Source organism: Vigna umbellata, chromosome 6, assembly GCF_029865625.1.
Source record: "Vigna umbellata cultivar VRB3 chromosome 6, Vumbellata_1.0, whole genome shotgun sequence".
In the NCBI taxonomy this organism is placed as follows: domain Eukaryota; kingdom Viridiplantae; phylum Streptophyta; class Magnoliopsida; order Fabales; family Fabaceae; genus Vigna; species Vigna umbellata.
Genome location: NC_142170.1, coordinates 19,364,226 through 19,436,102, shown reverse-complemented (window position 1 = coordinate 19,436,102; position 71,877 = coordinate 19,364,226). Strand labels below are relative to the sequence as shown.

The following is a 71,877-nucleotide window of genomic DNA, read 5'->3' as shown; positions in this document are numbered from 1 at the left end:
TGCTGCCTTGTCTGCATCAAGTTACTCTTATATTTCATTACTCAAACATTTTCTTCCAATCATGAACCAAGGCATGTTCATTACTGAAAGAGGGTTGCCATTTTGTTGCTTCATTGTTCAATCAGTTATTGTTCTCACCTTACTGTTTTGGTTGTAGATGGATCTGCAATCTCTCTTACTTACATTGCTTCAGAGAGGATCATTCCTGGGTGTGTTGGATATGCTTTAAAAGTTCTCAAACTTGTTTATTTTGATCACATTTTTTTCCTTAATGTTTTAAAATGTTCTGCATGCAGATATGGTGGTGGCATGAGCTCTGCAAAAGCTGCTTTAGAAAGTGATACTAGAGTGAGTTTTATTTTTCAGTTTTTCAGTTTTTCAAATTTTCAAATTATGTGCATTTAGCTTCTTATTCCTAACCCCCTTTTTACCCTTTGGATATTTGATATTATATGTAATGTTTTCTGCTTTTCAGGTTCTTGCTTTTGAAGCTGGCAGAAAGAAAAGAATCAGAGTCAATACCATATCCGCAGGTATTGATGGCTTACCACTTCATCAGCAAATGATTTTTTTTTTTCTGCTTTCCTTTTCTCCATGTAATGACACAAATTCTTAATGACGTGAATTGCTTGGTGAAGAAGGAAGTGTTGGTTTTTTTATTTTTTATTTTTTTGCATGTCATTGAATTCAGAACAAATTGATAGACAGGTTGACTTAAATTGTTTTCAGTTGCATGTCAATGAATTCAGTAGAAATTGATCAACATGTTGAGTTGTTTTGAATGACTAGGTCCTCTGGGAAGCCGTGCAGCAAAAGCAATTGGCTTCATTGACATGATGATTGATTATTCATTCACCAATGCACCACTTCAGAAAGAACTACATGCTGGTAATGTTTCACTCTGAGACTCTTCCTTTCTGAAATGACCCTTCTGCACCTTTTTGCCTGCAACTACTTACACATTGGAGATTTTGTAACAGAGGAGGTAGGCAACACTGCTGCATTCTTGTCATCACCTTTGGCATCAGCCATTACAGGTTCTGTTATTTATGTTGACAATGGCCTAAACGCTATGGGTGTTGGAGTTGACAGTCCAATATTCCATCAACTTGACATTCCAAAGGAGCACCATTGAAATTATAGATTGAGGTCCTTAGTTTTTCTCTGCTACAACTTAGACCCTATGGCCTAGGATTATGAAGAAAAATAAAAACCATGAGGTGTTAGTTTTCACAATTCCATAAATTTCTAAGCATTGTTTGAACTTTGTTACCTTACCACTGTTTTTCATCAATTATGATACACTTTTCATCATCCTCTGCAAAATGTATGTTCTCATTTGAAGAGTCATACCTTGAGGGATGAGGATTTGAGATTGTTTTAGTTCTTAAAAAATTGAATAGGTTGGTTGAATTTTCTAATGTCTCTTTGAAATGTTTCTAACGAAGTCCTTGTACTTTCAAATACAGTTGTATTTAAAAATTGCAATCAATTTAAATTTCTCAAATTTTGAAGGTTTAACTTCCATGTTATAAAAAAATGGTAACTTTATTACTTGAAAAATACAACAATTAAACTGTTATTTATTTATGAACATGTTGTTTAAGATTTCAAATTATTCAGCTCTTGCTTCCAACAAATAGATATATAACGAATGTATCGCACGAAGCTTAGCTAAACCCTAGGATAACAAAATTCTTATTAAGATTTTTTTTTTATTTTCTTTTAGAAGAAAAAGGTATATCATTAATCACCAAATTTAGGGATGAGAACAAGGTCAATGAGGTAGTTGATGACTCATTAATTTATGTGATTATATTTGATAATTTTATTACTTTCTTTAGAGACTTTATTAGTAATTTATGTTTTATAATTACTATTGCTTAAGTATTTGTTTGGAAGTAAAATTAATTTGCTTAAGTATATCTTTTACATCCTAATAAAATTGTATTTAAAAAAGAATATATATATATATATATATATATATATATATATATATATATATATATATATATATATATATATATATATATATATATATATATAATTGTGAAACTAACCGGTTATAAGAATTACTTGAACTAAAAGAGAACAGGATAAAAGAAGAAAAGTTTTGGGAAAGATGTATTCAAACAAAGAATTAGAATATCCATCCGAAAACTGGAACTACTCATGCAAAAGCAATAATTGCATTTAATTACTTTAATTTTTATTATTTTATTATATTATATTAATTATATTATATACATAACATAATCAATAGTCGATTAAATGATATATATTTGTATACTACTTCAAAGTTTAGTTTTTCTTATTGTGTAGAAAATAATGAGGACAAAGATGTTAATTATTAACATTTACCTGGAATTTTTTTCTTCTTTCTTCTCATTTCACTTGGAACAAATAAACATTTGTCTTTTTTTGTTGTTGTACTTTTGGTCTCATTGCTAGAAATAAACACACACCATTTTCTTATTTTTGTCTGTCTGATAGTCTATCAACAAAAACAAGCACAACATTAATGTTACTGACTTGATTCCTTTTGATGGAGGAGTTTTCTATTTGGGAGGCAAAACAAGAATATGAGAAAGAGAGATAAGAATTCAAACCAAAGGGACATATTAGGAAGAGCTTAACAGGAAAGCAAGTTTAGAAGCTAAAGCAAGAACTTAGGGGAGCTACTTTAAAAATTAGGACTCTTCAAGTATACATTTGCTTTATTTTATGTACTTTAGAAGCTACTTCTCTAGTTTGCAATAAAGAATATTTTACATATAGGCATAAAAATAAGGCTATGTGCATGCATCCACTGGGTTAAGGCTATAAGCCTTACATGCGTAAAAAGGATTGAAAGCTCATGACCAATACATTATATGATAGGTTAAAAAGTCTTGATTTGAGGTTAAGGATCCTCTTGCAGAATCAGTGACAAACAAAAGAGGAAACTTTCTTTATTCCATTTATATCATACCAGCACTTATATAACAGAAACATGGTTAATAACAAACCCACTAAGATCTTGACACGTCATACAAAAAATATTCTCTCACTCATATCCCCACTAATCAAAGCTTGAAATAAGCTAAATATCTTAGCATCTTGCGAACCCTTGTTGACATCATTAGATCAGCTACTACACTAGCCTGGTTAATAGTGTTGGTTTCTTCATTTGGGCCTTAATTGCTATCATTAACGTCCCTAGGAAAGTCACCTGTCCTAGCTGCAATTCATTCCACTCTTCCCAAGTGGTGTCTTTGGGGGCCAACCTTTCCACTGTACCAAAACTAATTTCTCAGGAGGGTTTGTAGACTTGTCTATCTTAGAATCCAGTATAGCCATAGGAGTAACTGTCGGACTACTACCATGGGTTTCTGCTGGTAAATCAACTTGATGATCAGGAAGAGGACCAAGATGAGCCTTAAGCACAAAACAATGAAAAACTGGATGAATTTTGGAATTTGAAGGCAGCTCTAACTTGTAAGCAACAGGTCCGAGTCGTTCAAGTATGCGAAAGGGATCGTAAAAACGCTTGCCCAGTTTCTCATAAGCTAAACCTCGAACAAACTTCTGGCGGTAGGGTCGTAATCGCACATATACCTAATCATCAACCTGATATTCCATTTTCTGCCGCTTACCATCTAGAACTACCTTCATTTCATCTTGTACCTTTTGGATTTTCTTTCAAAGGTCAATCAACATGTCTTGACGAGTTGAAAGTAGAGAATCAACTGCCTCCGCCGACGAGGAGCCTGCAAAGTATTGGGGAATCGAAGGAGGCTCCTTCTCATACATGACTTGAAAAGGAGACATTCCAATGGCTGAATGAATAGTGGTATTGTAACACCACTCTACTAAACCCAAATATTTTTCCCAATCATTAGGTTTGTTGTGAACCATGGAACGTAGGTACTGTTCTAATACCCTGTTTAAAACCTCTGTCTGGCCATCAGTTTCAGGGTGGAAGGAGGTGCTCATGCGCAACTTGGTACCACACAATCTGAATAGTTCTCTCCAAAATTTGCTAATGAAGATTGGATCTCGATCCGAAACCAAGCTGCGAGGGAATCCATGGTATTTAGAAACCATCTCTAAAAAGAGTTGTGCAACCCTAAACGAGGTGAAATGTGTAGGTAGCATTCCAAAATGCGCCCCTTTCGAAAAACGATCAACAACCACCAGAATGACCGTATATCCTTGGAAAAGTGGCAAATCCGTAATAAAATCCAATGACAAGTTAACCCAAGGTTCCACTGGAATAGAGAGGGGTTGTAATAACCCTGTCAGTTGCTTAGTTTCATACTTGGTTTGCAAACAAGTTGCACAGTGAGCAACAAATTGTTGAACATCCTCACGCATGCCTTTCCAATAAAAAATTGTGTTGGAGCCTCGATAAAGTTTTGGCAAACCTTGTATGCCCGCTTAGTGGAGTCTTGTGAAAGTCCTCTAACAATACTGGAATGAAGGGATTGTCACGATTGAGCCATATTTTTCCTTTGTACAACAAGAGGTCTTGGTGAATGTTGTAGTGCTCCTGAATATTCGGGTTGTTCTGTACATCCTTAAACAATTGAACAAAATCAAGACTAGTAAGAAGAGCTTTGTGAAGTTCCTCCAGAAATAAAAGACGGTAAATAGAACAAAAAATTGGTTGTCCCCAAAATCAAAAGGACGGGACAAAGCATCTGTCATTACATTAATCCTCCCTGTTTTATACTGTATTGAATAATCGAAACCCAACAACTTCGATAAATAAACTTGTTGTTCTGGTGTTTGGATAACCTGCGACATCAACTCCTTGAGGCTATGATGATCCCTGAGGATTGTAAAGGAGTGTCCAAGTAAGTATTGACGCCACTTCTTAACTGCAATTGTAATGGCATGAAGTTCCCTGACATAGGTAAAGGAACGTATAAGCTTTGGGCAAAATGATTTAGTGTGAAACGCTATTAGATGTCCCTCCTGCATCAAAACTGCCCTCATTGCTAAGTCAGATGCATCTGTCTCCAAAACGGAAGGTAAGTCAAAATTGGGTAAGGCTAAGACTGGTGCTTCAGTCATGGCTTTCTTCAAGGTGTCAAAAGCGGCTTGAGCTTCAATGGTCCACAGGAATGCATCCTTCTTTAAAAGTGCTATCAAGGGGGACACTATGGTTGCATAGCCTTTTATGAATCGCCGATAAAATCCTATCAATCCCAGAAAACCACATAATGCTTTGACCGTAGTAAGAGGTGGCCAATCCAACATTGCTTGAATTTTTTAATGTTCTGGTGCGACACCAGCTGCGGACACCACATGCCCCAAATACTCAACTTGTTGTTGAGCAAACAAACACTTAGACCCACGCAAAAAAAAACGTGCCATGTGTCAATTGTTGGAAAATCAACTCCAAGTGTTGAATATGATCCTCCAAGGATTTGCTATAAACCATAATGTCATAAAAAAACAATCAGAAATTTACGCATAAATGGTTTTAGCAATTCATTCGAGAACCATGATGCTCCCTCCAACTCGTCCAAGAGCACATTGATTGTTGGAAATTCGAAACTTGTCCTTGACGGTGATAACATTAAGGGCTCGGAAGTCAACACAAAATCTCCAACTACCATCTTTTTTCTTGACAAGCAAGATTGAGGAGGAAAAAGGGCTGACTAGGTTGTATCATGCCATCAAACACATCTCCTCAATTTGTTACTCAATTTCTACTTTCTAGAAATGGGGATATCGATACGAACGTACCGAGACTGGTGAGGAATTGGGAAGGAGGTGGATTTGGTGATCCATACTACGAGAAGGTGGTAGGGATGTTGGTTTCTGGAAAAATTGAGAGTATTTGTGTAAGAGGGTGGCTATTTGAGGAATAGGATGAGTAGGGGCGATTTGTGTGTTACGTAAAATATGGGAAGGTGTAGTAGGTAGTATACGAATGTGAAAGAATCCTGCCGCACCATGTGTGTGTAGGATACATTTAACTTTTTGAGCCGAAATGTCACTAGGCTTTGGAGGGGCATCAGCTTTGAACTCCACAAATTTCCCATCCTTAATAAACTTCACAGTGAGTTAAGAATAATTAGTAATAATGGGACCCAAATCTTTGAGCCATTGGATACCAAGGACAACATCAGCATCGCTGATGGGGAGTACGTGGAGATCCACCATAAACTTATGACCCTGCATTTTTAATTTCACCCCTGAACAGATGCTATGGCATTCAATTTCGCTACCATTTCCCACCATTACTCGCAATGTGTTAGTGGGCTGACTATCCAAGTTCAAGAAATTCGTCACTCTGTCTTGGATAAAGTTGTGAGTACTTCACTCTGGCCCAGATCGGCACCTTCCAGATGGAGAATACTTGGATCCGCCTCTAAACGCGGGGACTCACCCCGGACGTCATCATCCTAATCGACGACAACTAACAGAAAGATACGACTCTTACACTTGTGACCCGGACTGAATTTTTCATCACAGTTGTAGCACAATCCTTTCTCACGACGAGCCAACATCTCCTCGTGAGTCAACCTTTTATAATGCGGTTTAGATGGTGTGGAAACGGGTGTCAGTGGTCGAGAAGGTATTGGAAGCAGCGGTGGGCCAGATGAAGAAGAGGTGGAAAGACTATTACGGAAGTAACGACGCTGGTAATAGAGTTTGTTGTCTTGCAACTTAGCTAATGTCGTAGCATGTGTTAAAGTTTGTGGTTGCAATGCTTGAACCTCTCGGCGGATCTCGGGGTTTAACCCAGAGATAAAGTTTCTTAACAAGAAAGTTGTAGGGAGACTAACAATGCGGTTAGCAAGCTGTTCAAACTCATTCAAATAATCTTGTATGGAACCCTTCTGTGTCAACTTAAAGAGAGAACCACGAGGATCTTCATAATAAGAAGGAACAAAATGAACCTCTAAAGCTTGTAGAAACTCTTGCCACGAAGGAATCATGTTGTTCCGATGCAACCATTGGAACCAACTAATAGCTGGGCCCTCCATGTAAAAAGACGCAATCCAAAGTCGATCCACTTCCGGTGTGCGATGGTATTAAAAAAATTGGGATATCTTAAAGATCCAACCCATGGGGTCTGTTCCATCAAACCGAGAAACATCCAAACGAAGATGTGGTGTGAATGGAGTAGCATCAGAGTGAAATGAGCGGTGGTCATCAGAATGCGGAGTGGGTGTATCTCGATTGGAAAGCTGAGAAATAATGGCATCTAAACGGGTAGTAATTTCATTTTGGTTAACGGTGAGTTTGAGATCAGCTTCTTCCAAATTGGTGATGGATTTGGAACGAGTGTTATGATCTGACATGGAAAAATTATGAAAAAAGAAAAGGGAACACTCTCAACGAAAGCACAAAACTGATAGGTTAAAAAGCCTTGATTCGAGGTCATGGATCCTCCTGCAGAATTGGTGATAAAGAAAAGAGGAAACTTTCTTTATTCCATTCATACCATATCAGCACTTATATAACAGAAACATGGTTAATAACAAACCCATAAGAAACCCACTAAGATCTTGACATGTCATATAAAAATATTCTCTCACTCATACCCCCACTAATCAAAGCTTGAAATCAGCTAAATATCTTGGCATCTTGCGAACCCTTGTTGACATCATTGGATCAGCTACTGCACTGGTCTGGTTGATAGTGTTGGTTTATTTATTTGGGCCTGAATTGCTATCATTATATCACTAAAAAAAGATTTTAGTGACCTTTCGTAATGGCTAAAATGCGTAAAGTCGGTTAGAAAACTTTTAACGATTAAAAATATTTGTAGCGAAAATCATAATCGCAAATCATTAACGATAAAATTGAAAGTTGGTCGTTAAATAATTACTGAAAGTTGGTCGTTAAGTAATTACTGAAAGTTTGGTCGTTAATCTCTCATTAAAAAGTGTTTCGGTGGATACTTTTGGGGACCGAGAGACTAACCTGCTGACGTGTCTGGGCCGCTCGCTCGCTTCCAAACTCCTGCTATTGGCCGATCGGTGTTGGCACAAACCGATCGGTCTCCTTCTTGACGAGGGAGGATGTACCTGCAAAAGGTACTCCGACGCCCAAGTTAGGCGTGTGATTTGAAGAGCCTCGGCTCTTGGTTGAATATTTAGTGAATGGTTATCACTATTGAGTATTTGAGAGTCATGTAGAGTAAGTTGAACGTTTAAGTGGAACGTACCTGGCTTTTGGCCCTGGCTTTGTATTTATCATTTATCTCATGGATCCTGAGCTGATATAAGCCCAATAAAATATAAACAGAATAAGATATAAACAGATTACCTGAATATCCGGTTGGTTGTTTGTAACCACTCGGTTAATATTTTATACTATACATTATGCCCCCAAGTCCGAGTTAAGCGGTTGGCTTTAGCCGTGGTTAACTATAGGACTGATGAGTTTGAGGGAGGCTGTGTTGGCGGAATTGAAAGCGTTTTACCGCTCGACTTTCAACATTAACCGAGCGGAATTTACCGCTCGTCCTTCAATAGGAACCGAGAGGAATTTACCTCTCGGTCCTCTACGTTAACCGAGAGGGCTTTACCTCTCGACCCTCGACATTAACCGAGCGGGATGTACCGCTCGTCCTTCAACATGAACCGAGAGGGATTTACCTCTCGGCCTTCGACTTTAACCGAGCGGGATTTACCGCTCGTCCTTCAACATGAACCGAGAGGAATTTACCTCTCGGCCTTCGACTTTAACCGAGCGGGATTTACCGCTCGTCCTTCAACATGAACCGAGAGGAATTTACCTCTCGGTCTTCAACATTATCCGAGAGGGATTGACCGCTCGTCTTTCAACATTAACCGAGCGGAATTTACCGCTCGTCCTTCAATAGGAACCGAGAGGAATTTACCTCTCGGTCTTCTACGTTAACCGAGAGGGCTTTACCTCTCGACCCTCGACATTAACCGAGCGGGATGTACCGCTCGTCCTTCAACATGAACCGAGAGGAATTTACCTCTCGACCTTCCACATTTACCGAGAGGGGTTTACCTCTCGACCTTCGACATTAACCGAGAGGGATTTACCTCTCGACCTTCCACTTTAACCGAGAGGGGTTTACCTCTCGACCTTCGACTTTAACCGAGAGGGGTTTACCTCTCGACCTTCGACATTAACCGAGAGGGATTTACCTCTCGACCTTCCGCATTTACCGAGAGGGGTTTACCTCTCGACCTTCGACATTAACCGAGAGGGATTTACCTCTCGACCTTCCACATTAACCGAGAGGGATTTACCTCTCGACCTTCAACATTAACTGAGAGGGATTTACCTCTCGACCTTCCACATTTACCGAGAGGGGTTTACCTCTCGACCTTCGACATTAACCGAGAGGGATTTACCTCTCGACCTTCCACATTTACCGAGAGGGGTTTACCTCTCGACCTTCGACATTAACCGAGAGGGATTTACCTCTCGACCTTCCACTTTAACCGAGAGGGGTTTACCTCTCGACCTTCGACTTTAACCGAGAGGGGTTTACCTCTCGACCTTCGACATTAACCGAGAGGGATTTACCTCTCGACCTTCCACATTTACCGAGAGGGGTTTACCTCTCGACCTTCGACATTAACCGAGAGGGATTTACCTCTCGACCTTCCACATTAACCGAGAGGGATTTACCTCTCGACCTTCAACATTAACTGAGAGGGATTTACCTCTCGACCTTCCACATTTACCGAGAGGGGTTTACCTCTCGACCTTCGACATTAACCGAGAGGGATTTACAATCTCGACCTTCCACATTAACCGAGAGGGATTTACCTCTCGACCTTCAACATTAACTGAGAGGGATTTACCTCTCGGTCTTCAACTTTAACCTAGGACTTACCGTTCGTCTTTGAGAGGGCTTTACCTCTCTCCCGAGAGGGATTTACCGCTCGGTCTTCGACCTAGGAGTGCTTCCTAGGGAACGGGCTTTACCGTTCGGCTTTGAGAGGGTTTTACCTCTGTTTTGAGCTAGGATTGTTTCCTAGTGAACGGGATTTACCGTTCGTCTTTGAGAGGACTTTACCTCTCTTCCGAGGGGGATTTACCGCTCGGTCTTCGACCTAGGAGTGCTTCCTAGGGAACGGGCTTTACCGTTCGGCTTTGAGAGGGTTTTACCTCTGTTTTGAGCTAGGATTGTTTCCTAGTGAACGGGATTTACCGTTCGTCTTTCAGAGGACTTTACCTCTCTCCCGAGGGGGATTTACCGCTCGGTCTTCGACCTAGGAGTGCTTTCTAGGGAACGGGCTTTACCGTTCGGCTTTGAGAGGGCTTTACCTCTCTCCCGAGAGGAATTTACCGCTCGGTCTTGGACTTGATCGTTAATTATGAACTTTGCTGACAAAATTGGCAATCAGTGTTTGCAATAGGAGACTTCCCCTTCGTTAATTGAATTCCATGATACTTTAAGCATGAAGTTCGTTTATGACTAGATCTTAGTCTGCACTTGCATAGTTGATGGCGTGGATTTCGATATATATTTGTTCAAGATGTTCATTGCTGAAATTCTCATGATGATATATATTATGGTATATAACCGTATAATAAATGATTCGGTTACGAGATATTATGAATTGCACCGAATAAATAACATAGATAATAAACAAGGTATCAAAACCGTTTCAAGATTTTATAATATTGTTGTTGATAGTTATCTTTAACACAATAATTTATTTGACTATTTGAATCATGCCAGAAAATGTTTCGGTTATAATAATTAGATAACTATATTTATAGTTATGTACTATATTATATATCATATATCATATAATATATTCTGGATTATACTATATATTTAACATAAAAATAGTTGTTATAATATCTATTATCAATTAGATATTTTATGAAATATTCATATTTCAAAAAATACTTATCTTGTTGACGACGTCTCACGTGTAGTTTTTACTTTGTCGAAAGTTTCTCGTGTTGATCCGAAATAGTGATGTCGAGACCGAACGCTCGTCTTGGTTTCTTGTGGTTTCTAATAATCTTTCTGGTGCTTTGTTGTTCCTCCATGCTCCTCGTGGTCATCATTGGGTTTGACGCTCGGCCCCACGGTGGGCGCCAAAATGTTTCGGTGGATACTTTTGGGGACCGAGAGACTAACCTGCTGACGTGTCTGGGCCGCTCGCTCGCTTCCAAACTCCTGCTATTGGCCGATCGGTGTTGGCACAAACCGATCGGTCTCCTTCTTGACGAGGGAGGATGTACCTGCAAAAGGTACTCCGACGCCCAAGTTAGGCGTGTGATTTGAAGAGCCTCGGCTCTTGGTTGAATATTTAGTGAATGGTTATCACTATTGAGTATTTGAGAGTCATGTAGAGTAAGTTGAACGTTTAAGTGGAACGTACCTGGCTTTTGGCCCTGGCTTTGTATTTATCATTTATCTCATGGATCCTGAGCTGATATAAGCCCAATAAAATATAAACAGAATAAGATATAAACAGATTACCTGAATATCCGGTTGGTTGTTTGTAACCACTCGGTTAATATTTTATACTATACAAAAAGTTTGGTCGTTAATCTCATTAAAAAACGTGGTCACCTTCTACTATGGGAAATCAATTTAGAATTGAAACTTCGATGGCTAATTTAGTTGCAAAAATATAAAAATTTAATGACTTCTTTTTTTTAGCTAATGGGAAAAAATATTATTAATTTTTGAAAAAAATTGTCACTAATTTGGTTACTGTAAAACCCTATATAATTAGCAAATATAATTCTGTGTTAAATCTGTAATTAAGGTTTATCTTAGTAAAATCCTCTTCAAATCTGTTTTTAAACTCTCTGCTGTGCACTGATATCGTGCCACAACATTCTCCGAAACACGCACCACTACACACATTCAGTGCATTAAAAACGCACCAATCTGTGCATGCACGCACACCACGTGTCGCAGGAGAAGCTTCCAAAGCAGGGTTTGGTGTGCAGGTGGCAGGCTGGGAGACGCTCGCCTGTTTTGACGTGGAATCCACCAAAATTCTGAGTTTTGAGAAACTCTCTCACTCGCACGCACACTTCGTCTTCCTCAGAAAACCAAACCTTCCATCTTCTCCAACTTCTCACTAAGAACTCTCATCTTCTCTCTACCATTTCTCACTTCTTTCAACTCCAATCAGTTTTCTGAAACCACAGAAACGTTCACGGGCCAGTAAGCTTCGTTTTGATCCGAACCTCTTTTGATCCTGTAACTGGTAAGTTCCAAACCATAACCTAGATCTAGAATTTCTAGGAACACTGTTTCAGTTGCATGCAAAGAATAAAATCTGAGTTTCTGAGTTCTCTTTGGTTAAACCTAGTGGAGAAGCGTAAGGAAGAGCGTAGCGGGTAGAAAGCCCTAGTTGGACAGAAGCAAGTTATACTGTTAGAAGTTCACTGCAATTCGGGTAAGGGAAGCTTATATGTTTAATTTGTACTCGTTTGTTGTGAAATCTGGATTGCATGTGTGAAAAATATGAAGTTGAGCTGTTATGAATGGTTACTGATATCGGATATGAATTCTGGTTTGGATGGATCTGTCATGAACGAACACTGCTTGTATGAATTATATTTGATGTTGAATTTGATTTAAATGCAAGTTGATTTGATTATGTATGAATGGAGTATGGTTATTATGTGGATGGAATGATTAAAATGTCGAAATCTGTATGATGAGAATGTTTGAGGTGAATTAAATCTGGAAACGAAAGTATAAAGTTTATAAATTTGAAATCTGGAAAATTCTGTTAAGCTTGTGAAAATCTGAGATTTTAGATCATTCCCTTTGCTAAAATGACGCTCGTCACTGTACGGTATTAGACCGTTCGGTTTTCATTAAAATAACTTAGATTGGAATTCTTTCATTTGGAAAGAATTCTGCTCGAGAACGAGCGTCCCCATTTTTTTGTGTGAATGAGCGTTCGGTTCAGCTCAGTATAGATAAATATTTGAAACTTTATAAATACGTGACGTTCGGCCTTAAGTCGAGCGTTCGTCCTCAATGACGTTCGGCCTTAAGTCGAGCGTTCGTCCTTAATGTCGTTCGACCTTGTGTCGAACGTTCGTTTTACAGAGCGTTTGTCATTATATTGAACGTTCGTCCCAATTGGCGCTCGGTCTTATACCGAAGCGTTCGTCCTAGATAGCGCTCGGTTTATACCAAGCGTTCGTTCTGATTTGGGCTCGGTCATTGACCCAGCGTTCGTCCAAGGAGGGTTCGGTTTTATAACTGAACGCTCGTCCTTATCATTGAATTCTGAGCGAACGTAACTGGCGTTCGTCCAAATTGTTAATTAACGTTCGTTCGTTGACTGGCAGTGTTGTTTTTCTGAAATCAAATCATATTTGGTTGTGTATCTAAATATTTTCTTACTGACTGTATCCTTTGGATTCTACCTGGAGTCTTTATACTTAAAATTTTTCTAAGTATCATCCATATCTTCTAAGATCAGTACCTTCAAAATTTTTAGTGTTGAAACGTATTAAGTGGATAAATGGTTCGTTTCTTTTGTTCAGAAACGAGGATGTAGGAGTACTGTAAAATGTTAGTCCCTATTGATTGAGTGATGAACGTTCGTGAATTTAAGAGAGTGGAACACAGAATAAAAATGTGAATATGAGAAATGTGTAATATGGACGAATGATATTTTGAACGAATTATTGGAAATGGATTTTAACGAGCGTTCCAAGGAGGAACGTCTCAGATATGATTGATTATTGAAGTTTTGTAAAGTATGACTGTGGGCATGCTAATGCTGGCTTGGTCCATCCTGATATTCCGTGATACTCATCTTCACGTAGAAGGGAGTACTCATGTGTGTGAATGGCAGGAGGCTCTATTCCTTAGGGGTACTTTGGATAGAGTTAACCTCGAGTGGCAGCTGTCGAGTGCAATACAGTTACCACACCACTCGGGTGCAAGGACGCCTGTAGCTACACGGTTCATACAGTCCGGACGGTCTGTCTTTTATATACGTATCTATATGATTGTGGATTGATAAGCTTACACGTTGTTTGAGTGGATTGAATGGTAAATGTACGTGATGATTGTATAAATTAAATATTATAAGCTTACCCTTGCATTTCCTTTGTGTTGTCTACTGTCCATGTACCTCCGTCTTGTCAAATGCAATGATCATCCGTTGTGGATGTGAGCAGGTGATGGTACGTCCCTTGAGCAAGTGCTGGAAGAAGAAAATTTGAATGAAGCTAACCTGGTGGAGGTTGAAGTAAAGGCCGAGCCTTAGAGTGCTCGTTAGAATAGTACTGTGCGTGTTAGTATAGTATGAACGTTCGGCCAATTATTTTGTAAGGCCGTTCGTCTTGATCATCTCTTACTGTATTTTGGCGTACGTTAGTGAATTTATCTAAGAACGTTTACTCTTGGTTTCATTCGTATGAGTTATAAGCGTTCCCTTTACTGATGCCGTTTAGGCTTTTGTGAATCTGATTTAATACAAAGACTGTTTATGATTACTGTTAACTGTAATTAATTCTGATTTACGATAATTACTATATTTTGGGATGTTACATTAGTGGTATCAGAGCAGTTTTGTTCTTTTAAGGAACACTGTAGGTTATGAGTGCACTACGTTTTTGCTGGGTGCTTATTATGTGTTAATGAGTTATTGTTTTAACTCTCGAACTTTACTAACGCTCGTTTTTCTCTGATCCAGAGAACTAATGGCGCCTAGACTTCCTCCTCCTCCCCAACCGAATGAGTCCGATACGTCCAGCAACACTAGGTTGTTGGAAACCGTAGTTGAACGACTGCATCAACAGAACACCACGTTGCTGGAGCAGAACGCCACCCTGATGCAGCAAAACCAAGCTGCTATGCAAGGTTTAGAGGCCTCGCGTGTCAACTCTGAAAACACGCAAAGGCAGTTGATGGAGATTTTGGCTGCAACTAGAGGTGCGCCTGGAGCATCTTCTTCTAATGCTGCCCAGCCTGCAGCTGAGTGGAGTTTGGAGAGTTTCCTCCAACATCATCCGGCTAAGTTTAATGGAAAATGCCTTCCTGATGAGGCAGATCATTGGCTGCGGGACATTGAGAAGATTTATAATGCAAAGAGGTGCCCCGACGACAACAGATTGGCGTTTACTGAGTACTTGTTGACTGGTGAGGCCAGCCACTGGTGGACGAGTGTGAAGGCTATCCTGACCGACACTCATGCTCCTATCACATGGGAGGTTTTCAGAAATAAATTTTATGAAGAGTATTTCCCAGACAGCGTTCGCTATGCTAAGGAAGTAGAGTTTCTTCAGTTGGTGCAAGGGGGAAAATCTGTATCAGAGTACACCAATGCCTTCAAACAATTGTTGAGGTTTAATACTATGGCCACTAGTGAAGAGTGGCAGTGTAGGAAATTTGAGAATGGATTAAGGAGTGACTTGAAGGTGTTGATATCAAGTTTATGCATTCGGTCATTTCCTGCCATGGTGGAAAGAGCCAAAGTACTGGAGAAGAATATGGCAGAAGTGGAACGACAAAAGAAGCAGCCACAGGTGACTAGAGGACCGATTGTATCCAGGGGTACTGCCAACATGAGAAGTACTCCTTACGCTCGTCCAAGTCAGTCAAATACAAGTGGATCACGAGCGTTGATCACTGCCGGGCAGCCAGGAACCGTTACTTGTTTCCAGTGTGGAGGACCACACTATCGTTCGTCTTGCCCTCAACTCATGGGAGGAAAATTCTGCACTCGATGTAGAAGAAGTGGGCACTTGGAGAGTGAGTGCAACATGGGTGGACGAGCTGTGTTGAGGCCACCGAATGCTGGCAGAAATCAGGCTAGAGGAGGACGAGCCCAAGCAGCTGGACGCGTGTATGCGATTACTGGTGCAGAGGCAACCAATTCAGGTACACTCATCATCAGCACCTGCCTTGTGTTTGGTACCTCTTGTTGCGTGTTGTTTGATTCGGGAGCAACGCATTCCTTCATCTCGAAGGCGTGCGTTTGCAAACTGGGATTAGAAGTGAGGGAAATGTCTTTTGATCTAGTGGTGTCAACACCAGCAGCGGGAGAGGTTAGGACGTCCACTATGTGTGTCCGGTGTCCTATTGAAGTAGAAGGGCGTAAGTACAAGGTTAACCTCATCTGCCTACCTCTACAAGGTTTGGAGGTGATTCTAGGAATGGATTGGTTGGCTACCAATCACATTCTCATAGATTGTGGGAAGAAAGAGTTGGTGTTTCCGGATGAAGAGAGTGAAGAGTTGAATGTAACGCTCGGCCAGTTAAAGGAGGATATAATGGAAGGTGCGAGCTGCTTCCTGATCTTGACGCATGAAGATCAAGAGCTTGGAGAATTGAGGCGTGAACGAACGTCCGTCATGGGCAGTAAAGAACGAACGTTCATTATGGAGGAGTTTTCAGACGTTTTTCCAGAAGAAATTCCAGGGTTGCCTCCTGTGCGTGAGGTGGAATTCACCATAGACCTGGTGACCACGGCAGCCCCTATATCTGTTCAACCTTACCGAATGGCGCCTGCAGAATTGGTTGAACTTAAGAAGCAGATTGAAGAGCTCTTGGACAAACAATTTATCAGACCGAGCGTGTCACCATGGGGAGCGCCTGTGCTCTTGGTGAAAAAGAAGGATGGTAGCTCTCGTTTGTGCATAGATTACAGACAATTGAACAAGCTGACCATCAAAAACAAGTACCCCTTGCCAAGGATAGACGACCTGCTGGATCAATTGCATGGGGCCACTGTGTTCTCGAAAATTGACTTGCGATCTGGATATCATCAGATTAGAGTGAAGGAGGATGACATTCAGAAGACTGCTTTTAGGTCTCGTTATGGACACTACGAGTATGTAGTGATGCCGTTCGGTGTGACGAACGCTCCAACCATCTTCATGGATTACATGAACCGCGTGTTTAGACCTTACTTGGACAAGTTTGTGGTCGTTTTTATAGATGATATACTCATCTACTCTAAGACCAATGACGAACATGAAGAACACTTAAGGGCAGTGCTGAGCATATTGAGGGAGAAGGAGTTGTATGCTAAACTGTCCAAGTGTGAATTCTGGATGGAGGAGGTGCAGTTTCTTGGACATATTGTGTCCGCTGGAGGGATCTCGGTAGATCCAGCAAAGGTACGTGCAGTTATGGAATGGGAACGTCCGCGTTCAGTCACGGAGGTGAGAAGCTTCGTTGGTCTTGCGGGCTACTATAGGCGTTTCATTGAAGGGTTTTCCAAGATAGTAGCACCGCTGACACAACTTACAAGGAAGGACCAGCCTTTTGTTTGGACTGACTTGTGTGAGGAACGTTTCCAGGAGTTGAAAGTGAAGTTAACGAGCGCTCCTGTACTGGTCATTCCGGACACGTCCAAGCCCTTTGAAGTTTACTGTGATGCATCTCATCAAGGGTTGGGCTGTGTGCTCATGCAGGAGAAGCGGGCAGTAGCGTACGCATCTCGCCAATTGAAAATTCATGAGAGGAACTACCCCACACACGACCTGGAACTGGCAGCGGTTGTGTTCGCATTGAAGATTTGGAGGCATTATCTATACGGATCCACATTTCAAGTCTTCAGTGACCACAAGAGCCTCAAGTATTTATTTGATCAAAAGGAATTGAACATGAGGCAGAGGCGTTGGTTGGAATTTCTGAAAGACTATGAGTTTGAACTGTTGTATCATCCTGGGAAGGCCAATGTGGTGGCGGACGCACTAAGCAGGAAGGCAGTGCATGTCTCGGTTATGATGGTGAAAGAGTTAAGCTTAGTGGAGAGCTTTAGGGATTTAAGGTTGCAGTTTGAGTTAGAACCGAACAACATCAAGTGCTGCAACCTTAGAATATCAAGTAATGTGTTTGATCGAATCTGGAAGAAGCAGCGTGAGGATGAAGAGTTGGTAAAGATCTTTAGCGCTCTCGGTTCAGATAAAGCTAAGGAATTCAATGCTGGGACGGACGGTATGCTACGTTACCTTGGCAGAACGTGCATTCCTAATGATGGAGAGCTGAAGCGGATTATTTTAGAAGAGGCACATCATAGTCGTCTTAGCATACATCCCGGTATGACTAAGATGTACCAAGATCTTAGGCGTTCGTTCTGGTGGCCTGGAATGAAGAGTGATGTAGCACGATTTGTAGCGTCTTGCTTAACTTGCCAGCGTGCTAAGGCCGAACACCAACGACCAGGTGGTTTGCTTCAACCACTGGAAATTCCTGAATGGAAGTGGGACAGCATTTCCATGGACTTCGTGACTCATCTACCACGAACGGTTAGGAATCGTGACTCAATATGGGTGATCGTGGATAGATTGACGAAGAGCGCACACTTCTTGGCCGTGAACCTGAAGATGTCCATGACAAGTTTGGCCAAGTTGTATATTAATGAGATTGTTCGTCTGCATGGAGTACCTTCAAGCATAGTTTCTGACCGAGACACGAGATTCACATCTCGTTTTTGGCAATCCTTACAAAGTGAATTGGGAAGCAAGCTGCAGATGAGTTCAGCATATCATCCGCAAACGGACGGCCAGTCCGAACGTACCATCCAGACGCTAGAAGATTTATTGAGGACGTGCGTCCTAGACCATTTAGGCGCATGGGATGAGGTTTTGCCTCTGGTGGAGTTCACGTACAACAATAGCTTCCAGTCTAGCATTGGAATGGCGCCGTTTGAAGCTCTCTATGGGAGGAAGTGCAGAACGCCACTTTGCTGGTTCCAAGAGGGAGAGAACGTGCTAACTGGACCTGAACTCATCCAACAAACAACCGAGAAGGTTAAGTTGATCCAAGATAGGTTGAAGACGTCCTTGAGCAGGCAGAAATCCTATGCGGATAGAAGAAGGAGACCATTGGAGTTTGCTGCAGGAGACCACGTATTTTTGAGACTGAATCCGATCACTGGAGTAGGCAGAGTTGTTCGTCCAAAGAAGCTGTCTCCCAAGTTCATAGGGCCGTATCAAATATTGAAGAAGATTGGACCAGTAGCCTATGAACTCGCATTACCTCCTCAACTATCAAATCTGCATCCAGTCTTCCATGTGTCACAGCTTAGGAGATATATAGCTGATCCTTCTCATGTCTTAGAACTGGAAGACATTCAACTGCGTCCAGACCGAACGTTGGAGCTACAACCAGTCCGCATTGAAGATGAACGCACCAAGCTACATAAAGGAAAAGATATTCATTTGGTGAAGATAGTGTGGGACGCTAAGACTGGAGATTCAACGTGGGAAGTGGAGAGTGCAATGAAGGATTTGTATCCGCACTTATTTGCTTGAAATTTCTGAATTTTCGAGGACGAAAATTTTTGTAGTTAGGGAGAATGTAAAACCCTATATAATTAGCAAATATAATTCTGTGTTAAATCTGTAATTAAGGTTTATCTTAGTAAAATCCTCTTCAAATCTGTTTTTAAACTCTCTGCTGTGCACTGATATCGTGCCACAACATTCTCCGAAACACGCACCACTGCACACATTCAGTGCATTAAAAACGCACCAATCTGTGCATGCACGCACACCACGTGTCGCAGGAGAAGCTTCCAAAGCAGGGTTTGGTGTGCAGGTGGCAGGCTGGGAGACGCTCGCCTGTTTTGACGTGGAATCCACCAAAATTCTGAGTTTTGAGAAACTCTCTCACTCGCACGCACACTTCGTCTTCCTCAGAAAACCAAACCTTCCATCTTCTCCAACTTCTCACTAAGAACTCTCATCTTCTCTCTACCATTTCTCACTTCTTTCAACTCCAATCAGTTTTCTGAAACCACAGAAACGTTCACGGGCCAGTAAGCTTCGTTTTGATCCGAACCTCTTTTGATCCTGTAACTGGTAAGTTCCAAACCATAACCTAGATCTAGAATTTCTAGGAACACTGTTTCAGTTGCATGCAAAGAATAAAATCTGAGTTTCTGAGTTCTCTTTGGTTAAACCTAGTGGAGAAGCGTAAGGAAGAGCGTAGCGGGTAGAAAGCCCTAGTTGGACAGAAGCAAGTTATACTGTTAGAAGTTCACTGCAATTCGGGTAAGGGAAGCTTATATGTTTAATTTGTACTCGTTTGTTGTGAAATCTGGATTGCATGTGTGAAAAATATGAAGTTGAGCTGTTATGAATGGTTACTGATATCGGATATGAATTCTGGTTTGGATGGATCTGTCATGAACGAACACTGCTTGTATGAATTATATTTGATGTTGAATTTGATTTAAATGCAAGTTGATTTGATTATGTATGAATGGAGTATGGTTATTATGTGGATGGAATGATTAAAATGTCGAAATCTGTATGATGAGAATGTTTGAGGTGAATTAAATCTGGAAACGAAAGTATAAAGTTTATAAATTTGAAATCTGGAAAATTCTGTTAAGCTTGTGAAAATCTGAGATTTTAGATCATTCCCTTTGCTAAAATGACGCTCGTCACTGTACGGTATTAGACCGTTCGGTTTTCATTAAAATAACTTAGATTGGAATTCTTTCATTTGGAAAGAATTCTGCTCGAGAACGAGCGTCCCCATTTTTTTGTGTGAATGAGCGTTCGGTTCAGCTCAGTATAGATAAATATTTGAAACTTTATAAATACGTGACGTTCGGCCTTAAGTCGAGCGTTCGTCCTCAATGACGTTCGGCCTTAAGTCGAGCGTTCGTCCTTAATGTCGTTCGACCTTGTGTCGAACGTTCGTTTTACAGAGCGTTTGTCATTATATTGAACGTTCGTCCCAATTGGCGCTCGGTCTTATACCGAAGCGTTCGTCCTAGATAGCGCTCGGTTTATACCAAGCGTTCGTTCTGATTTGGGCTCGGTCATTGACCCAGCGTTCGTCCAAGGAGGGTTCGGTTTTATAACTGAACGCTCGTCCTTATCATTGAATTCTGAGCGAACGTAACTGGCGTTCGTCCAAATTGTTAATTAACGTTCGTTCGTTGACTGGCAGTGTTGTTTTTCTGAAATCAAATCATATTTGGTTGTGTATCTAAATATTTTCTTACTGACTGTATCCTTTGGATTCTACCTGGAGTCTTTATACTTAAAATTTTTCTAAGTATCATCCATATCTTCTAAGATCAGTACCTTCAAAATTTTTAGTGTTGAAACGTATTAAGTGGATAAATGGTTCGTTTCTTTTGTTCAGAAACGAGGATGTAGGAGTACTGTAAAATGTTAGTCCCTATTGATTGAGTGATGAACGTTCGTGAATTTAAGAGAGTGGAACACAGAATAAAAATGTGAATATGAGAAATGTGTAATATGGACGAATGATATTTTGAACGAATTATTGGAAATGGATTTTAACGAGCGTTCCAAGGAGGAACGTCTCAGATATGATTGATTATTGAAGTTTTGTAAAGTATGACTGTGGGCATGCTAATGCTGGCTTGGTCCATCCTGATATTCCGTGATACTCATCTTCACGTAGAAGGGAGTACTCATGTGTGTGAATGGCAGGAGGCTCTATTCCTTAGGGGTACTTTGGATAGAGTTAACCTCGAGTGGCAGCTGTCGAGTGCAATACAGTTACCACACCACTCGGGTGCAAGGACGCCTGTAGCTACACGGTTCATACAGTCCGGACGGTCTGTCTTTTATATACGTATCTATATGATTGTGGATTGATAAGCTTACACGTTGTTTGAGTGGATTGAATGGTAAATGTACGTGATGATTGTATAAATTAAATATTATAAGCTTACCCTTGCATTTCCTTTGTGTTGTCTACTGTCCATGTACCTCCGTCTTGTCAAATGCAATGATCATCCGTTGTGGATGTGAGCAGGTGATGGTACGTCCCTTGAGCAAGTGCTGGAAGAAGAAAATTTGAATGAAGCTAACCTGGTGGAGGTTGAAGTAAAGGCCGAGCCTTAGAGTGCTCGTTAGAATAGTACTGTGCGTGTTAGTATAGTATGAACGTTCGGCCAATTATTTTGTAAGGTCGTTCGTCTTGATCATCTCTTACTGTATTTTGGCGTACGTTAGTGAATTTATCTAAGAACGTTTACTCTTGGTTTCATTCGTATGAGTTATAAGCGTTCCCTTTACTGATGCCGTTTAGGCTTTTGTGAATCTGATTTAATACAAAGACTGTTTATGATTACTGTTAACTGTAATTAATTCTGATTTACGGTAATTACTATATTTTGGGATGTTACAGTTACAAATGTGATAATATAATGAACTTATTTTTTGTCGCTAATAGGTAGCTTGTTTATTTTATTTAAAATATTTTTCGTGCAGAGGCCCAAAAAAGGTTGATAGCGCGTCGGTACAATACCAAGGCATGACCGCGACAATTTGTCGAACGTGATTTGGTGTGGTGCAAAATTGCGGAAGCTCAAAGAAACCGCGTCCACAGGAAGTTTGTAGCCAATTGGGAAGGCCCTTTCCGAGTTGTGAAATATCTTGACTATGGAGCTTACCACCTCGAGTTTCCGAACGGCAAGTTCGTGCCAAACACTTGGAATGCTTCTTTCATCTTAAATTTTATTTTAGTTAATTACCTTATGTAATTAGTCATTAAAGTAATAATATTAGATGTTTTCAGTTGTTCTATATCTATACACCTACCTGGTAGTCTTTGACCTAGGGAACGTTCTAAGTGAACTCCTATTGTCCGTCGTTCAGTGAGGAACATTCTTCGTGAACTTTCACTCAAACCTCTTCGAATTAGGGAACGTTCTAAGTGAACTCCTAGTATCTGCGATTCGGTGAGGAATGTTCTTCGTGAACTCTCACTCAAACCTCTTCGAACTTGGGAACATTGTAAGTGAACTCTTAGTGTCCGTCATTCAATGAGGAACGTTCTTCGTGAACTCTCACTCGAACCTCTTCGAACTAAGGAACGTTCTAAGTGAACTCCTAGTGTTCGTCGTTCAGTAAAGAACGTTCTTCGTGAACTCTCATCGGAACCTCTTCGACCCAGGGAACATTCTAAGTGAACTCCTAGTGTCCGTCGTTCGATGAAGAACGTTCTTCGTGAACTCTCACTTGAACCTCTTCGACCTAGGGAACATTCTAAGTGAACTCCTAATGTTCGTCGTTTAGTGAGGAACATTCTTCAGGAACTCTCACTCAGACCTCTTCGACCTAGCGAACATTCTAAGTGAACTCCTAGTGTCCGTTGTTCGATGATGAACATTCTTTGTGAACTCTTACTCGAACCTCTTTGCCTAGAGAACATTCTAAGTGAACTCTCGCTCGAACCTCTTTGACCTAGGAAACGTTCTATGTGAATTCCTAGCTAGTGTCTATCGTTCGATGAGGAACATTCTTCGTGAACTCTCATTCAAACCTCTTTGACCTAGGGAACATTCTAAGTGAACTCCTAGTGTCTGTCGTTCAGTGAGAAACATTCTTTGTGAACTCTCACTCAGACTTCTTCGACCTTGGAAATGTTCTAAATGACCTAGTGTCCGTCGTTTAATGAGGACTGTTCTTCGTGAACTCACGGAGAATACTAAAGTAATAAATCGTTAACTGGAGTATGGTAAAGAGGCAAGGAGAAAATAAGACAAGAAAAACTATATTGATCATTAACTGCGGAGCCGTACAAAATATGTGTCGAGCAGGAAATATAGAAAGTGCTACAAGGAAAACCTATTTCATACATGACCTATTACTATTTAAGATATCCTCAACACGTTGAGGTTCCTCTGTCACGGATGGCATGGGCAGTGCAGTCACCTCGGTCTCCGCAGGAAGGGACATAGTGACAAGTTGTCCGTCAACCAGCGTCTTCATAATATCATAACCAGGTTGATCAAGTGGCACCTTGAAAAAGTAATGGTACTGGGAAATACCCTTCTCGAAGCCAAGGAGGTGTTCATTGCAAATCTCATCGCCTAGAAAGTTATTCTCAATCGTCAACCTCTCACTCAAAAGGGCATCTCTCTCCTTGACCAAGTCTTTGTTCTTCCCGGTTGCTCTCTGAAGATCTAACCTAAGATCTTCGTTGGATCTTTGTAGTAGACGATTGTCATTTTGGGCCTTGGAAAGAGCGGCAACAACTTTTTTCCTGATCGTCCTCTGCATTCTTCAGGACCTTCTCCAAGTGTCAAGTCAGATCCTCGTTTGCCTTCAAGGAAGCCTCTGGGTCTTTTCGGGCAGAGTCTAGCTCCTCGGTCATTAGGTACTTAGTGCACCCATAGCGTAGACCATACAAATGGTGGATCGAACATTTAATTCATACACCATGTCCAAGGCTTCACCAACGTTCATTCCTTTGAAAGGTTTTTTCTTGTCAAGAGTGAGATTTTATTGAAGGTGCTCCACTATTCTCACGTTCAAGTCCAACGGACCTACAATCAAAGGCCCCTCGGGAATTTTCCTCTTTCACCTTTTATGTGAATATATAGACCTTTCTCGAGAGGACTTCCGTTTTCCTCCGCTTTTACAGGGGCAACCTCGGGAGCAGGGGCTGAAGTAGGAGGGGTGGAAGAAGGTTGAGGCTCCAGGGCTATCTGCAGAGCAGCGTTGACGGTGTAGGAAGGAATAGTGGACTTTGGGAGCGAAGGACGAATGATACCGGAGGAGGTACCTTCTCCGGTCTTCTGAAACTCTTCTTTTCGTCGAGCCATCATCGGTAAAAAAACTTTACCTTTCTCCATGGCGCCAAAGAAATCTTCGACACAAAAGAAAATTTAAATAAGTTACAAATGACAGCACAAGAAAAACAAATATAAAAGGCTTACCGAACACTCTAGTACATAGAGCGTTGGAACCCAGGTAGCCGATGAGCGTTCGGGAAGAGGTCTGTCGGGGTAGCTGATCAAGCTGACTGACCACTTCCAACTTAATTGGAGTCATAGCAAACTTGGTCCAGGAAATCACCCTCTTAGGATGCTCAGTTCAATAGAAGGGAAATTTGGGTCGCTCATTATCCAAATAAAAGCTAAACCGACCGCATCCGTTATTTATACCTTGAGTTGTTGAGATTGTTGATAGGGGGAGCACAGGTTTGGCTTAACTTAATCTCAAAAATATCTGTGTTTTTTATGGTGACAATACATAATTAATAACACATGTATATTCGGTGTTATATGTTCTGTCTTTACATGTTATATGTTGTTTTTTCCTGTGGTAAATCTGTATGAGCATATATGAGAACATGATTGTGTTGTTCATTGCATATCAGTTTGCTAAATATGTGATTTTATATATGAATTGTTTACCTCTCGGCAAGTGTAACCGAATCGTAGGAAGTAATAATCCTGGTAAGACCAAGTATAGTTTCCCAAGAGACTCAAGGCCTAGACACTTATGTGATTAATTAATTAATTAAGACTTAAGAACAAAGTGTTATAAGTTTTAAATGCAAAAGACTGAAAAGTAAATATGTATGCATATGATGATCAATGGCAAGAAGAAACAAAAGCGTGAATTGAATTATATGGATGAACATGTTGTTGGGGTTTATCAAGTTCATCTTTTCCACTCTCTTGTATTTAGGAATTCATCATTCTTTTCATTAATGTTAATGTCACTTTCTAAATTACTTTAAACCCGATCTCTCGGCGAAGAAAGCCTAATCATAACCACTAGTTTACAATCTCTTGTCTCCCTAGCAATTAATCATGCATTATAGTGAACAGAACCTTAAAGGCAACCAACTATCATACTCCTATCTCTAGGTTGGTAATATACTGTTGGGAGAGATTCTCCAGATCTAGACTTCCCCGTACGTCTCTGTATCGACAAAACCAATAATCATGATATCGAATGAGTTAAATTATGCATGCTTTGAGCAAAGAGGAAAAATCCTAACAATTAATGAAAGAAAGCATGTATCATATAAATGATCTTGAAGAACAAATTCCATACAAGAGAGTTTCTAAATATTTACATTGATTCCCCCAACAACAAAATAAGTTTAGTTCACCATATTCATGGTGAAACTAGATGGACAATGGAATGAAAGAATGGAAGAGATAGAAAAACCCGAGAAAGAGATAGAAAAACCCGAGAAAGAGAAGAGGAGAGCCGTCACCATCTCCAATTCTACCCCCAAGGGGTGAAAAATGTGTTTCTGCTTCGTTTCCAGCCAAAGATACAAACCCTAGAACGTCATAAAGCTTATATAATAATCTAAAAAATACAAAAAAGTAGGCCCAAGCTCAGAAAAGTGCCGCTCAGCAGTAGTAACGCGTGACACTTCTTCCCCTCAGCGGCTTTTCTCCCCTCAACGGTGCCAACAGTTCTTGTGAGTCCTCTTTTGCACTTTTGTTGTCCTTTTCTAATTCCATCTCTATCCCTTTTCTCTTCTTTCATCAATTTCATCTAAAAACTTGCAAAAACAAGGGAATCAGGCATAAAACGTGTCTACTCTATTATTTCCACTAATTCAACAAAATCATGAGTTCAAGCTAATTTCTAAGTCATAAAGGTTGTAATTGAAGTCAGTTTTAAATATAAAAATAACAATTTTTCAACTGTTATCACAATCCCAAACTTAGAATTTTGCTTGTCCTCAAGCAAATAAGATGTAACTCAATCTTCTACCAATCCATTCAATGGTTTACCACATTCAAAAATCCTTCTTTCAAGATAAGTAAATACTCAATTTAGTTCATCAACAAGACTTCAATCAAGAGGTGCACATGCTTTCAGTGTTCACTCAATCACATGATATTCAATCAAATGCTATTTTCATGAATGATTAATCAACTAAGCAAAGATGTTCTTATGTGTTCATGGAATCTATCCTCACTAGATAAAGTGTTTCACTCAAACATACAAGTGTATAGGAGATATTCACTCATTCATTTTATCATCACAATGTCACATGAATCAACTTTGCCTTTCGTTTAACCACAATCAAAAACACTTACAAGCAAACATCATCACAAGGACTTTTCAATGGTTTATAATGTGGCTGGGCTAACAATAACAATTGGTTTTTCTGGATCACAAAACCCTTGAGTTAAGAGAATCATCTAAACACAATCATTCTTAAGTATTCTCAGCTTTCTTTTGCATTGAGTTTTTATCTTCTTTTTCTTTTGCTTTTCATATGCTTAACTTTTGGCCCAATGCTTTTTATTTTTCCTTTCTATTTTCCATCAACCCCAAACTTGAACATTTATCAATACCACAGAATATTTTCAACTTAACTCAAGGTAAAGCTTTTCAAAAAGGGTTTTCAAATCATGTCCAAGGCTAAGGGTTCAAAGGATATAACACATAGTGCTATCTTTTAGTGGGCTAAATTCATGCATTTGGCTAACAAAAGGGTTACCAACAAATGGCCTTGATCATATGATGCAAACAAGCAAGTGATTCAATCATAGAAAACCTGGGCAAAGTCATTTATGCTTTCAAAGTAATAGTATTCAATCGCAAAAACTCTGGAGCTCAAAACCTCACATATAAGCTCATTCATATTCCACATACACATCCTGCTTAGCATCATAATCACAATCATATTCCAAACATCATCAAGCAATACTCATCATGCAATAAATCATAAGCAAACCATCATAACAGATAAAGTTCAAATTGAGTACATCAAACCCTATTCTAAAAACATAAGCAAATAAATTCAATAATATAAAACAAAAGATAGAAAAGATCTTGCTTTAGTGTTGATAGCATCCATTAGTAGATGTTATCTCAGCTCCTCATCAGTCTGTGCTGTCATCTGTATCTTCCTCCTCTTCATTATCTTCAACATCCTCAAATGCGTTATCGTCATCTTCATCTTCCTCCATAGCTAAAGCTTCAGCTGCTCCAGCTCTATTGGCTTGTGTCTGCTCCTCTCGCCATACTATCTTATACAATGAGGAAGTGCTGCTCATGCTTACAGGAAAGGAACTTGCTGGAATAGGGTTGATCTGGTTCCTTCTCCTTCCTTCTGAATATTGTAGTCTTGAATCTCTTCCCCGATGAGGAGGTCATCCCTATATCAAACACCATTCATAAAACCACAAGAAACATCATTAAGCATTAGTGAACCATAAATAACACCCTAAAACCATTCCTAATCAACGCTGAGGGAAATTAAAACCTCTCAGTGCAACCTGTGCAGCAAAACCAACAAGAAAAATAGTGAAGAATGCTCTAAGAATGTAAAGAAATCAGCCCCTAACAACAATGCTCTCACCAAACCCCAAACTTGAATGGAAGAGAGGTTTTATAAGTGGGGATGAAGGGAAAGGTGTAGAGAACTCTTATAAAAGTGTTTAAGAGTGTGTGGGAGGAAAGAAATCTGAAAATAAAACCAAAACTACACCCTGGGGTATACAAGTACCCTAATGGGCTCGGGTCCTGATGACAAATTTATGAACACCGAAAAACGGCGCCACAAACTTGTTTAATAATCGGCAAGTGTGACCGAATCGTATCAAGTAATAAAACTAGGTAAGAGCAAGTATCATTTTCCCAAAGGACTCACGACCTAGTTAGCTATATGATTTGTTGATTATTTAAGACTTGTTAACAATTGATTGTAGTGTTTAAATGCAAAAGACAATAATTAAACATGTATGCATGAATTTGATCAATGGAAAAGCGGAATATAAACACTTTAATGAATTAGATGGATGAGTATGTTGTTGGGGTTATCAATTTCATCTTATCCACTCTCATATACTTAGGAATTCATCATTCTTTTCATCAATGTTAATGCCACTCTCTAAATCACCTTGCAAGAAAGCCTATCCTTAAATACGAGTTCATACAATTCCTAGCATTCCTAGTAATTAATTCTGAAGTACAGAAGCTTAAAGGCAACCAATATGCTATTGGGAGAAATTCCCCGGATCTAGATTTCCCCGTACGTTCCCATATCGACAAAATCAATAATCATGGCAATGAATGAGTTAAACAATGCAAGCTTTAAGCAAAGAGGAAAAACCCTAACTAATGATGAAAGAAAGCATAAGTCTTAAAATAAGATGTTAAAACAAATTCCATATATGAGAGTTTCACAAGACTACATTGATTCCCCAACAACAATACAAGGTTTAATTCACCATATTCATGGTGAAGGTAGATGAATAATAATGAAAGAATGAAAGATAAAACCCTAGAAAAATGAGGAGGTAGCCTGAGCATCCAAGATCTTCCTTCAAGGGGTGGAAAAGTGAGTGTTTGCTTCGTCTCAGCCAAAGATACAAACCCTAGGACGTCCTAAAGCTTATATACTATTCTAAAAATACAGAAAATTAGGCCCAAGTCCAAAATATTGCCGCTCAGCGGTAAACTACCGCTCAGTGGTAAGTGCGTGAGTTGATTCTTCCCCCTCAGCGGCATTTTCACCCCTCAGCGGATCCAACGTGAGTTCCTGAGTGCCGCTCAGCGGTAAACTGCCGCTGAGCGGTAGTTGCAACCTCTCCTTTAGCACTTTTTGATGTATTTTCTGATTCCATCTCTATCCTTCTTCACTTCTTTCACCAAATTCACCTTAAAACCTGCATAAAAACACTGAAATCAAGCATAAACCTGTACAACTCTCTTATTTCTTAAAATATGACAAAAAGCATGATTTCAAGCTAGTTTCTAAGTGTTAAAGGTTGTTTTTAGTATCAATTTTAAGCATGAAATTAACAGTTTTTCAACTGTTATCAGGTCCCGCTAGGGCAACCCTAAAAACACATGTTGTTGTGATACTCCTCAGTGGAAATTTCCGCAGAGTGGCACTTGCGTGACATATTCTCCTTCTTCCTAACTTGCCCTAGGTGCTTTATACTCATTTCTCTCACTCACTTCATGCATTTAAGTTCTCAAATCACACATACATCAATCCCTAACATGAAACTAAAGTAGAATCAAAACAAACAAACAAAATATAGTAAATCAACTGGGTTGCCTCCCAGGTAGCGCTTGTTTAACGTCACGAGCCTGACCCAAAATCCATCAATACCCATCAGTAGGTGCAAATCTTTCTTACCAATACCCATCAGTAGGTGTAACAAACTTAGTATCCTTCAGTAGATACTTAACCATCTAGCATCCATCAGTAGATGTTATACCCTGTAAAACAAAACTTATAACTAAAACAAAAATAACAAAAGTTCATAATTACATCACCAAACCAAAAACAAAAGTTCTTAAATCACTGGGTTGCCTCCCAGCAAGCGCTCTTTTAATGTCATTAGCTTGACCCAATAAAGCTCAAGTTCAATCTTCTTTTTCTTCTTCTTTCTACTAAACTTCTTCAGAAATTTGATCAAACCAGGAACCTGTTGCAATGTCTCAATCATAGGAACTTTAATCTCCAATTTCTTGAAGATTTCTATGAAGCACTTAAATTTCTTTTCCTTCCTATGATACTTCTTTGGATGATGAAAGGTTTTTTCATATGATTCTCTCTCTTCCTCTCGTTCTCTTTTCCTTACTTTTCTTCTTCCTCAATTTTCTCTTTTTCTTTTCTCTTATTTTTTTCTTCCCTTCTCTTTTTCTACTCAACTTCTCAATCTTCACACAAATTTTCTTTCTCTCTTCTCTCTCGACCACCTCTCTTTCTTTCTCTTCTTTTCTCTCTAACTCAACTTTTGCAACATCTACACTCACTAAATCTTTACACTCTTCTTTAGGGTTAACCTCAGTATTAGCGCCAAAACTCTTATCAGGCCTTTCTTCCAATTTCTTAGTTATTTGTCCGATTTGCATCTCCATATTTCTAATGGATGCTTGAGTGTTGTTATGATTGGAGATGGTTACCTGCATAAACTAGTGAAGAGTTTCTTCCAACTTTGTATGTTTTTCAGTGAGTGTAGATATATGTTGCCATAATGATGGTTGTTGTTGTGGCCTATTAAATTGTCCTGATTGCCCAGCTTGTCCAGATTGTCCTTGACCTTGACCCATGCTTGGGTGAGGTTTCCACCCTTGGTTGGAATTACCTTGGTGGTATGGAAATTGATTGTTCATGAAATTTACATCTTCTAGGGCCTCCACTAGAAAAGCACATTGACCATTAATATGGTCACCACCACATAGTTCACACATCTGTTGTTGAACTTGACCAACAGTTTTTAATTCCTTCGGCAATTGAGCAAGTGTCTTTGTTAGATTCTCCAACTGTTGAGTTATAATCTTATTCTGAGCAAGCAAGGCATCATTTGACTACAATTGTAGAACCCCTTTCTGTTGAATAGGAGCTCCTCTTTCACTATGCATTTCATTGTCATTAGCAGCCATGTTCTTTATCAATTATGTTGCTTCCTCTGGAGTCTTACATTTAATATTACCGCCAGCTGAGGCATCTAACATCAACTTGGTTTGTGAACCAAGACCTCCAAGGAAAAGTAGAAACTACTGCTGCTTCTTCAAAATCGTGCATGGGAGTCTTTCTCAATAAGCTTTTGTACATGTCCCATGCTTGACCTAATGTCTCCTCCATGCCTTGTCTGAAAAGAAGAGATCTCTTGCTTCCCTTTGTTGACTTTAGAGCTTTGTTGTTGCCATTGTTGTTGTGGTTGATTCTCAAATTGTCCGACAGCTTGCGAAAATTGGCTTTGATCCATGCTTGAGTAAGGTTCCCACCAGTGGTTGAGATTACTTTGGTAGAATTGAGTGCCCATATAGTTAAATTCTTGTTCGAATTGCATCCTGCAAGCATTAGGCACAAAATCCTAGAAACAATTGTTAGCACAAAAAGATAAAAAAGAGAAGAAATAATTAAAGGATATACTTGAAAAGATAAGAAGATAGAAAATAAAAACAGAAAATAAAAACAAAAAAACTGAAAAAAACAGAAAATAAAAACAGAAAAACCAATATTCACAACGAGTCAAAATTAATTAAAAATCACACAAATATACTAGTTAAACCAGAGTCCCCAACAACGGCGCCAAAAACTTGTTTACCTCTCGGCAAGTGTAACCAAATTGTAGCAAGTAATAATCCTGGTAAGACCAAGTATCGTTTTTCAAAAGACTCAAGGCCTAGATACTTATGTTATTAATTAATTAATTAAGACTTGAAAACAAAGTGTTATAAGTTTTAAATGCAAAAGACTGAAAAGTAAATATGTATGCATATGATGATCAATGGCAAGAAGAAACAAAAGCGTGAATTGAATTATATGGATGAACATGTTGTTGGGGTTTATCAAGTTCATCTTTTCCACTCTCTTGTATTTAGGAATTCATCATTCTTTTCATTAATGTTAATGTCACTTTCTAAATTACTTTAAACCCGATCTCTCGGCGAAGAAAGCCTAATCATAACCACTAGTTTACAATCTCTTGTCTCCCTAGCAATTAATCATGCATTATAGTGAACAGAACCTTAAAGGCAACCAACTATCATACTCCTATCTCTAGGTTGGTAATATACTGTTGGGAGAGATTCTCCAGATCTAGACTTCCCCGTACGTCTCTGTATCGACAAAACCAATAATCATGATATCGAATGAGTTAAATTATGCATGCTTTGAGCAAAGAGGAAAAATCCTAACAATTAATGAAAGAAAGCATGTATCATATAAATGATCTTGAAGAACAAATTCCATACAAGAGAGTTTCTAAATATTTACATTGATTCCCCCAACAACAAAATAAGTTTAGTTCACCATATTCATGGTGAAACTAGATGGACAATGGAATGAAAGAATGGAAGAGATAGAAAAACCCGAGAAAGAGATAGAAAAACCCGAGAAAGAGAAGAGGAGAGCCGTCACCATCTCCAATTCTACCCCCAAGGGGTGAAAAATGTGTTTCTGCTTCGTTTCCAGCCAAAGATACAAACCCTAGAACATCCTAAAGCTTATATAATAATCTAAAAAATACAGAAAAGTAGGCCCAAGCCCAGAAAAGTACCCCTCAGTGGTAGTAACGCGTGACACTTCTTCCCCTCAGGGACTTTTCTCCCCTCAGCAGTGTCAACGATTCTTGCGAGTGTTGCTCAGCGGTAATTGGCACTTAGCGGTACTTATGTTTTCTCCTCTTTTGCACTTTTGTTGTCCTTTTCTGATTCCATCTCTATCCCTTTTCACTTCTTTCATCAATTTCATCTAAAAACCTACAAAAACAAGGGAATCAAGCATAAAACCTGTCTACTCTATTATTTCCACTAATTCAACAAAATCATGACTTCAAGCTAATTTCTAAGTCATAAAGGTTGTAATTGAAGTCAATTTTAAATATAAAAATAACAGTTTTTCAACTGTTATCATGTATGCACGACATATGTTTTTGGAAAGGGAAAACCACACGCACTTTAGTTGAACTTTAAATATGTGGCAAAACAACAACTTTAAGTCGATTACATTATGGGGTGAATCAATTAAAACTCGTGTGTTTGCATAAAATCTTTTCAAGTGTGCTGTGAGATTTTTCAAGAAGAAATTTTTTCAAAACTATGCTAAGTATTGTTGCTTAATCGATTGTATGTGATTTGTATTCGACTAAGTTGGTTAATGTTTTGAAAAACTGTTAAATGCTTGTCACAACTAACATAACAATCATATTTTTAATTGTGTTGACCAAGCATTAAATGATAGTCGATTGAATTAATTGTACATTCTATTAATTGTTGTGATTGCTGCTAAATTGTTATAACTAAATGATGTATTTGATTACATTAGTAGCAAAGTCGATTAAAACGCGTCTGATATGTGTTTAACTATAAATTGATGCTGATTTGAATTCTGTAAGAACTTTTGTGATTCTAACACTTTCATATTTTTACAGAAAGCTGTGTGATCTTACAAAGAAGGGAAAAACTCCAAGAATCAAGATTGACCGTGGTGATCAAGAATTATGAGATTTGTTGAGGAGCAGGATTTGTTGTGTTTCAAATGTTTGATCAATCTACACATTTGGGTGTTTACTGCGTGATCAGGATTTGCAATCTTTTGAAGATTGGCTTGGTTTCCCTGTTGTGATTACAAGAAGAAGAACAATGGTGTTCTTGACTTTGAGGGTGCCTCAAAGGGTTAGACAACATAAGAGAGTGTTATTGTTGTTGGTCTTGTTGTTTACTGCCTATATCATATTAGAATGTTAGAGAGGTGTTTTATATTTTTTACGTGAAGTCGCTATAAAAACCTTGTTGTAAAAACCTTGATCTTTATAGTGCATTTGCTTCCTGTGGTTGGAAGGATACTAGATGTAGGCTTGGTCGAACCAGTATAAAAACACAGCGTTTGAATTTTCTGATCCCTACTCTCTTTTATTCATTCGATTAAGTTCTTTGTATATTCGATTAAGTTTCCGCTACATTGTTAATCATTTACCTTGCGATTCAAGAAAAGTGTAAAGGCATCACATTTTGCAAAAAATATTTTAAAAGTTTTTGTTTTTACACTTCACCAGTTCACCCCCTCTTGGTGTGAGAAAATTGAGTCATTCTATTTTAATAATAGTGAATAGTTGCTGATCCTTAACGGGCAACAGGGAAGTCCACGATTTATTGGGGTGAGGCAGGGCACGAAAAAAATAGAGAAAGGAAGTTGGTGTAGACGTAAGGGCAAGGGCGATGCAAACAACGGTAAACGTCTAAATGTAAGCCTACACGTTTGGATGAAGCTGGGTGGGAGCTAAGTTCAGCACACGAAGAACGCCCATTTGAAATTTCGAAAAGGGGGGACGAACACCTAAGTCAAAGAACAAGGTGGAATACACGTAGAAAAAATTGGTATTGTAACCTTCCCACCTATGGCATGCCCGCTCGTTCCTTTTGTGGATAACTAGTTTGATACTCTCAACATCCTTCGCGTTGGCTAGTATACACACCCGACCAACAAGTTCCTCTAAGGATAAGCTAGTGCTAAAGGAGGATGTATAAAGTCCTACCTCATGGGGGGCCAATCATACCTAGGAACGGTTGGAGGAGGAGCAGTGGTAACTCCATCCCACTCTCCGATCGCGTCAATTTCTATTTCCACTTCTCCTTCCTCCTCAGTTTCATTGAAGGAGCCAACGACCTCGGCGGAAGTATTTCCAACAACTTCCCATGTCAATGGTTGATCTCCTCCTTCAACAGAGCCCAGGATGGAAGACCCTACGGACGAAAACAACTCCGTCGCATCATCAGCATATCCCCGACCTTCTTTACCGACAGACTCATCGAACGACCACGTGACAAACGACATAGTTACCTGACAGAGATAGGTAGAAGGATCAACAGAGGAGAGAAGAGGGAAGGCGTGACAATGACAAGAACCCCACATCATATTTATAGCCGAAAAAAGTGGTTTCGAAGTTTTAATCTCAATTGTTCATCACACTCAAATCTAACGGCTAGGGATGATCGACCCTTCACATTCAACGGGCACGAATCCCATGAGTGATCACTCGGTCGGTTGTAAAGGACAACTGACATAAGAGTAAATCTTGTTTGCAATTACTAACAGTTGCTCAGGGCTTAAGGGGCTTGTGTATTGTATGAAATATACCGGTTGACGTAATTGATGATGTGTACTTTATGGAATATATCGGTCAACGTAACCGATGATAGCCGATAAGTCCAGGTAGCTGTTTTAGGGTATCAAAGAGTAATTAATAGTATAACTGCAATTAGTAGGTATCGTAACATGTATTAATAAGCAATTATTAGGTTTGATTGCGCTAAGCTTTATAAATATCTTATTACACTAGTGCAGAATTGGCTTTCAACGTCCCCCCATAGACGTCTGTCCGTAAAAGCCCCAACGTAAATAATTGACCGGTGGCATATTCGTAAATAAGTTAAACTCTAGACGTCTGTTGTGGGGAGGGGGGGTGGGGGGGGGGGACGGACGTCTATAATCTTATAGACTTCATTCGGAGGGGGACGAACGTTTACGAGGCTGAACAAATTAAGGCTTCAACTCCCCATGTCAGCCCCTTAAACGTCCGTCCTGGGGGCCCGAACATTTTAGGGGCTGACATGGGGAGTTGAAGCGTTAATTTGTTCAGCCTTGTAAACGTCCGTCCCCCTCCGACTGACGTCTATAATATTATAGACGTCCGACCCCCCAAGACGGACGTTTAGGGTGCTGACATGGTGGTTGGAGAATTAATTGGCTTCAGCCCCTTAAAATAAAATGGGTGATTTGATTTTTATTTTTTTATTTCTAAATTCTTATTTTTTTATTGTATTTTAATACATAAAAAACGAGTCATAGTAAGAAGAAGAACAAAATTGAAAAAACATTGACATTTGATATAAGAAATTTAATTCAAACTTACTCAAAAAAACTGTTTATAAATATTGTTACGTTTTTAGAATGAATTGAAATAAAAATAAAAATTTAAATTGCTTATTTATAAAAATGATAATCTTTAAGGATCTTGGACTAAAATTAAAGTTACAGGTATACATTTACAAATGAAATAAGCTTTCGTTCAACATTAATTAATTAAAATTTAAAGGCCTTATTTGTAAAAAAAGAAAAAGGTAAACTTTTGGGGATACCTGTGTATTTTATTTTTCCTATTTGCAGAAGTTAAAACGCCTCTCTAAAACATGACGAAAAAAAAAACTGGGTTTTTCCTTTAAGCAGATCTAAGTCTAACCCAATTTTACTGTTTAAAAGGCTTGATTGCAGTGCCTACGAGCTTTCGGCTTTGGCACTATTGAGGCTCTTTCGGATTGAATAGAAAACGCGCGAAGTGCTCCCATCGAAGGGTTTTCACTGCCTCATTTTGTTTCTCGTAGTTCGCGGTAAGCACTGAATCGATTTTCATTTTTCTTCTATGGATCAAAATTGACTCAAATTGATAACGTGTTTTACTTTTCATGGATCATTTGATTTCGATTGATTCTTAAATGTTTATTGTCACGTCGTTGTTGAATGACGAGAGTGATGTTAGAAGGATTTTTCCATTTTTGTTTTGGTTGTCATGTACTGAGGATTTCATGACATGCTGTAATTGATAGTTGTAGGTCCCCACTTATGTGGGTATTTACTCTATGCAATTAAGTGAGTTTTCTTTTTTTTAGCTAGTCACTTGTGAGTGTGTGTGTTCAAAGTGTAGGCTTAAATGGCATGCAATGTGGCATTGGTGGGTTTTGGATCCTTGAAGGAACCTGGTACTTCTTGAATTGCTTCTCTTGTTCAGTTACCCTCTTTTAATAGGGGACCTTGCATTGTTCTTTGCATAATTTACTAAGAAAGTAGGGTTGTAGACAAATCGAGGATTGATAAGAATGAGATATTCCTTCAATATAAATCTAATTTGTTTTTCGTGACAATTTTTTTATTTTATTATAAATGTGAGTTTCTTTTTGCCAGAGAATGTGGATTGGTTCATTCCGTTGATAATATTCGTGTTAAATTTCGGGAGGTGTGAGAGTATGCAGTTGAATTTGTTGTTTTTGTAGTTTTGTTGATATAATTAAATTTAATTGCTGACTATAGATCCTAATTTTTCATCATATGTACACTTTGTTATCAATTTAGTGACACTGGTTTTTTATATTTTCATTTTTTTCTCATTAACATGCAAGTGAACTTAGTTGACCAGACCTTGACAATTGGCAGAAAACTGTTTCGAAGTCTCTGTCTGGTGCGATGGTTTACATAACTGAGTGGGACAAATTTGTGGAGCAATCCATTCAGTTGTTCCGTGCTAATCCTGATTCTGTAATTCTATACCTTCAACGTTTTCTCGTTTCTTAAAGTAACAGAAGCGTGACAAACTTCATTCAGACTTTTGTTTTATTTTACTGTTATAAAAGCCTTTAATGGGTATATTTGTTCTGTTTTCATATTCAGTTGTGCAATACTCAATTGATTTTTTATAATTTAGTTTCTTGATTGTCCAAGTTATCCAACTTGTCCTTCTTGTTCTATTAAAACGTACTGAAAATGAAATTTCTTCAATTGTATTTGGAGCAGACACGGTATGTCATGAAGTACAGGCACTGTGATGGCAAATTGGTACTTAAGGTCACTGATAACCTGTAGGTATAAGTTTGATTTTCTAGAACAAAACAAATATATATTCAATGTATTTTAATTTTTAAATGCTAGTGTTTTGTGCATGTTTGAGATTGTAAATGTGGATTGACATGAAATAATAATCTGATTCTTCTATACAAAATGTGTTAATGGGTTTAGAGTGTTCAGCCAAGTTTATTTGCTGAGAGATACAATTAACTTGTTTCCTTAATCCAAAATTACATAACAGTTTATTAGTTAACTAGAGAGTTTGGCAATCTTGCAGTTCATGGTTATCTATTTTTTCTGCCAACTTGATGAATGACATGACCCAATTATTTTTTTCCTCCCTAATGAGGTTTGTGCCATGCTGAATTGCTTCCATGGGTGAATTACTTTGGATTGTTACTCCAAGGTCATATCACCCATTTTGATCAAAATACCCTACTTCCCCTAATTGTTGCACGACCCTTTCCTAATACTTTATCCCTCTCTCTGCCTTTGTTTATTCCTCTCTTCCCTTGTAATTCTCCCTCTCTACTTTAACCTACTGGATCCTCTCTTTCCTCTTGTTTCGTGTTCTGTTCTCCTTCTAAATTTATTGTAAATGTTAAAAAATGGAGGTGCTTGTAGAATAAATTACACTAATCAGTTGTAAGGTTATGTGAAATTAAACAAGCACCTTCTGCTTATTAACATCTTCCTTATAGGGGTAGACGGTGTAATCCTTTCAAACAATTAGGGTGGTTAGTGTAATGCATAAAGAATGTTAGTATAATGTTTTTTAAACAATTAAGGGAGGTGTGCAGGGATGGAAAAATTCAGGAATGTTTTTTTTATTTTTAAGACGTGGTTAGTGTAATTTACTCTACTATTTATTTTCTTGTTGATGTGATTTGAAAGTTGAGGTTTGTAATCTAGTGACTATTTACTTTCTGACTATATTAGAATCTCACTTTATAACTTGTTTGGTTTAGATAGAGGATTAATGGACTACTCTTCTTCTAGGGCTATAAACACCTCATTACGGTTTGCTTAAAGACTAAATTTGTTTTTTTGTTTTTTTTTTTCGCGACCATCAATGTCATGAACATTGCCTGATTGTGTTTCCAAATAGTTTGGAATGAAATATGAGTTTAAGGTTGATTAATGGCCTAATTGGACATTAAGTTAATGTTTTGTTGAATGTTCCGTTCTCCTTTAGCATTATATAATTTAGATAATTTTAGAGTAATGTTAGCAATACACCAAGAAAGTCAACTTGGGATTCTATTCAGACTTGGAAAGGGGATACAAAATCATAAACCATGGAACCACAACATGATGCATAAGGTTCTACAAGATATATAAAATTCGTACAAATGCATATAATATAATAGAGAAAAACCCATGTAACATTTAATTAAGGTTAAATTTATAATCAAAGATAAGCATATGAAAGTCAGTGGCTAAACCCCACACAAAGCTCATTTCTCAAGTCATAAATAACAAAGCAGCATAAAAATGACTGTAGTAGTGCCAAGTGACTATTCCAAGAGCAAAACACAACATTTGAACTCTTAGACTAGACCTCTAAAATAGAAATCCAAATTGAAATCATAATTGCTCTAGAGATTCATATTTCTTCCATAGTAGAGAATCAATGGACCAAGCAAGCCGAGCAGCAGAAGTAGAGAAACCAAACAGAGAGTCTGCAACCTCAAGCACACAATAAAGAGCTCTGGTTGCAGTGATTCATGCAATGCATTTTGGGGGCCTGGTAAGAGATGACACATGTTGCAATAGAGTTTGAAAAGGATGTAGTGATGTCAGGTCATTGAAGGTGTTTTTCTTTGTTGATAGTGGGTTTTATGGGCATAGGTTTCAAGAGCCCAAAATGAAAAAGAAACTTAACGCGGTTCCAAAAGTTGGCTCTCAAACAAGATCCACACAAACTTAAAAGCTCTGAAATTCCACGGTTTTTACAATTCTACCTGTTTTGCTCAACATCTATTTTAAGCATGGTCAAACTCGTTAAGGCATGATAGAGTTATAGAATCATATGTGATTCTGTATACCATCCAATGCATTAACAAATTATTTTCATTACACTCTACAATTGGGTAAAAATAATGGGATCTCAATTCTCAATGACGAGTCTCATTAATTTTATAATGATACAAACTCATTTATAGGTGTACATCTAGTTGCTTAAGCTTTTAGGAGAATTGGTTCTTATGCCTTTTAAGCCTGGTGGTCTGAAGTTAGTCCCTTTCATGCACCCTTTTATATCTATGTCGACTTGAGTTCAACATGTATAGGGCTTGTGCATTCTCTGCACTCGTCCAAATGGTGGCATGTTGGAGATATCTAACCATTAAAAACCTTCAAGTAATTGAGACCACCAACCCAATTATAGCTTGGATATTGATGAAATTGTGAGGAGATTCATTAGAGTGGAAAGAACATTGTTTTATGGAGTTCAACATGTTCTTTGATGGGGCCTAAATGAAAGTGGTATCAAGGAATCCTTGAACCTACTAGATTATATTAAACTGAAGCATTAAGAGGAATAGGGAAAGACCATTTAAAATAAAATTCTATTATTGCCAATAAAAGCACTTTTGTAAGATAGCAATCACTTGACAATTAATCTGTAAAATAATTCTAGAGGGCTTGATAGATCTCTCTCTTAATCTTCTATTTATAAGAATAAATTGATACAAGAGTACATGATAAATAGAGCAACCCTAGACACAATATAATCATGATAAATAGGGTAACCCTTGACACAATATAATGATGATAAATAGGGTAAATATCCTAACACAATCCAAATCTTAAACAAATTCTTACCCTCAGATGAAAATAATCCTAGATATCTAGACTACATACCATATAAATGACTTCTCATGAGCAACAAATCCAGGAAGTTGCTTGATGGACAAATTTATGATCACCAAAATATGATGTCACAAACTTGTTTAACAATCGGCAAGTATGACCGAATCGTTTCAAGTAATAAACTCGGTAAGACCAAGTATCGTTCTCCCAAAGGACTCACGGCCTAGTTTAGTTGTGTGGTTTGTTGATTAGCTAAGACTTAAGAAAATAAACATGTATGCATGAGGTTTTGATCAATGGCAAAAGCAAAAGACAAGCACTTTCAATGAGATATATATATGAATATGTTGTTGGGGGTCAATTTCATCTTATCTACTCTCATATATTTTAGGAATTCAACATTCAAATCATCATTGTTAATGCCACTCTCTAAAGTACCTTTCAAGAAGGCTTCTCCCTAATTACGAGTTCATACAATTCCTAGCATTCCTAATAATTAGTTCATCAAGTGCAGGAGCTTAACGACAACCAATATACTATTGGGAGAAATTCCCCGAATCTAGACTTCCCCGTACGTTCCCGTATCGACAAAATCAATAATCATGCATTGAATGAGTTAAACAAAGCAAGCATTAAGCAAAGAGGAAAAACCCTAACTAATGATGAAAGAAAGCATAAATCTTAGATTAAGATGCAAGCACAAATTCCATATATGAGAGCTTCAAAAGATTACATTGATTCCCCAACAAACATACAATGTTTTCACCATATTCATGGTGAACCTAGATGAACAATAATGAAAGAATGAAAGATAAAACCCTAGAAAGGTGAAGAGGTAGCCTGAGCATCCAAGATCCTCCTTCAAAGGGGTGGAAGAGAGAGTGTTTGCTTCGTCTTTGCCAAAGATACAAACCCTAGGACGTCCTAAAGCTTATATACTATTCTAAAATTACAGAAAATTCAGGCCCAAGCCCATAAGTGTGCCGCTCAGCGGTGAGTGCGCGTCTCGTTTCTTCCCCTCAGCGGCCATTTTGCCCCTCAGCGGACCTCCCGTGACTTCCTGAGTGCCGCTCAGCGGTAAACTGCCGCTTGATCGGTACTTTCGACTTCTCCTTTTGCACTTTTTAATGTCTTTTCTGATTCCATCTCTCTCCTTCTTCACTTCTTTCACTAAATTCACCTTAAAACCTGCACAAAAACACTGAAATCAAGCATAAACCTATCCAGCTCTCTTATTTATGAAAATATGGATAAAAGCATGATTTCAAGCTAGTTTCTAAGTGTAAAGGTTGCTTTTAGTATCAATTTTAAGCATGAAAATAACAGTTTTTCAACTGTTATCATTGCTCCATTTAGACATAATAAAGATCACAGACTAATAAGCATATGAAAGTCAGTGGCTAAACCCCACACAAAGCTCATTTCACAAGTCATAAATAACAAAGCAGCATAAAAATGACTGTAGTAGTGCCAAGTGACTATTCCAAGAGCAAAACACAACATTTGAACTCTTAGACTAGACCTCTAAAATAGATATCCAAATTGAAATCATAATTGCTCTAGAGATCCTTATTTCTTCCATAGTAGAGAATCAATGGACCAAGCAAGCCGAGCAGCAGAAGTAGAGTAACCAAACAGAGAGTCTGCAACCTCAAGCACACAATAAAGAGCTCTGGTTGCAGTGGTTCATGCAATGCATTTTGGGGGCCTGGTAAGAGATGACACATGTTGCAATAGAGTTTGAAAAGGATGTAGTGATGTCAGGTCATTGAAGGTGTTTTTCTCTATTGATAGTGGGTTTTATGGGCATAGGTTTACAAGAGCCCAAAATGAAAAAGAAACTTAACGCGGTTCCAAAAGTTGGCTCTCAAACAAGATCCACACAAACTTAAAAGCTCTCAAATTCCACGTTTTTTACAATTCTACCTATTTTGCTCAACATCTATTTTAACCATGGTCAAACTCGTTAAGGCATGATAGAGTTATAGAATCATATGTAGAAGTTAAAACGCCTTTCTACAACATAACGAAACAGAAATTGGGTTTTTCATTTAAGCATATCTAAGTCTAACCCAATTTTACTGTTTAAAAGGCTTGCTTGCAGTGCCTACGAGCTTTCGGCTTTGGCACTACGCAAAGTGCTCCATCGAAGGGTTTTCACTGCCTCATTTTGTTTCTCGTAGTTCGTAGGTAAGCACTGAATCGATTTTGATTGTTTTGCTATGGATCAAAATTGACTCGAATTAATAACGTGTTTTACTTTTCATGGATCATTTGATTTCGATTGATTCTTAAATTGTTATTGCCACGTCGTTGAATGAATGAGAGTCATGTTAGAAGGATTTCATGACATGCTGTTATTGATAGTGGTAGGTCCCCACTTTGTGAATATTTACTTTATGCAATTAAGTGGGTGATAACTCCTTAAATTTGCATTCTTTTGGGTGTTTAGGAGTCTATGTTAGTCTATTTTAGTCTTTACTTGTTTAGAATTAGGCTAGATTTAGGTTTTTCTTTAAATTCTTTAGTTTTGTATAATTTTAGTTAAAAATAGGTTTTTAGGTGTATTTTGTAGAATTTTTAAATAATTAGAAAATTAAAATTGTTTTTAGAAAATCTTTTGATAAAAATTCTTTTCTTTTATTTGATTTTCTTTTTTTTCTTTAATTTTGGATTAATACTCTTTGTGCAGTGATACTCCTGGACTCTTTGGGCTGTTTGAATTGAAGCTGATTAACATTTGGGCCACTGCTGCCACGCTTGAAGTTGGTGCTGATGCCACTTAACTGGGCCGTCTTAAGCTCGGCCGCGAGGAAGCTTTCTGCACCGCTGCTGGAATGCACTGAATTGGCGCTGCTGGCATAGACCGGGTTGATTGCACAAGCAGCAGCTGCCTTGGGGGTCTCTTCCCTTCGTTTTCATTTGAAGAAAGAACCCAAAGGCAAAGCTAAAGGTGAGAGAGGAAAGCTCCCAATGTTCAAGCCATTTAGCCAGTGCTTCAAACGTCACTGACCGGTGGAGAAGAAGAGCTGACCGGAGCTGCCACGTGGATAGGATCGACGGTCAGAGCAAAGCAAGGAAACAGATAAACGGTAGCCGTCCGATGATGAAGAGAAGAATAAAGCATCACAAGCAAGTTTCCTCTTTTCCTTTTTTTCATTTTCTCTTTTCTTTAGACCCGGGGTTTTCTTTATGTAAATAGACACGGGTGGTGGGTGACAGGCGCCATTCTTAGCTCTAGGGAGTGAATCGCGGAGGGTGACAGACTCCACGAACGAGTGTGTGAAGGGTGACAGACTTCACTCACGAGACTTGGAGATCACGAGAGTGAGAGCGAGAGACAATTCTTTAGTTTCATAGAGTAGAGAGTGGCGGGTGACAGACACTGCGTTATAGGTTTATCGCTTTCATGGTTTATCGCGCTTTTCTTCGATTCTAGATTTCACTGAGTTGCGAGGGTGACAGGCCGTGATTTTCGGTGATTTCTGGTATCATATACTTTTATCATGTACTTTTATCTTCAATGTTTAATGTTTAATGCAATTCTGATTCCTTTTATGGATTCTTTTGATTGGTTGATAATAGTTTAGGTTTTATTACTTGATTTCATTTGCTGTTCACGATAAGTTGTTTCTGGCAGTTTGTTTTCATTGAAAATTTATAGGTTTTTAGAATTAGATTGTATGTTTTAAGTGCATTTAGACTAGACTGTGCATTTGATATTGAATAAAAGCTTGCATCAGACTCACAATTGCTATGGTTTGGTACAAAGAGTATACAAGAGGGTATGATTTTACAGGATGTCTTCCTGAGTTGCAAGTGAATACTATTCTGCACTAATCTTTGCTTTTAGGTTTCTGATTCATGGTTTTAACCAATGAGTTTGTTTTGCTCCTTAGTTAGGTGTTACTTGTTAAATTGTTCTTCATTTTAGTTTGAGCATTCTATCTGCAACCTGTAGGTCTAGTTACTTGTTTTCTATTTTTTTTTAAATTGGAACTCTTTCTCATAGATTAGAAATTCTTTTCCATGTTAATTTCATTTTTTTATGTTACTGTGGATTGGAAATTAAAATAGTTTTAGTTTAGATTTTTCTGTATTTTCAATTTCAGATTTTATTCTTTGATCATGATACACAGTCTTAAGTTTTGTTTCAGTTGTGTGTAAATAGTAATAGATCCAGTTTAATGAGTGACAGTTAAATAGCTTTTCATATAGGATGTTGTTCATTTAGAATAGTTTAGTTTTGACATTTTCTCTTTTGATTAATTTCATTTTTTTCTTTTAAACAGTTTACAGATTTTAAATTCTCTTTTCCTTTATAAATTTCATTCTTTCATTTTTATTTCCCCACCTTGCATTAGTTAATAGGTAGTAAATAAATAAAATACAAGAGTTAACTTTAATTGTACTGAGTCCTTGGATTGATACCTAGGTTGACCCCTACATTAGTGGAAAAACTTAGTTTGTTCTGATTTTAGGTGACAAAAATCAGTTTAACAGTGGGTTTTGTATTTTTAGCTAGTCACTTGTGAGTGTGTGTGTGTTTTCAAAGTGTAGGCTTAAATGGCATGCAATGTGGCATTGGTGGGTTTTGGATCCCTGAAGGAACTTGGTACTTCTTGAATGGCTTCTCTTGTCATGTTCCTCTCTTTTAATAGGGTAACTTGCATTGTTCTTTGCATAATTTACTAAGAAAGTAGGGTTGTAGACAAATCGAGGATCGATAAGAATGAGATATCTTCAATATAAATCTAATTTGTTTTTTCTGACAAGATTTTTATTTCATTATAAACGTGAGTTTCTATTTTTACCAGAGAATGTGGATTGGTTCATCCAGTTGATAATATTTGTGTGAAATTTCGGGAGGTGTGAGACTATGCATTTGAATTTGTTGTTTTTTTAGTTTTGTTGACATAATGAAATTTAATTGCTGGCTATAGATCCTAATTTTTCATCAAATGTACACTTTGTTATCAATTTAGTGACACTGGTTTTTTATATTTTCATTTTTTTCTCATTGATATGCAGGTGAACTTAGTTGACCAGAGCTTGACAATTGGCAGAAAATTGTTTCGAAGTATCTGTCTGGTGCGATGGTTTACATAACTGAGCGGGACAAATTTGTGGAGCAATCCATTCAGTTGTTTCGTGCTGATCCTGACTCTGTAATTCTATACCTTCAACGTTTTCTCGTTTCTTAAAGTAACATAACCCTGACAAACTTCATTCAGACTTTTGTTTTATTTTACTGTTATAAAAGCCTTTAATTGGAATATTTGCTCTGTTTTCATATTCACTTGGGCAATACTCAATTGATTTTTTATAATTCAGTTTCTTGATTGTCCAAGTTATCCAACTTGTCCTTCTTGTTCTATTAAAACGTACTGAAAATGAAATTTCTTCAATTGTATTTGGAGCAGACACGGTATGTCATGAAGTACAGGCATTGTGATGGCAAGTTGGTACTTAGGGTCACTGATAACCGGCAGGTATCAGTTTGTTTTTCTAGAACAAAACAAATATATATTCAATGTATTTTAATTTTTAAATGCCAGTCTTTTGTGCATGTTTGAGATTGTAAATGTGGATTAACATGAAATCATAATTTGATTCTTCTATACAAAATGTGTTAATGGGTTTAAAGTGTTCAGCCAAGTTTATCTGCTGAGAGATAGAGTTAACTTGTTTCCTCCATCCAAAATTACATAACAGTTTATTAGTTAACTAGAGAGTTTGGCAATCTTGCAGTTCATGGTTGTCTATTTTTTCTGCCAACTTAATGAATGGCATGATCCAATTATTTTCTTTGCTCCCTAATGAGTTGTGTGCCATGCTGAATTGGTTCCATGGGTGAATTACTTTGGATTGTTACACCAAGGTCGTATCACCCATTTTGATCAAAATACCCTAATTGCTGCACGACCCTTTCCTAATACATGATCCCTCTCTCTACCTTTGTTTGTTCCTCTTTTCCCTTGTAATTCTCCCTCTCTACTCTAACCTAGTGGATCCTCTCTTTCCTCTTGTTTTGTGTTCTGTTCTCCTTCTAAAGTTACTGTAAATGTTAAAAAGGTGGAGGTGCTTGTAGAATAAATTACACTAATATGTCGTAAGGTTATGTGAAATTACACAAGCACCTTCTGCTTATTAACATCTACCTTATAGGGGTAGACGGTGTAATTCTTTCAAACAATTAGGGTGGTTACTGTAATGCATAAAGAATGTTAGTATAATGTTTTTTAAACAATTAAGGGAGGTGTGCAGGGATGGAAAAATTCAGGAATGTTTTTTGTATTTTTAAGAGGTGGTTAGTGCAATTTACTCTACTATTTATTTTGTTGTTGATGTGATTTGAAAGTTGAGGTTTGTAATCTAGTGATTATTTACTATCTGATTATATTAGTATCTCACTTTATAAGGTATTTGGTTTGGATAGAGGATAAATGGACTACTCTTCTTCTAGGACTATAAACACCTCATTCTGTTTTGCTTAAAGTCTAAATTAGTTCTTTTGTTTTTTGGCGAGCATCAATGCCATGAACATTGCCTGATTGTGTTTCCAAATAATTTGGAATGAAATATGAGTTTAAGGCTGATCAATGGCCTAATTGGACATTAAGTTAATGTTTTGTTGAATGTTCCGTTCTCCTCTGGCATTATATAATTTAGATAATTTTAGAGAAATGTTAGCAATACACCAAGGAATTCAACTTGGGATTGTATTGAGACTTGGAAAGGGGATACAAAATCGTAAACCATGGAACCACAACATGATGCATAAGGTTCTATAAGATATATAAAATTCGTACAAATGCATGTAATATAAGAGAGAAAAACCCATGTAACATTTAATTAAGGTTAAATTTATAATCACATACTAATAAGCATATGAAAGTCAGTGGCTAAACCCCACACAAAGCTCATTTCACAAGTCATAAATAACAAAGCAGCATAAAAATGACTGTAGTAGTGCCAAGTAGCAAAACACAACATTTGAACTCTTAGACTAGACCTCTAAAATAGATCATCCAAATTGAAATCATAATTGCTCTAGAGATCCTTATTTCTTCCACAGTAGAGAATCAATGGACCAACCAAGCCGAGCAACAGAAGTAGAGAAACCAAACAGAGAGTCTGCAACCTCAAGCACACAATAAAGAGCTCTGGTTGCAGTGGTTCATGCAATGCATTTTGGGGGCCTGGTACGAGATGACACATGTTGCAATAGAGTTTGAAAAGGATGTGGTGATGTCAGGTCAATGAAGGTGTTTTTCTCTGTTGCTAGTGGGTTTTATGGGCTTAGGTTTACAAGAGCCCAAAATGAAAAAGAAACTTAACACGGTTCCAAAACTTGGCTCTCAAAAAGGATCCACACAAACTTAAAAGCTCTCAAATTCCACGTTTTTTACACAATAAAGGCATTTTTGACGTCAAGCTGAAATTGTCTAATGGTGAATGGCTGTAATGGAAAAGAGAAGTCAAATAGATGTCATTTTAGTAATAGGAGGGGAGGTGTCAATATAATCTTGGCCATAGATTTGTGTGTAGCTTTTGGCAACCAGTCCAATTTTATAGCGACCAATGGTTCCATCTTGTCTTGTTTTAAGAGTATACAACCATTATCACCAAACAATTGATTTTCTAGCTGGAAGAGGAACCAACACCTAAGTACCACTACTTTGAAATGCACACTTCTCCCTCAATCATTGGTTGTCTCCACTCTGGATGGGATAGAGTTTCACCGTGTGACTTAGGAAAATTAATAGAAGATAATGTGGATATACAAGCATAGTGTATGGTGGAAAGTTGATGATAACTAAGGTTTGTATGGTGCGGACGAGGGTTAATGATAGAATGTATACCTTCTGAACAAAAATAGGCCGATCATTTTTAGAGGAGACCGGATCTAGTGCAGGAAAGGTTGATGGGGAAGGATTAGGCATGTCCTCCACTATACCTATGAAGATCAGAAGAGAAAAGTCGATACCATTTTTGACAAGGATTATATCCCATGAAGACACATTTAAATAACCAAGGAAAAATTTATCTCAACCAAGTGTGATGTTTTGTACAATAAAGATTGTACAAAGGGCAACAAGGAAAAAAGGACACAGCGGGCTACCCAATTCTTAAGGAAAGATGATGACATCCAATTAATGAGATAGCATGTTCTAAGGATAACATGTCCCCAAAATTGGTGAAGATGACTATGAGAAGTACCCAAATAGTATGAATAAAATATATGTTTTTGTTTTTGGCTTCTCCTTTTTGTTGAGGATTATGATTACACGAAGTCTGGTGAATGATATTATTTGATAACTTATTGAAATTGGCTCGACAAATATTCACATGAGCATTGCCACCACGAAAAAAAGTTATGCATATATAATATTGTGTTTTTGATTTGATAAATATAAGTTTGAAACATAGAAAACACTTTCGATCATTCAATAATCATGTCTAGATATATCTAGAATAACCATAAAATCCAAGTACATGTAGAATAACCATCAATAAAGGTAACAATATTTAAAATAAAAAGGGGTAATAGTATGGGAAGGATGCCAAATATCAGAGTGAATTAAAGGAAAAAGAGACAACTTGTTTATTAAGACAGTCAAGAAAAGATCGAGGAACATGTTTACTTAATTATGATTCACATTTCAAAGAAGACAGACATTGCCTTTTGCAATTTTGTCAACCTGGGATGTCTTAATTTTTAATGAATCATCATTGATAGATCACCGAAGCACATAGCCGTGGTGATGGAGAGAGGTAGTAAAAGCCATGTGACTCAAATCTAGCATCAATTGTCTGGTTTGATATCCGATCCTTCAAGGTAACATTATTTTTAATAAAGTTCAGGATAATATCATGGGAATTGGTTAAATGGGTAATAGAAAGTAAATTAGGAGATCAATTACGGGTATAAAAACAACAAAGTCAACTGTAAGGTATGAGAAGGGTTATGTAGTACTTACGCTACAAGCTTGTGTTTGTGAACCATTAATTGCAGTTATAAAAGGAAAATTGACAACGGTAGTAAAGGAAGAGAAAAGAGAAGGATTACTAGATACATGATCAATTGCACTGGAGTCAATGACCCAAGGACCAAGGGAGGGAGATTGAGAGAGACCAGTGAATGAATTACGGTGTGTGCCACCAAAGCAGTGTTACTGGAGGATTGGCATGTTGCATACCATAAAGTGTTTAAACATTGGTGTAGATAAATCAACCAATAAGGTAGGAGCAACAGGTGACTTAACAATATATGGTTGGGCAATATTGTGTGATTGAGGGGTTTTCCCATTTAGCTTCAAATACCTATCAATTGTATGTCCAATGCGATGACATAACATGGTTTGCATTTTGGATGATGTTTGTGGATGAATTGGCACGATGCGAACACAACCCTATATTTGCTGGAAAGAGTGGTGGTTGTCAAAAACTCATTGGAAGCTGTGCCTAAATAGTGAAAGGGAACCTGTGAAAGGTTTGCAAAAAAATAAAAATCCTTCAAAGACAAATGGGTCTACCGGACACATTTCCGAAAAACAAGATCTTATGATAAACTTTAGAAAAGAAAGAAACATTGAGCTAAGACCGTGTTTATGAAGCAACGTGGGTGTTTCAATTATATCTATCTAGAAAAAGGAATGAATGCAATGAATAAATGAAATTTGATATCCTCTGAAAATAAATATGTGATATGGAAATAAATAAAAACATTCCTAATAATACATATATAATCTAGATTATGTTGATTATATAATATCAATTTTGTTGGAATAATAATTAAATCTGTGTATGCTAGTGTAATCACTAAGTCTAAAGTAGGGAGTAGTGTGTTGGGAAGTCTCTTCCAACTATACCTAGTTCTGTTCCTAGCAGTCAAGTACAGTCCTTTGATTTTTTCATCTCCCTAGTGTATCAGCTCTTTATTGTTATAAATAGAAGACCATAAGAGGGTCCTTTAAGCCCTCCAAAAGTGTTTTCTCTGTTTTTAATCTTAAGTAACTCCATACTTCTTTAACTACGGCAATACACGTGAAGTTACCCATTAATGTTTCAGTTGGGTTGCCCTTTTAATTCGGATGGTATATAACTCTGCCAATAAAATTATTCTATCAGATTCTCTAAAGAAGAATATAATATGCATAAAAGAAGCTTAAGATTAAAACAGAGAGGAAATATATTTTTGAGGGCTTGAAAGACCCCTCTAATCATCTTCTATTTATAATGATAGAAATCTGATATAATGGGAAGATGAAAGATCAAAAAAGTTTACTAGATACCTAGGGACATAACTAGGTACAACAGGAAGCAGCTCCCAACACACTACTCCCTTCTTAGACTTAATAATGACTCTAACATTATAATTATTCTGACAAAGAAAATAATATACTAATAAAATTCTCATGATTGTTGGTGGTGAAAATTTAATTTAGCCGCGTATGAGCTCTCATTTTAATTAGCAGAACAAAATCTGTTATTCAATGATTTGTAATAATTATATTCCTAGCAATTAGCATCATTTTCCATTGTTTTATGATTGACTGCCTCTTACATTATTAGCCTCGTAATCTTAATTTCTAATTGTCAATTGTTGTACTTTTTACAGTGTCTAAAGTACAAGACAGACCAAGCACAGGAGGCTAAGAAGATGGAAAAACTGAACAATATGTTCTTTGCTTTGATGGCCCGTGGTCCTGATGGTATGTCTTACTCTAAGCTGTTAATGTGATGATGCTTTAACTAAAAAGACTTCTGTGCAACATTCGTATTATCTATAAAACTGGTCAAAGACAGATTCTTTTGAGAATACGAAACCACTCAGTGCAATATTCCTTTATGGTTTACATTGATTGTGTTTTGGATATTCTTTCTTGTCTGGTGCTGAGATTTCTTTCTACATTCTCCATCACTTGTAATTCTGCAGTTGATCTATCAGAAGTCACTGGAAAAGAGCAAATGGATGCTCAACCAAGCAAGAAAGGAAGAGGAAGGAAGCAATAACTTGCTCTTTGCGAGACATGATGGTTTTGAGTCAGAGGACTTTCTAAGAATTTGAACAGTTATACTTTTCCCGATCTAATTATTACTCCTTCAGATTCTATGATGAAAGTGGTTGTATATTGAAGTTTTGAAGTCTGAATTTCTGATCTTTTGGAAGTCTTGAGTATTACAGAATTTAGTTATGCCACCAAGATTTACTGTGCATCGTTACCGTTATTGAATCCTTTTACATCTATCCAATGGTGCAGCCAAACCACTGTGTCAGCAGTTCATCATCAAACTAGAATTTCCTTACTAACTTAGCAATTACAAAATATTGTTGTGTGCTTCTGTCTAAATGAGATTGGTGGCCAAATTGTTGAAGCTACAACAGGCTAAGGCCAACTTGCAGGATTCATAGTTCATAGTCACTGGGAGTGAATATTGGATGCTATCCCCCAAGGAATATGGAATTTTAGATCCCATAGATTACACGTTATTGGTATGGTATGGGATTGACTGCTGCTTCCAACACCTTTTTTTTTTCCTGCACCGTTATAAAACTATAAATTCCATTTTACCCTTATTCAATCATTCTTTGACCACCACAAACCCATGACGGTTTTACTCAATCATTGTTCAAGACATCATTCTAACGTAACTTTGCAACGTAAACCTTTTATGCGTTACTTATTTTTCCGTATGAAATTAGTTCACCGCTTCTATGTTAGTGCATGGGCATGAATCTCGTTAAGGAGTGGTATTAAAATTAAGAAAATAATTGATAATATAAAATTACAATTACTCTTATAGGGCTAAAGCGTGTATATAAACCAAAAAATTTAAATACTTATCTGAATTAATAGTTACTTATCTAATTAAAAAAAAATTCAAGATTTTTTAATAAAATTTAAATGGTTCTAATACTTCTGTTGGTTTAGGACATGCAGATTCTTAATCTTATTCTTTAAAATTATAAACTGAAATTGTGAAAGATACCATTATAATACAATCAACAAATTCTGTTAAAGTAAAATAGTTTTACATAAACAATTTAAACGTCTTGTCAAATAAAATATCTTAAAAAGCAAATGGGTCATTTGATTGTTGTTTTCTTTATTTCTAAATTCTTATTTTTTTTATTGTATTTTAATACATAAAAAACAAGTCATAGTAAGAAGAAGAACAAAATTGAAAAAACATTGACATTTGATATAAGAAATTTAATTCAAACTTTTTCAAAAAAACTGTTTATAAATATTGTTACGTTTTTAGAATGAATTGAAATAAAAATAAAAATTTAAATTGCTTATTTATAAAAATGATAATGTTTAAGGATCTTGGACTAAAATTAAAGTTATAGGTATACATTTACAAATGTGATAAGGTTTCATTCAACATTAATTAACTAAAATTTAAAGTCCTTATTTGTAAAAAAAAAAAAAGGTCAACTTTTGGGGATACTTGTTTATTTTAGGCTTAATTACCTACTTAGTCCCCATGTTCAGAGGTAATTTGCTGTTTAGTACCCGGTTTTAAAAATGTAGGCATTTGATACCTATGTTTTGAAATTTGTATCAATTGAATCCTACCCACTTAACGCCGTTATAAATCTAACGTTTTTTCTGACTGTGTATGTGATTTGTGGACGAGCGGTTATGGACGAGCGTTCGCTTCGTTGGACGAGCGTCCTCTTCTGCCTGACTGGGCGTTCGCTTCGCTGGACGAGCGTCCTCTTCTGCCTGACTGGGCGTTCGCTTCGCTGGACGAGCGTCCTCTTCGCTGGACGAGCGTCCTCTTCGCTGGACGAGCGTCCTCGTCGCTCGTCCACAAACGCTCGTTCACAAATCACATACACAGTCAGAAAAACGTTAGATTTATAACGGCGTTAAGTGGGTAGGATTCAATTGATACAAATTTAAAAACATAGGTATCAAATGCCTACATTTTTAAAACCGGGTACTAAACAGCAAATTACCTCCGAACATGGGGACTAAGTAGGTAATTAAGCCTTTATTTTATTTTTCCTATTTGCAAAAGTTAAAACGCCTCTCTAAAACATGACGAAACAAAAATTGGGTTTTTCCTTTAAGCAGATCTAAGTCTAACCCAATTTTACTGTTTAAAAGGCTTGCTTGCAGTGCCTACGAGCTTTCGGCTTTGGCACTATTAAGGCTCTTTCGGATTGAATAGAAAACGCGCAAAGTTCTCCCATCAAAGGGTTTTCACTGCCTCATTTTGTTTCTCATAGTTCGCGGTAAGCACTGAATCGATTTTCATTTTTCTTCTATGGATCAAAATTGACTCAAATTGATAACGTCTTTTACTTTTCATGGATCATTTGATTTCGATTGATTCTTAAATGGTTATTGTCACGTCGTTGTTGAATGAATGAGAGTGATGTTAGAAGGATTTTTCTATTTTGGTTTTGGTTGTCATGTACTGAGGATTTCATGACATGCTGTAATTGATAGTTGTAGGTCCCCACTTATGTGGGTATTTACTCTATGCAATTAAGTGAGTTTTTTTTTTCTTTAGCTAGTCACTTGTGAGTGTGTGTTCAAAGTGTAGGCTTAAATGGCATGCAATGTGGCATTGGTGGGTTTTGGATCCCTGAAGGAACCTGGTACTTCTTGAATTGCTTCTCTTGTGCAGTTCCCCTCTTTTAATAGGGGAACTTGCATTGTTCTTTGCATAATTTACTAAGAAAGTAGGGTTGTAGACAAATCGAGGATTGATAAGAATGAGATATTCCTTAAATATAAATCTAATTTGTTTTTTCTGACAAGATTTTTATTTTATTATAAACGTGAGTTTCTTTTTGCCAGAGAATGTGGATTGGTTCATTCGGTTGATAATATTCGTGTGAAATTTCGGAAGGTGTGAGACTATGCATTTGAATTTGTTGTTTTTTTAGTTTTGTTGATATAATGAAATTTAATTGCTGACTATAGATCCTAATTTTTTATCATATGTACACTTTGTTATCAATTTAGTGACACTGGTTTTTTATATTTTCATTTCTTTCTCATTGATATGCAGGTGAACTTAGTTGACCAGAGCTTGACAATTGGCAGAAAATTGTTTCGAAGTCTCTGTCTGGTGCGATGGTTTACATAACTGAGTGGGACATGTAAGACCCTAGAACCTCAAGAATTTACCAAGTTGTAAAAAGTTCAAGTTATAATGTAAAATGGAATGCTGTCAGGTTTGACATGGTTTACTATTTTAATCATAACTTTTTGTAGAAAATATCAATTGAGTTGATTCTTGTTTTATTGGAAACTAGACTCAAATATCTTTAATTGGACATATACATATAAATTTTTGGACTACCGGGCTAGCTGCAGTAAAATTATTAAAACTCGGAAACGTTAATCACGCTCAGGTATGTTCAGTTTTGACCTATGATGACTGTTTTGCTTATTACTCTCTCTACCGAACTCCAATTGAGTTGATTCTTGTTTCATTGGAAACTAGACTCAAAGAGCTTCAATTTGACTACTCATACGCATATTTTGGACTTCGGGAAGGGGTCTAACTGAGCTGGGGAAAACGTGACAGTGTTGCTGTCCAGGGGCTAGCGTCCAACCTTAATTTTAGGTACATTTTTACAAGTTGCGATTTTTTTGGAGTGGGTAGGTTGTGTTCTGCACTAGGAGAACATTTTGGAACCTTTGGAGACTTTCCTACCATGTTTTAGGGCTGAAAAAAATGGTTTAGGATGGTTCATTGGTTGTTTATTATTGCTAAGTACCAAGTGCATAGGTCCTTAGTTGTCTAAGGCATCTTCTTTTAATTCCAAATCAGATTTGGAGTTTTGGGGGAGAGTAGAGAGGTCCTTGGTGGGAGGTGAACGAAAATCCTAAGTGTTCTAAGTGTGGAGACTGACTTGGTCTAGCAAGGAGGAGAGGAATTGCTCTCTTTGAAGAAGAGAGATTTAAGTTAGAATTTTCTTTGAAATTGAAAGTGAAAACAAGCAAAGGTGGTGGTCTAGAGGTATCAAGAGTGAAGAATTTCTTGCAAGGAGAAGAGGTAGGGGAGCTAATCCTTTCTTGATTATGATCATGAATATGAGTATGAATGTGTTAAAATTTGGTAATGGTAGTTATATATTGACTTGTGTAAAATTTGGTTTTCATGATTATAATTTCTTATTTTCGAGTTACTGTGGTGAAAAATTTCTATTAATTTTTTTCACCGTTGGATTTAGCTAAAATTTTAGTACGTGAATCCTAAGACCTATTACTAAACTTTGACCATTCCGATTTGAAAATAGAAGTCTTTGGAGAAATAAATACTGCAATTTTGAGTAAATTAGTTACCCTGTACTTCTGTTACTAAGTTGTCTCGGTAAAAATATAGATTTTGACCTATTTAACCGTTAGATCAATCTGAAAATTTGATATATGATTCTTAGGACATATTAATACAATTTGACCGATCGGATTTGTAATTGAAGGTCTATGTTTAGAGAAAGAAATTTCGAAAGTGTGAAACAATCGGATGAACACTGTATTGCTGTTCTTAAGCTATCATGGTACAAATTTCATATATATTTCATCTACCGTTAGATTGAGCCCAAAATTTAGTATGTAGTTCATAAGACATATTAAGTGATCTTGACCGTTCAGATTTGGAATTTGATGTCTGTGCTTAGAGGAATTCATTCCGCATTTTGAGTTTAACCGAGAACCACTTAAATTTCTGTCTCTGAGTTACCTCGGTAAAATCTCCATATCTACTTAGATAACCGTTAGATTAATCTGAACTTTTAGTATGTTGTTCTTAAGAGATAGTGGCATACTTCGACCGTTCGGATTTTAAATCGGAGTTACAGATTTAGAGATATTAATTTCGTATCTTCTCAGGGATCTCAATATTGCTTAATTTATGTTTTTGGATCATTTATACAAAAATTGTGATTTCTGCCTCATTAACCGTTGGATTGGACTGAAAATTTTACCATATGAGTTAAACATGCTGATTATTAGTTTGATTGGTTCAGATCTGTAATTAATGATATGAGTGAAGAAAAATCTTTTCACGAAATAGTAAATTTATTTGCATTGAGTAAAAAAAAAAAACTTGGATAATTATATCCTTAAATTGTATGTGTAGTTGTATTTTGGAGATTGGAGGATGAGTAATATAATATATTCTATATTATAAAATTTAATTATATTGAACATTCTGAGTTGTCATAATTATTTGAGTTAAATCATGAATTGTAAATAAGTTGATGGTAAATTTGGATGGGTAGTATAGGCATTATTGCCATAATTGTAAATCTGAATTTTTATTTATTTTCCTACGACTTTGGTAAGTCGAGAGGGGAAAGGTTTGAAGCCGGACACTACTTTGGTAAGTAGGTGGGAAAATGAGAGGTGAATTTAACATAAACCGTACTACTTTGGTAAGTAGGCTGAATATTACCTTCTTGTGCTACTTTGGTAAGTAGACAATATCACCTTATTGTGCTACTTTGTTAAGTAGACAATATCACCTCATTGTACTACTTTGGTAAGTAGACAATATTACCTTATTGTGCTACTTTGGTAAGTAGACAATATCATCTTGTTGTACTACTTTGGTAAGTAGAAGATGTCACCTTATTGTGCTACTTTGGTAAGTAGACAATATCATCTTATTGTACTACTTTGGTAAGTAGAAGATGTCACCTTATTGTGCTACTTTGGTAAGTAGACAATATCATCTTGTTGTACTACTTTGGTAAGTAGATAATAAAAATCACCTTGTTAGATTACTTTGGTAAGTAATCAGTATATCATGGTTATACTACTTTGGTAAGTAGACAGAAGGATTGTTGACTGCTGTGCTTTGGTAAGTAGGCAGATTAATAATATGTTGTATTGACTCTAGTGAATCGACTGATGATTTTGACTCGAGAAATATTATGAAGTATCAATGTAATAGTTGGTTTTTGAGTATGTTTGAGATGCGTGTATTTGACTGATTGCCACACTTGTGATGTTAGTAAGATTGTGGATGATGTATATTTCTTGAATCGGTTACCTCACCCTACTGTTTGTGTTTGTGCATGTGAATGCAATGATCGTATAATGTGTGATATTATACGGGAGCAGAAACTATTTCAGATGAATTAGCAGATGGTTCTGGACTTGCTTAGAAGATGAGAGATCTGTGGGGGAAAAAGGAGACATGGGGAATTTCTAAAATAAATCTGTTTGAATTTCCGAACTGTGGGAAATTTTAAATTTCAGAAGTTTATGAACTGTGTGGGATTTTATTTTCAGAAGACTTGTGTTGTAATAAAGAACTTAATATTTTGTTGATGTTGAAATTAAATTTAGAAAAAAAAATTTATATGTATTTTATGGAACATAAATTGTAACGCCAAATTCGGGGTGTTACACTGTTTGGTATCAGAGCCATGGTTTTCAAAAATCTTTTGGGGCTTTTGGGAAGTGAGATCGTTAACTTCTGTTGTGCGACTCTGTGATTTGTTGTGATGATTTTGTAGCTCTTTTGGAGAGCGTTGGTTTGAAAGGTAGAGATATGCATTGTTTTGACTTGTGTTTTAAATTAATTTCTTTTGACGTATATGGTAGAACATGGCACGTCGATCTAACAATGTTGGTCAAACACCTCCAATTGATGATTTTAATCGGGCTGTTGATCGGATGATCAACGCAATGGAAAGGCAACATACCACTCAGGAACCGAGGACTCATTCGAGGCTGAATGACTTTTTGAGGCACGACCCAACAAGGTTCAATGGAAGAGCTACGCCAGATAAAGCAGATGCTTGGATCAAGGACATTGAGAAGATCTTTCATGTGATCAAGTGCACAGATGAGGAAAAACTAGATTACACAACCTTCATACTGAAAGAGGAAGCAGAGTACTGGTGGGATGGTATGAAGCGACTGATGGAATCTGATGAAGAGGCTATTACTTGGAACAGTTTCAAGGACAAGTTTTTGGAAAAGTACTTCCCGACTAGCGCCAAGATCGAAAGGGAGCAAGAGTTCTTGGCCTTGCGTCAAAGTGGGATGTCAGTGCAAGAGTACATCGACAGGTTTGAGTATCTTATCCGTTTTTATAGTCAGCACATGACGGAAGGGTGGAAGTGTCAAAGATTTGAGCAGGGTCTGAGGTATGACTTGAGGAGAATGATTGTACCTCTTGAAATCAAGAAGTTTCCAGCCTTAGTTGAGAAGACAAAAAAGGTGGAGTTACTGGAAATGAACCGAAACCGAGTTGACAAGACTCAGAAGGACAAGTTTATTAGAGGAAAGCCATGGAAGAAGCCATATCAGCGACCCCAACCGCTTATGCGAACAGCCGTGAAATGTTTTGAATGCGGTGGTGCGCACTACAAGAAGGATTATCCTAAGCTCTCTGGAGTGAAGGTTGAAGAGAAGAGGTGCTTTGTGTGTAACAAGCCAGGACATTTCGCTCATGTTTGTCCTGAGAAGAAGATAGCATATGCACCACAACAACCAAGTTCTTCAGGCGTGAAGCCCAAGATAGCTGGAAGAGTTTTCGCTTTGACCGGTGAAGAGGCTGCAAAGCCAGGTAATCTCATCCTTGACACATGCCTTTTGTTTGGTAAATGTGTGCATGTATTGTTTGATTCCGGAGCTACGCACTCCTTTGTTTCTTCTACTTGTTTGAAAGACTTCAGTATACCGGTGAGTAATCTAAGGTATGAATTGATGGTTTCTACACCAACATCGGGTCAGATCTCAACCAGTTCAATCTGTGTTGGATGCCCGATTGTAGTCTACGGACGTAAGTTCAAAGTGAACTTGATCTCCTTACCTCTCGAAGGCTTAGATGTAATTCTGGGAATGGATTGGTTGACCGCCAATCACGTTCTGCTTGACTGTGGACAACAACGATTGGTTTTTCCAGACTCGGATGGTTTAGAACTGATCTCAACCAAAGAAGTTCTAAAGGATGTTAGTGATGGGGCCATGTGTTTTGTACTGGTAGCTCAAGAGAAGAAGAGTTTTGAGGTTCAGACGATGGGTATCCCAGTAGTGGAAGAGTTCGAGGATGTCTTTCCAGATGAAGTACCAGGGTTGCCACCAAGCAGGGAAGTGGAGTTCTCTATAGACTTGGTACCAGGAGCTGGACCAGTGTCTATGGCTCCGTATAGGATGGCTCCGACAGAGCTAGCAGAGCTGAAGAGACAAATTGAGGAACTACTGAAGAAGAGGTTTATCAGGTCGAGTGTGTCACCATGGGGAGCTCCAGTCTTGTTAGTAAAGAAGAAAGATGGTAGTTCAAGGTTGTGCATCGACTACCGGCAGCTGAATAAGTTGACGATTAAGAACAAGTACCCACTACCAAGAATTGATGACTTGTTGGATCAGTTGCGAGGAGCTGATGTGTTTTCAAAAATTGACCTGAGGTCTGGTTACCATCAGATCTTGGTCAAATCAGAGGATAGTCAGAAGACGGCTTTCAGGTCACGTTACGGTCACTACGAGTATGTGGTGATGCCATTTGGAGTGACCAATGCTCCTGCTATATTCATGGATTACATGAATCGAATATTTCGACCGTGGCTAGATAAATTTGTTGTTGTGTTCATAGACGACATTCTTATATATTCAAGGGATCGTGAAGAACATGCTGAACATTTGAGGATTGTGTTGGAGACTCTTAGGGAGCATCAATTGTTTGGGAAATTATCTAAATGTGAATTTTGGTTGGAGGAAATACAATTCCTTGGCCACGTGATTTCTGCCAAAGGAATTTCTGTAGATCCAACGAAGGTGGAGGCAGTGCTAAAGTGGGAACATCCAAAGACGGTGTCAGAAGTAAGAAGTTTTGTGGGCCTAGCTGGTTACTACAGGAAGTTCGTCGAAGGTTTCTCCAAGATAGTGGGTCCTTTGACGCAGTTGACTCGTAAAGAACAACCTTTCTTATGGACCGACAAGTGTGAAACAAGTTTTGAAGAGATGAAGAAACGGTTGACAAGTGCTCCAGTATTAGCAGTCCCTGATACTTCTAAAGTTTTTGAAGTGTTTTGTGATGCCTCATACCATGGGCTCGGTTGTGTATTGATGCAGGAGAAGCGACCAGTAGCTTATGCATCGAGACAGTTGAAGGTGCATGAAAGGAACTATCCAACGCACGACATCGAATTAGCAGCTGTGGTTTTTGCTCTGAGGACTTGGAGGCACTATCTTTACGGATCACGTTTTCAAATCTTTAGTGATCACAAGAGTTTGAAGTATCTCTTCGATCAGAAGGAGTTGAACATGAGGCAGAGAAGGTGGATGGAGTACTTGAAGGATTTTGATTTTGAGTTACAGTACCATCCAGGGAAGGCAAATGTTGTAGCCGATGCTTTGAGTAGGAAGCGAATACATATGTCAGCTTTGATGGTGAAGGAGTTTGAATTAATAGAGAAGTTCAGATATATGAACTTGGGATTACAGCTGAGCCAAGATCACCTTTAGTGTCGTCATTTAAAGATCACAAATGATTTCTTGGAAGAGATCAAAGTGGGACAAAAGGAAGACACAAGTCTACAAGATACAATGGAGTTGTTGGGAACGGATCAAGCTAAAGACTTCAGTTTGGGATTAGATGGTATTATTCGTTTTTAGAATAGAGTCTGCATTCCAGCAAAGGATGAGCTGAAGAAGATGACTCTAGAAGAAGGACACAAAAGTCGTCTTAGCATACATCCTGGTATGACTAAGATGTACAAAGACTTGAAAGAATCTTTCTGGTGGAGTGGGATGAAAAAGGATGTGGCAAAGTTTGTATCTTCTTGTTTGGTATGTCAGAAGGCTAAGATAGAACATCAAAGACCAGGTGGAATGTTACAATAGTTGGATATTCCCCAATGGAAATGGGACAGCATCTCGATGGACTTTGTAACTCACTTACCAAGATCATTGAAGGGTCATGATTCCATTTGGGTGATAGTTGATCGATTGACGAAAAGTGCTCACTTTTTGCCAATCAACCTGAGAATGTCAATGCAGAAATTGGCAGAGTTGTATATTCAGGAAATAGTGAGATTGCATGGTGTACCAAATAGCATTGTTTCAGATCGGGATCCAAGGTTTACGTCAAGGTTCTGGCAGCAATTGCAAGAGGCTTTGGGTTCAAAGTTAAGAATGAGTTCAGCATATCATCCTCAAACAGATGGACAAACTGAAAGGACTATTCAGTCATTGGAAGATCTGCTGAGAACGTGTGTATTGGATCATTTGGGAGGTTGGAGTGAGGTTTTGCCTTTGGTGGAATTCACATACAACAACAGCTTTCATGCGAGCATTGGAATGGCACCGTATGAAGCATTGTATGGGAGAAGGTGCAGGACACCTTTGTGCTGGTTTCAGGATGGAGAAACAATTTCAGTAGGTCCCGAGTTATTGCAGCAAACAACAGAAAAAGTCAAGTTGATACAAGACCGGATGCGTGCAACACAAAGTCGACAAAAATCTTATGCAGACAAGAGAAGAAGACCTCTTGAGTTCAACGAAGGAGATCATGTGTTTCTACGTGTGACACCGATTACCGGCATAGGTAGGGCTATTAAATCAAGGAAGTTGTCACCAAAGTTTCTTGGTCCTTACGATATTCTTAGGAGGATTGGACCAGTAGCATATGAGGTAGCGTTACCACCACAGTTGGCGAACTTGCATAATGTGTTCCACGTGTCGCAGCTGAGGAAGTATGTCTCTGATCCGACTCATGTTTTGGAAACAGATGACATTCAAGTGCGTGAAGATCTTACTATCGAAGTGATGCCAGTAAGGGTGTTAGAAGTTCAAACAAAGAAGTTATGGGGAAAGAAAATTCATACAGTGAAGGTGCTTTGGAGTGAGGAAACCCAAGAGATGACATGGGAGCTAGAGGATTATATGATAAAAGAATACCCTCATTTGTTTGAGTAACATCTTAATTTTCGAGGACGAAAATTTTTTTAAGGGGGGTAGAATGTAAGACCCTAAAACCTCAATAATTTACCAAGTTGTAAAAAGTTCAAGTTATAATGTAAAATGGAATGCTGTCAGGTTTGACATGGTTTACTATTTTAATCATAACTTTTTGTAGAAAATATCAATTGAGTTGATTCTTGTTTTATTGGAAACTAGACTCAAATATCTTTAATTGGACATATACATATAAATTTTTGGACTACCGGGCTAGCTGCAGTAAAATTATTAAAACTCGGAAACGTTAATCACGCTCAGGTATGTTCAGTTTTGACCTATGATGACTGTTTTGCTTATTACTCTCTCTACCGAACTCCAATTGAGTTGATTCTTGTTTCATTGGAAACTAGACTCAAAGAGCTTCAATTTGACTACTCATACGCATATTTTGGACTTCGGGAAGGGGTCTAACTGAGCTGGGGAAAACGTGACAGTGTTGCTGTCCAGGGGCTAGCGTCCAACCTTAATTTTAGGTACATTTGTACAAGTTGCGATTTTTTTGGAGTGGGTAGGTTGTGTTCTGCACTAGGAGAACATTTTGGAACCTTTGGAGACTTTCCTACCATGTTTTAGGGCTGAAAAAAATGGTTTAGGATGGTTCATTGGTTGTTTATTATTGCTAAGTACCAAGTGCATAGGTCCTTAGTTGTCTAAGGCATCTTCTTTTAATTCCAAATCAGATTTGGAGTTTTGGGGGAGAGTAGAGAGGTCCTTGGTGGGAGGTGAACGAAAATCCTAAGTGTTCTAAGTGTGGAGACTGACTTGGTCTAGCAAGGAGGAGAGGAATTGCTCTCTTTGAAGAAGAGAGATTTAAGTTAGAATTTTCTTTGAAATTGAAAGTGAAAACAAGCAAAGGTGGTGGTCTAGAGGTATCAAGAGTGAAGAATTTCTTGCAAGGAGAAGAGGTAGGGGAGCTAATCCTTTCTTGATTATGATCATGAATATGAGTATGAATGTGTTAAAATTTGGTAATGGTAGTTATTGTCACGTCTCATAAATTCTTTGCTGAATCACCACTCTGCTTCCATAAATGCACCTCGCCACACGTGCAGTGCCATTAAAGCGCACTCACGCTCACTCTGCATGCATCCGCCAGGTGTCGTTTTGGAATGTTCTGTATTTGGCAGTGGAAGCCAAGTGTCAACGCAACAGAGAACGTCCGTTTGACTTGGGAAGGAAATTTAATTTTCTGAAAACACCCCTTCCCATTTCTCTGCACACTTCATCTTCTTCCCCAGAATTTCTGAATCCCAAATTCTCCATCTTCTCTCTAAAAACCATTCTCCTTCTCTCTTCTGCAACTCACCATTCTCTGCTCCGTTCACGTTTCAGCACCGTGAGAACGACCACTGCAACGTGAGCTTCATTTTGGACCGAACCACTTCCAGTTCTGGTAAGTTTCCTTGGGCGATCGTTTCTGGATTTCCTACAAACCCTGATCCAGCTGCATGCATGGGTGTAAACTCAGTTCTTTCGTTTTCTTTTTGTTAATTTTAGTTGAAGAAGTTTAAGAGGAACATTGAGAATAGAAAGCCACCTTTGGACGAGTAGAAACAACTCACTTTTAGAACGTTCACTTCTGAATCCGGGTAAGGGAAGCTTATTAGATTTAATTCATGTGATTGTGCTGTACTGCATGTGCGTTTATGTGATGTTTGAAGTATGATGTATGATAAGTGGATTTTGGTGTATGAATATGATATTGAATTGATTGTATGGAAATGATGAAAAGTTATATGGTTGGATTAAACTAAAATGTGAGCTGTATGATGAGATGATGCATGAACATTATAGATTTTTGCTATGATATGTTTAATTAAATGTATGAAAGTTATACTGGAAAATGAGTTTATTGTAAATGAGAAATTGAAAATGAGATTTGTATGATAACACACGTTCGTTATCGAACGGTCCTTGACCGTTCGGTATTCTCTGTAACTTTTCTGAAAAAGCTGAATCCTTTCATTTGGAAAGAATTCGCATGTAGGACGAACGCCCTCTTATATATAGCTTTACGTTTGAGCGTTCGGCCAAACGTAAATATCTTGAGAGTTGTGTGAGAGATTCGAGAAGCCTGAAAATATATATAATCAAATACTTAGTCATATTGTTAAAAAGGTAACTTCACCATTATTATATTGAATCAGTTATGGGTCTCGACCAAAGCGTACGTCTTGAGTGGCGCTCGGTCTTATACCGAACGCTCGTCCCAAAGCGTAAGTGATAAGTAGCGCTCGGTCTTATACCGAACGCTCGTCCTAAAAGTATAAATAAAAAGTAGCGCTCGGTCTTATACCGAACGCTCGTTCTTTCCGTAATTATCCACGAGTGGTAATAGCGTTCGTCCTGAATTGAAATAGCGTTCGTCCATAATATTTAAATATCGTTCGTCCAATAGATCTATTAACGTTCGTCCAAGATTTATGTGACGTTCGTCCAAAATCTTCATTACATGTCTATTTTTGCGCTCGGTCATTGACTGGTGGGTTGTTTCTTGAATTAAATCGTGCCCAGTTTATTTATCTAAACAACTTGTGATGTATCTATTCATTTGATTCGCTCTAGTGTTATTGAACTTAAATTATTCTAAGTATTATTCGGATCGTACTAGAGTCAGTTCATTTAACTTAGTCAAAGGAGTCTTTCTCGGTCTCACTCTTGACGTTCGCCCTCGTTATGAAGGGGAGTGAACGTTCGTCTTTTTAAGAAAGTGGAACATAGAATGAAAAGGTATTTAAGAGGATGATTTAAGATGTGCGAACACTATGAGAACTGAAATTGTGATTGTGGATTTTGAACGAGCGTTCCAGGGTGGAACGACTCTTGAATGGATATTGAGATTTGTAAGTATGAACGTGGTAAGCTTAGATGGTGGTTCATCCTGATATTCCGTGAGTGCTCGTTCTCAAGTAGAGAGGAGTATGTCATGCGTGGGAATGGCAGGAGGTCTAGTCCATAACTGTAACTTGGACAGAACAGACTAACCTCAGGTGGCTACTGATGAGCATTCCAGTTACCCCACCTGGGTGCACGGACGCCTTAGCTACACAGGATTCATACAGTCCGGACGGTCGGTCTAGTATCATGATTTGGATGGAATTAAAGTATGAATTGAATGTATGTGTTGTGATTCATTTGCTGTATTTGATAAGTATGAAATATAGGTTTGACTTGAATTAAATTCAATAAGCTTACCCTTGCACTTTCCATTGTGTTGTCTGTATATGTATATCCGTCATGTCCTTGCAATGATCATCCGTGTGGATGTGAGCAGATGGAGATGCTTCTCTGGAGCAAGCACTTGAAGAAGAAATCCTAGTTGAAGAAAATCTCGTAGACGTGGAAGTGAAGGCCGAACAGTAAAGGCGTTCGGTTTTAGTTAGTTTAGTTAGGAGAGCGAGTGGCTATGAGCAAGCGCTCTTTTGCTGGTTGTAAATATTTGGACGTTCGGTAATGATTTTGTAAACCGTTCGTCCTCATTGTTTTGTGAACGCTCGCGAATTCATATGTATATATTTTAGGCCGTTCGGCCATTTATGAATTCTGCTCCCTTTTTGTTAAAACTGTTTTGCCATATTAATATATGTGATTATTCTAAGTATATAGTTGTTGACTGTATAATTTTGGGATGTTACATTATTGGTATCAGAGCAGTTTTGTTCTTTAAAGGACACTGTAGGTTATGAGTGCACTGTGTTTTTGCTGTGTGCTTAATTTGTGTTTAATGAGTTATTTTAACTCTTTAAATATAACTGACGTTCGTTTTTCTCTGTGTTCCAGAGAACAAATGGCCCCTAGGCTCCCTCCTCCACCACAGCCCAATGAATCTGATACACCCAACAACGCTAGGTTGTTGGAAACGGTGATAGATAGACTGCAGCAGCAGAATACAGTGTTGATGGAGCAGAATGCTGCTGCATTACAAAGTTTAGAGGCCGCTCGCGCTAATTCTGAGGCGACTCAGCGGCAACTAATGGAAATAATTGCTGCCACCAGAGGCACGCCAGGAGCGTCCTCTTCGAACGCCACGCCCCATGCTGAATGGAGTTTAGAAAGTTTCCTCCAACATCATCCGACTAAATTTAGTGGAAATTGCCTTCCTGACGAGGCAGATCAATGGCTGCGCGACATGGATAGAATCTTTAATGCCAAGAGGTGTCCGGACGAGAATCGCTTGGCATTCACAGAATACCTTCTGACTGGAGAAGCGAGTCACTGGTGGGCGAGCGTAAAGGCTTTACTGACGGACGCTCACAATCCTATCAATTGGGCGGTTTTCAGAGCTAAGTTCTACGAAGAATACTTCCCTGACAGTGTACGATTTGCTAAAGAGGTGGAGTTTCTGCAGTTAGTACAGGGAGGAATGTCCGTTTCAGAGTATACAAATAAATTCAAACATCTGCTGAGGTTCAATACAGTGGCGGCCAGTGAAGAGTGGCAATGTAGAAAATTTGAAAACGGGCTAAGAAGTGATCTTAAGGTGTTGATATCCAGTTTGTGCATTCGGTCGTTCCCATCCATAGTTGAGAGAGCTAAAGTGTTAGAGAAAAATATGGCTGAGGCAGAACAACAGAAGAAACAACAGGCGTCAAGAGGACCAATCCTGTCGAGGCCCAATGTGAATCGGAACAGGACTCCATACGCTCGTCCAACTCAGGCGAGTGGATCTCAAGCTATGGTGGTTGCTGGACAATCAGGGCAACAGGGGCCGGTCAGATGTTTCCAGTGTGAAGGACCCCATTTCAGATCATCATGCCCTCAGTTGGTTGGAGGAAAATATTGCACTCGATGTAAAAGAAATGGACATCTGGAGAACGAGTGCAACATGGGCGGACGCGCAGTGATGAGGCCGCCGAACGCTGGGAGGAACCAGCAAGGGAGAGGTGGACGAGCCCAGGCAGTTGGGCGTGTGTATGCTATTACTGGAGCGGAAGCCGCAAACTCAGGTACGCTCATCACTGGTACCTGCCTAGTTCATGGAATACCTTGCTGCGTGTTGTATGATTCTGGGGCGACACACTCCTTCATATCGAAGGCGTGCGTTGATAAGTTGGGGATAGCTGAGAGAGAGATGCAGTTTGATTTGGTGGTGTCAACACCAGCAGCTGGTGAGGTTAGGACGTCTACCATGTGCGTTAGATGTCCTATTGAGGTAGAAGGGCGTAGATACAAGGTGAATCTCATCCGTTTGCCTCTCAAGGATTTAGAAATAATTTTGGGAATGGATTGGCTGAATACCAATCGCATTCTCATAGATTGTGGAGCTAAGGAGTTAATTTTTCCGGAAGAAAATGAAGAAGAGTTGGGTGTGACGCTCGGTCAGTTGAAGGAAGATATAATGGAAGGCGCCAATTGCTTCCTAATAATGACTCACGCGGATAATGAATCTGAAGGTTCTGAACGAACGCATTCTAAGTGGAGAGAAGCACGTTCGGTAGTAAATGAATTCCCGGACGTCTTCCCAGATGAGGTGCCTGGATTGCCTCCCGTTCGTGAAGTTGAGTTTACCATTGATCTGGTAACGACCGCGGCTCCCATATCCGTTCAACCATATAGAATGGCACCCACTGAATTGGTTGAACTTAAAAAGCAAATTGAAGAATTGATGGACAAGAGGTTCATCCGTCCAAGCGTATCACCCTGGGGAGCGCCCGTACTGTTAGTAAAGAAGAAGGATGGCAGCTCTCGGCTATGCATTGACTATCGTCAATTGAATAAGCTGACCATCAAGAATAAATACCCACTGCCTCGGATTGACGATCTACTGGATCAATTACATGGAGCGAGCGTTTTCTCAAAGATTGATCTAAGATCGGGTTACCATCAAATTCGAGTTAAAGATGAGGACATTCAGAAGACGGCCTTTAGATCTCGGTACGGACACTATGAGTACGTAGTGATGTCGTTCGGCGTAACGAACGCTCCAGCCGTTTTTATGGACTACATGAACCGCATCTTTAGGCCGTATTTGGATAAGTTCGTAGTGGTATTTATTGATGATATTCTCATCTACTCCAAGAGCTGTGAAGAGCACGAAGAGCATTTGAGGTTAGTACTTGGAGTGTTGAGAGAAAGAGAGTTGTACGCTAAGTTATCAAAATGTGAATTCTGGATGAAGGAAGTGCAGTTTTTGGGTCATGTTGTATCCGCTGGTGGGATCTCAGTTGATCCGGCAAAGGTACGAGCGGTCTTGGAATGGGAGAGTCCGCACTCGGTCACTGAAGTTAGGAGCTTTGTGGGACTTGCGGGCTACTATAGGCGTTTCATAGAAGGATTCTCTAAGATAGTAGCGCCGTTAACTCAGCTGACCAGGAAAGATCACCCGTTCGCTTGGACCGATCGGTGTGAATCTAGCTTCCAAGAGCTGAAACAGAAACTAACGAGCACTCCAGTTCTAGTAATTCCGGACACGGCCAAACCGTTTGAAGTCTACTGTGATGCGTCCCACCAAGGTTTGGGCTGTGTATTGATGCAAGAAAGACGAGCGGTGGCGTATGCCTCTCGGCAATTGAAGATACATGAGAGGAATTATCCAACGCACGACCTGGAGCTGGCAGTGGTCGTCTTTGCTTTGAAGATTTGGAGGCACTATTTGTATGGATCAACTTTCCAAGTCTTCAGCGATCACAAGAGTCTCAAGTACCTCTTTGATCAGAAGGAGTTGAATATGAGGCAGAGGAGGTGGCTTGAGTTCTTAAAGGATTACGAGTTTGAGTTACTCTACCATCCAGGAAAAGCGAACGTTGTAGCGGACGCTTTGAGCAGAAAAGTGGTGTATGTGTCGTCCATGATGGTACGTGAGTTAAGCTTAGTGGAAAGCTTTAGAGACTTAAGGTTGCAGTTCAATTTAGAACCGGACAGCATCAAATGCTGCAACCTTAGGATATCCAGTAACGTGTTTGAGCGGATCAGAATGAAGCAATTAGAAGATGAAGAATTGATGAAGATAAGAGGCGCGCTCGGCACAGATCAAGCAAAGGAATTTAATGCTGGGACGGACGGCTTACTACGTTACATGGGTAGGACATGCGTTCCCAATGATGGAGATTTGAAGCGATTAATATTAGAAGAAGGGCATCACAGCCGTCTTAGCATGCATCCTGGCATGACAAAGATGTACCACGATCTCAAGCAATCGTTCTGGTGGCCAGGGATGAAGAATGATGTCGCACGCTTTGTGGCATCATGCCTAACCTGTCAACGTGCTAAAACTGAATATCAAAGACCAGGCGGCCTACTGCAACCTTTGGAAATTCCCGAATGGAAGTGGGACAGCATTTCAATGGACTTCGTGACACACTTGCCACGTATAGTCAAGAATCACGATTCAATTTGGGTGATTGTGGATCGTTTAACGAAGAGTGCTCACTTCCTAGCGGTCAACTTGAAAATGTCATTGACCAACTTGGCAAAGCTCTACATCAAAGAAATCGTTCGTCTGCATGGAGTGTCGTCCAGCATCATCTCGGACCGAGACACAAGATTCACCTCTCGGTTTTGGCAGTCGTTGCAAAGTGAACTGGGCAGCAAACTCCAAATGAGTTCAGCGTACCATCCCCAGACGGACGGTCAATCCGAGAGAACGATCCAGACGCTCGAGGACTTATTGAGGACGTGCGTGTTAGATCATATGGGCGTTTGGGATGAAGTCTTGCCGTTAGTGGAGTTCACCTACAACAACAGCTTCCAGTCCAGTATTGGAATGGCTCCCTTTGAAGCTTTATACGGACGTAAATGCCGCACACCACTTTGCTGGTTTCAAGAAGGAGAAAACGTGTTGACGGGGACCAGAGCTCGTTCAACAAACGACTGAAAAGGTGAAATTAATTCAAGAGAGATTGAAGACGTCCAGAAGCAGGCAGAAGTCATATGCAGATAAGAGGAGACGACCCTTGGAGTTCAAAGCTGGCGATCATGTTTTCCTAAGGATGAATCCAACTACTGGAGTAGGCAGAGCGTTGCGTTCAAAGAAATTATCTCCCAAGTTCGTGGGGCCGTATCAGATCACAAGGAAGATTGGACCAGTTGCATACGAAATGGCTCTACCTCCACAATTGTCCAACCTTCATCAGGTATTTCACGTTTCTCAACTCCGGAAATACATATCGGATCCCTCTCACATATTGGAGCTTGAGGACGTTCGTCTTCGACAAGATCGAACGCTGGAGATGAAGCCGATTCGTGTTGAAGACGTCCGCACCAAGTACCATAAAGGGAAGGACGTTCGCTTGGTGAAAGTGGTGTGGGATGAAAAGACGGGCGACTCTACATGGGAAGTTGAAGATGCCATGAAAGACTTATACCCTCACCTATTTCCTGGTAAGACTTAATTTTCGAGGACGAAAATTTTTGTAGTTAGGGGGATTGTCACGTCTCATAAATTCTTTGCTGAATCACCACTCTGCTTCCATAAATGCACCTCGCCACACGTGCAGTGCCATTAAAGCGCACTCACGCTCACTCTACATGCATCCGCCAGGTGTCGTTTTGGAATGTTCTGAATTTGGCAGTGGAAGCCAAGTGTCAACGCAACAGAGAACGTCCGTTTGACTTGGGAAGGAAATTTAATTTTCTGAAAACACCCCTTCCCATTTCTCTGCACACTTCATCTTCTTCCCCAGAATTTCTGAATCCCAAATTCTCCATCTTCTCTCTAAAAACCATTCTCCTTCTCTCTTCTGCAACTCACCATTCTCTGCTCCGTTCACATTTCAGCACCGTGAGAACGACCACTGCAACGTGAGCTTCATTTTGGACCGAACCACTTCCAGTTCTGGTAAGTTTCCTTGGGCGATCGTTTCTGGATTTCCTACAAACCCTGATCCAGCTGCATGCATGGGTGTAAACTCAGTTCTTTCGTTTTCTTTTTGTTAATTTTAGTTGAAGAAGTTTAAGAGGAACATTGAGAATAGAACGCCACCTTTGGACGAGTAGAAACAACTCACTTTTAGAACGTTCACTTCTGAATCCGGGTAAGGGAAGCTTATTAGATTTAATTCATGTGATTGTGTTGTACTGCATGTGCGTTTATGTGATGTTTGAAGTATGATGTATGATAAGTGGATTTTGGTGTATGAATATGATATTGAATTGATTGTATGGAAATGATGAAAAGTTATATGGTTGGATTAAACTGAAATGTGAGCTGTATGATGAGATGATGCATGAACATTATAGATTTTTGCTATGATATGTTTAATTAAATGTATGAAAGTTATACTGGAAAATGAGTTTATTGTAAATGAGAAATTGAAAATGAGATTTGTATCATAACACACGTTCGTTATCGAACGGTCCTTGACCGTTCGGTATTCTCTGTAACTTTTCTGAAAAAGCTGAATCCTTTCATTTGGAAAGAATTCGCATGTAGGACGA

At 38.5% G+C, this 71,877-nt stretch overlaps 4 protein-coding genes across 6 annotated transcripts in view; all 4 read left to right on the top strand.

Moving 5' to 3' along the window:
- The window catches only part of LOC148196912 (enoyl-[acyl-carrier-protein] reductase [NADH], chloroplastic-like), a 5,466-nt gene extending 4,050 nt beyond the window's left edge, over positions 1-1,416 (top strand). Inside the window, exons 6-11 of the mRNA XM_088092924.1 lie at positions 1-71; positions 158-209; positions 297-348; positions 476-533; positions 790-888; positions 981-1,416. The exon at positions 1-71 is cut by the window's left edge and continues 41 nt beyond it. Coding sequence (XP_087949050.1) covers positions 1-71; positions 158-209; positions 297-348; positions 476-533; positions 790-888; positions 981-1,135 — 487 coding nt within the window. The 3' untranslated portion in view covers positions 1,136-1,416. The remainder of the gene's footprint in view (positions 72-157; positions 210-296; positions 349-475; positions 534-789; positions 889-980) is intronic.
- Positions 1,417-7,382: 5,966 nt separating this feature from the next.
- Positions 7,383-16,276, top strand: LOC148196911 (uncharacterized). The gene is made up of 3 exons (XM_088093542.1): positions 7,383-7,403; positions 14,911-16,086; positions 16,256-16,276. The coding sequence occupies exons 1-3, from the start codon at positions 7,383-7,385 to the stop codon at positions 16,274-16,276; spliced, it is 1,218 nt and encodes a 405-aa protein (XP_087949668.1).
- A 21,063-nt stretch (positions 16,277-37,339) lies between these two features.
- Positions 37,340-51,797, top strand: LOC148196910 (signal recognition particle 9 kDa protein-like). Of its 3 annotated transcripts, none has more exons than XM_088092500.1 (5): positions 43,525-43,681; positions 45,581-45,717; positions 45,973-46,041; positions 51,174-51,267; positions 51,492-51,797. In XM_088092500.1, the coding sequence occupies exons 2-5, from the start codon at positions 45,646-45,648 to the stop codon at positions 51,566-51,568; spliced, it is 312 nt and encodes a 103-aa protein (XP_087948626.1). In that variant the 5' UTR covers positions 43,525-43,681; positions 45,581-45,645; the 3' UTR covers positions 51,569-51,797. The 3 variants fall into 3 exon arrangements, with proteins under 3 accessions (XP_087948627.1, XP_087948626.1, XP_087948625.1); XM_088092499.1 differs by lacking the exon at positions 43,525-43,681 and adding an exon at positions 43,882-44,037; XM_088092501.1 differs by lacking the exons at positions 43,525-43,681; positions 45,581-45,717 and adding an exon at positions 37,340-37,429.
- Positions 51,798-58,143: 6,346 nt separating this feature from the next.
- LOC148196909 (uncharacterized) lies at positions 58,144-61,386 on the top strand. The gene is made up of 5 exons (XM_088093541.1): positions 58,144-59,793; positions 59,914-60,029; positions 60,159-60,702; positions 60,862-60,933; positions 61,159-61,386. The coding sequence occupies exons 1-5, from the start codon at positions 58,144-58,146 to the stop codon at positions 61,384-61,386; spliced, it is 2,610 nt and encodes an 869-aa protein (XP_087949667.1).
- Positions 61,387-71,877: the final 10,491 nt, after the last annotated feature.

What these genes read in the sequence shown, in the direction of transcription:
- LOC148196911 (XM_088093542.1), top strand. Translation starts at nt 7,383, where the DNA reads ATGGATCCTCCTGCAGAATTG. An exon ending in TGGATCCTCCTGCAGAATTG is followed by an intron (nt 7,404 to 14,910) that starts GTGATAAAGAAA and finishes AATGCTGCCCAG; the next exon opens with CCTGCAGCTGAGTGGAGTTT. An exon ending in TACCTCTACAAGGTTTGGAG is followed by an intron (nt 16,087 to 16,255) that starts GTGATTCTAGGA and finishes TGACGCATGAAG; the next exon opens with ATCAAGAGCTTGGAGAATTG.
- LOC148196910 (XM_088092501.1), top strand. Translation starts at nt 37,358, where the DNA reads ATGGTTTACATAACTGAGTGGGACAAATTTGTGGAGCAATCCATTCAG. An exon ending in TCCGTGCTAATCCTGATTCT is followed by an intron (nt 37,430 to 45,972) that starts GTAATTCTATAC and finishes TATTTGGAGCAG; the next exon opens with ACACGGTATGTCATGAAGTA. An exon ending in GGGTCACTGATAACCGGCAG is followed by an intron (nt 46,042 to 51,173) that starts GTATCAGTTTGT and finishes TACTTTTTACAG; the next exon opens with TGTCTAAAGTACAAGACAGA.
- LOC148196909 (XM_088093541.1), top strand. Translation starts at nt 58,144, where the DNA reads ATGGCACGTCGATCTAACAATGTTGGTCAAACACCTCCAATTGATGAT. An exon ending in TCACGTTACGGTCACTACGA is followed by an intron (nt 60,030 to 60,158) that starts GTATGTGGTGAT and finishes TATATATTCAAG; the next exon opens with GGATCGTGAAGAACATGCTG. An exon ending in TACATATGTCAGCTTTGATG is followed by an intron (nt 60,934 to 61,158) that starts GTGAAGGAGTTT and finishes ATTCGTTTTTAG; the next exon opens with AATAGAGTCTGCATTCCAGC.